The sequence below is a fragment of the Equus caballus genome, chromosome 1 (genome assembly GCF_041296265.1).
Source record: "Equus caballus isolate H_3958 breed thoroughbred chromosome 1, TB-T2T, whole genome shotgun sequence".
In the NCBI taxonomy this organism is placed as follows: domain Eukaryota; kingdom Metazoa; phylum Chordata; class Mammalia; order Perissodactyla; family Equidae; genus Equus; species Equus caballus.
Genome location: NC_091684.1, coordinates 37,892,551 through 37,955,699, shown reverse-complemented (window position 1 = coordinate 37,955,699; position 63,149 = coordinate 37,892,551). Strand labels below are relative to the sequence as shown.

Genomic DNA, 63,149 nt, shown 5'->3' with positions numbered 1-63,149 from the left:
GCCTCAAGCTGCCAGGGAGCCCAACAATAGGAAGGGGACATTTTTGCCCATAGACATCCTCTGGGGATAGGCTAGGCCAGCTTTCCAAAGCAGTCAAGGAATTAAAAGTAAAATTTCTTGGGGGGGTGATTGGTGGATGGTTCTAAGGTGAGAAATCAGAGTATCAGGAGAAGGGGAAGGGTTAAGAAGTAACAATGATGGAATATCTACTACACACCAGCTGTTTTACATGCATTATCTCTCTTAATCCTGAAAAAATGCTGTAAAGGAAATGTGACCCCTCTGCATTTGACAAATGAGGGAACAGATTCAGAGAGAGTGAGCTGCCCACAGATGCTAGTCAGTGGCTGGGTCAGCAGGCAAAGCCAATTCTCGTTTTTGGCAGAGCCTGTGTTTTTCTCAGTCAAATTGAAAATCTAATTCAACAGCAACAACAGCAAAAATATTAAATATACCTACTATTTACTAAGGCATAGAGCTGGGACCTGTGGGCCCATACAAATATGCATAAGACACACAGTCCCTGCTTCAAGGGGTTATGGGAGACGCAAGACTGTAATTATAGTGGCTGGAAACTAACAGTAGTTAAAATAGTCAATATTAACAACTCCCCAACCTCCTCTTATGCCCTCCTTCCCTCCGTCACTAGGTCTGACTAGACCGGCCTTCTTGCTCAAGTTCAGCTCATTTCTGCCTTGGAGTCTCTGTGTTTGCCCTTCCCTGTGCCTATCCTGCCCTTCCCCAGCTCGATGTTACTTTCTCAGAGTCCTGCTCCACCTCCCTTGCCCTCTACATACACACCCTCTCACTCCCTTTCCTTGTTCCTGGCTTTATTTTCTTCCTGACACTCACCTGCTGGCTTTGAAGTCTTACTGTCCAGCTTCCAGTCCCGGCCTCACCACTTTCTAGCTGTGTGGTCTGGGGTAAATTAGTAGCTCCCTGAGCTTCAGCTTCCCGTCTGTCAGCAGATAATAACTGGATGTAGCTCAGAGGGTTTTTGTGAGGACAAAAGAAAATAATTAATGAAAATACTTAGAGCAGTGACTGACACATAGAAACTGCTTAATACATGACAACTATGGTTGTTATTATTTCTTTGTTTGTTTATTGTGTTTCTTTCCCACTAAAATGGAAGCTCCATGAAGGCGGGGACTTTGTCTATTCACCATGACACCCTCAGGACCCCGCACATAGTAGACCTACAATAAATATTTATTGCATGAATAGTTAACTTTCCATGTGCCAGGCATATTTTATCCCACTTCCGCTTCACAATAACTCCATGAGGCAAGAACCATTGTCATTGTCATTTTACAGATAAGATTCAGAAAGGTTGGATACATTTCCTAAGAACACAGAGCCAAAACATGAAGAACCAGGCTTCAGACCAAGTAGCTCCATAACGTTGTATCACCTGGCTCGCAAGCCACGGAGGCTACAGAAGTGTCGCTAGAGAGGGATAAGCAGAGGGCAGTGGGTGTTCAAGGAAGAGGGAGAATTGTTTTGTGACCTTCAATTTAGGTATCCAGCAAAGGCTGGGCGGCAGAGGGGGTTTCTGAGTGGGTCTCTGAAGGATGGGGAGCATTTATGAGTGAAGGCAGAGCAGAGAGCATTTCTCAAGAGAGAGAATGAAGGAGGTAGAGCACAGACTGGAAAACAGCAAAGCTCTGAGCATGTTTAAGAAACAGCGAATCGTCGGACTGGGACGTGAATGCCCCTGGCGGTGACATAAGTCACTGCTGGCCACAGTCACTGCTGCAGTTAACGCGCACTGGTAAGGGGGTGCCGCTGGGTAGAATTCTGCAATGCCAGCCTCTTCTGTGTCCAGAGGTGGAGACGCCAAGTCACCTTGGAGCAGACTTTTGTATTTATGGGAAAAATCACCTGAGTGACCTTTTGTCCAGGGAAAGGGAGGAACAGGGAGTTTTTCCTGTGGTCTAGCCCCACCCCATTCCCTTGTATGTAGAGCCCTGGGGCAGAGGGGCCAGGAGAGGATGAGAAGCAATTGACAAAAGAGCCCTCTGGAAGGGAAGGGACCACAACCACATCCCTCTGCCCAGAGCGGTGGGTAGAAGCAAATAGCCCTGACCATGGCCCAGCTAGCAGGAAAGGACACCAATGTCCCAGGAGGAAGTTGCCACAAGGTAAAGGGGGCCCTGGGCTGGTGTCCTGAGTTTAACACAAAGTTAAGATAGTTGGTGTGACACAGGGTGAGGACAAGACGCAGGGTCCCTCAGACCCCAGTTGTCCTGACCAGTATTATGCTGTGAAAGCATCTGCTGAACAAATGAGAAAACTGAGAACTCTGACTCTAGGCCCAAGAGTGCTGCCTTGCTGTGACCACTCAGAGCTCTCTGTGTCGTAGGACAAGTGGCCGCGGGCAGTGAGGGACAGAATGCTGTAACCAAAATAGTGACGCTAATGGAAGGATAGAGCATTCCAGTTCTCTCCCTGCCTAGATTTGGAAACAATATTGATAGCCACTTGTGATTTTTTGGCTAATTGTGAAGGAGACAAGCTTCAAAATAGATCAGGCTTTCTGCTACTGACAGTGGAGGAGCTAGGACAACTAACTGGGAAAAAAGAGACTGAGATGTGACCATATTTGTAGTTTGACCTAATGATGTGGCTACAGTTTTCCAGAAATGAGCAAAGACATCTATCCGTCAGCAACATCCTGCCACAATAAGGCAGGTGAGCTACAATATGGTAGAAGAGGGAGGGGCCTTGGCCACAGAGGATGTATCAGATGGGACCCCAAGATGAGGAGCAGTGTCAGGACAGCAGGAAGGAGCGTGAAAGCAGGCTGATGCCATGGAAGGCACACTTCGTCTGTCCCGGGCCTGGCCCAGCCATCAGCTAGTCCCCATCTTCCACTTCAGAGATTCTAGAGACACTTAGAACAGACCTACACTGCCACACAAGTAGTTTAATTTTTATATAAGGCAGACTCTCCTAACACAGATTATCTAGAAAGTTTGTGCGATTGCATCCCATGAAGACAAAATATTAATAATAAGACTCATTCTCATTGGTCATCAGGAAAGGTTTTGGGTAGGACAGTGGTTGTCAAACATTTTTAGTCACAGAAATCTTTATTAGAAGAAACTCTTACACAGAATCTCAATATTTAAACTCGAGAAAGAGGAGCAGTTTGGAGGGAATTGGTGGCAAAGTCCACTGAGCCATGGATCCGACACTTGCCTTTGTACTTGCACCCCACCACGGCAGCCCTGAGGGGCCTCCCGGGAGTGCCTAGTGCTCTGTAACGTAGAATTTAAACACTGCCAGGGTACAGATGAGCTCTGGCAAAATAGACCAGAGCCTAAGTCCCTTCTTTCTTCATGAATCTTTGTTTCTAACATGTTACCAAACCACAGTCACTCCTGAAACAGAAGAGAGGGTCCCTGTCTTCAGCTAAGATCACCGGCCCGAGAAGAGTAACGGGTCACAAGTAGAGTGAACACACTTGTCCTGTGTGTCCCTTTCAGGTCACTTGCTCATGAGCATTCCCATGAGGGTTAGCTGATACCCAGTTTCAGCCATTTCTTGGCATTGGTGCCCAGCCTGTGTAACACCCTTCAGTGATGGGCAAACTGGAGTGACGCCACTGCCACATATTAACACCTCCCACAGCCAAGTTCATTTTGAACCACCCCCAAAGCATCCTCAGAGAGGAGAGCCTCTTCAGAGCCCACTGTGCCAAGAGCCATAGGTGCCATCTCAAGGGTAACTGAAGAGCCAGACTCTGCCCATGGAATAATCAGAGATGAAGGTGACAGACACTGGGTTAGACCCCAGTGACAAGGCCCAGACAAAGGTCCAGTAACCCCACACTCACTGTGGCTTATTCACATTGCATCTCCCCTGCCTGGCACAGTACTTGGAACAAGTAGACGCCCAGCAGATGCTTGCTGAATGAGTAAAAGAGTCACTGAGTCAGGAGACTAAGATTTTCCCTGGCTCTGTCACTAATTAACGTGTGACTTAGGACAAGTCATTTCTCCTCTTTGGACCTCAGTAGCTCAATTATAAAATTAGAAAGGTGGACCACGTAAGTTGTTCTATTTTACTGACAGTTCCTCAAGAAATGAAATGCTGTTCACTAAAAAATGAACATTTTAACTCCCTCGGAATCCATTCATTTTTGTTATTGGGGTATAAATTTGGATTCTGCATAAAGTTAATTTGAAAAGAAGTAGAGGAGAGCTTTTTTTCTTCTTCTTTTTTTTTTCTTGAGGAAGATTAGCCCTGAGCTAACATCCACCACCAATCCTCCTCTTTTTTGCTGAGGAAGACTGGTCCTGAGCTAACATCCATGCCCATCTTCCTCTACTTTATATGTGGGACACCTGCCACAGCATGGCTTGATGAGCAATGTCTGTGTCTGCACCTAGGATCCGAACCTGTGAACCCCGGGCCACTGAAGCGGAGCATGCCAACTTAACCACTATACCACTGGGCCACTCTAAGAGCTTATTTTTAAATGGTCACAAACTACAGAACCAGATGATCTATAGGATTCCATAAAGCATTGATATTTTTTGAAACTTACTGTCCCGGATTATTCATAGCCTATTCCAAAGGGATAATGAAGTCACACTGAAAAACCTGAATTCAATTTCCACTTAGTTCTACCTCCAGGTGAAATTGGGAAAGAGACTTCCAGTGGGTTCCCTTGTCCTCTGCACATCCCTCATTCTGGTACCACCCACTCTTGGCCATGCTATGGCCCTAAGCCAGTAAACAGCTGGAGCACAATCCTGACACCCCCCTCCACACCAAAGCTGTTTTTTCATCATATCCCCCTCAGAACCTATTATGTCAACTAATTTGTTGGATTATCAGAGCCATGCTAATGCCTTAACATCACAGGGCTGGAAGGGACCTTGCAGTCATCTGCTGAGTCACTTAGTAACCAAGGCCCAGGGCAGGAGAGCGATCTGCCCAAGGGCAGAATCTGAATCCAGGTTCCCAGTTCCCCGGCCACGGCCCACTCCACTGCCCAGGAGCTCGCAGCCCTGACCATACAGAAGATTCCTAGAGGGCTCCACAAAGGACTCCACTCAGGCTCCAGCCCCAGAAAGCCAGGTGGGATTTGTCTGCAGTGGGGTCCCGGCATGGCTCATTTTTTAAAAGATTTTTATCAAAGTGTAAGATATGTATAGAAAGTGACTAAATTATAAATGCGTATGTTAACGAAGTTTCACAAACACCCATGAACCCAGGTCAAGAAATAGACTTCCAGCATCTAAAGCTCTCCCCAAAGATAATTGCTGTCCTGATCCAACACACAGATTACTTACGCCTGCTTTTTTATTTTATGCAAATGAAATATACAGAATGTTCTTTTTTATGTCTAATTTCTTTTATGCAGAATTGTGCTTTTAAGATTCATCCATATAGCTTGCTGTGGTTGTACTTTGTCCATTCTCATTACAGTCTAGTACTTTGTTGTGTGAATATACCACAATTTGTGATCCATTCTACCGGTGATGCACATTTGGGGAATTTCCAGTTTGGGGCTATTATAAATGGTATGCATTCGGGGCCGGGCCCTGTGGTGCAGTATTAAGTGCGCATGTTCTGCTTTGGCGGCCTGGGGTTCACCGGTTCAGATCCCAGGTGCGGACGACGCACTGCTTGGCACGCCATGCTATGGTAGCAATCCCAGATATAAAGTAGAGGAAGACGGGCACGGATGTTAGCTCAGGGCCAGTCTTCCACAGCAAAAAGAGGAGGACTGGCAGTAGTTAGCTCAGAGCTAACCTTCCTCAAAAAAAAAAAAAAAAGAGAGAAAAATAATATGCATCCTAGTACATATCTTTTGGTGAATATATGTATGCATTTCTTTTGAGTATGTACTTACGAATGGAATTGCTGGGGCATTAAGTAAGCCTGTGGTCAACTTTCGTAGATACTATGAAACAATTGATTAAAGTGATTTACCAATTCATACCCCCCACCTGAATTGTAGGAGTCGTCCCACATCTTCACCCACACTTGATATCATCAATTTTATTGTGTAAGTGTGTGAGGGCGTCACATTGTTTTACGCCCCCTAATGATTCTAACGGACAGAAAAGGATCAGAACCTCTGCTTCATCCCTACCCTCATGACCACTTGGGGCTCGTGAAGATAATGTTGTTGCTTTTATTATCTAACTCAATGCTTCTATGATATTCTACCAGCCAACCCAAAGTGTTAGGCCACTAAAATAAAAAATTTTTAAAGCTTTTCCTAATTTGTGCAAAAAATAAATGTGTAGATAAAATTTTACTTGATTATAAGTTCTCCAGTAAATTTTTCTTGTATTTTGGCACGCACTGCTGCTTCCCACTAGTGAATGCTAGCAGTCAACAAAATAAACAAGAATGAGACAATAACCTCTTCCAATCCCTCACATGGAATTCCAAAATATGTAATTTGTTTCTGTAAACATTTTTTGGTAACCACAAGCATTTCCTGCTAAGTGTATAATTTTCTCTGTGCTGAAGAGGCCCTAATGTCCTTTATCCTCCCCTTTGGGATGCCATCTTCCTCACAGCGAGGGAAAGGCAGCTGTGTGTACTATGTGATCCTCTCCCAATTACAATTAATGCCATCAAGAGTCAGCACCTGGCTCAAGTTGAGCCAATCAGATCCTCTCTCCTTCAGGAATTAGGAATTAAGACTTAGCATCTGAGTCAGTTATTTGAAGCTATACAGTTACGTGAAAGTGGAACCAAAATTGGTACCAAGTTATTTGAAAGCCACATAAAAGCTGGTGTGACATTAGCATAAGCAGCGCTTCAGAGTATATACCTACAAGAGAACTTGAGAGAAAAATTAAATATGGGTTGCACAAAATAGTTTCAGTCTCAAAACTCCAAATTATTTTAGTTCTCTGGTACCACGGCAGGACTAAGGGAGATGGATATCAATCACTTGTCACTAAATAAGAAAGGCAGGGAGCCTGAAATAGACTCAGAAGAAAACCTCTTAGCATGTTAAAAAGAGTAATCCTGAAGAGGTCCTCTTAAATAGGGAATGACAAATGGAAATTAATGGTTCAGATTCCACTGAGGCTAATTTAACATGCATTAAATATCATTGATTTTGGTGTCTGGTATTATTAAATATCAAGTATCATGATTTTTCTCATTATTTGTTGTGCTGTCTTCATGGTCCATTTTAATGAATATAAAATGATGCATAAATTTTCATCAGCTCATCTACAGTCCTTGTCCAGTTAGTATAATTTTTCCCATACAGTTCTAAATCCTTCAAATAAGAATTCTCCACTCATGTGGCTATTGGTACTAGACTTCCAAAATTGGAGACGAGAGATTAAATTAACAGAAAAGTCATGAGGAAATCAGCAATGTTCCATTTCACAGTTAATTGGTTTATTTTTGATAAGTGGCTATATCAGTTAGGATAAGCTAGGTTTTGCTATGGTAACAAAACTCCAAAATCCTAATGGTTTAACAAACAAAGATGTATTTCTTGTTCACACCATGTTTGATGTAGGTTGGAGAGCTCTCCTCATCGTAGCAACCCCAGGACTCTGGCAAACAGAGGCTCCGTCTCAAAGTGGACTTCGGCAGAGACTGCACCACGGGGAAGAGAATGACGAGAATCACCCACTGACTTCAAAAGCTTCCACGCACATTTATTCGGCCAAAACATGTCATATGGCCATGGCTGTGAAAGGCAATGGAGAAGTACAAGCCCACTGTGTGCCTAGACGGAGAACCAGAACATGTGGGACCAGTCTTAATGACTCACGCAGCGTGTGTGACCACGATGTTGTACTGTGTGCTTCTAACACAGCTAGCTTTCCTGCTGGTAAAGTCGCTGCTCATTTGTAGGATGGAATTCAGTCAGTCAACAATTCGTGGTGTTCCACAGGCACACTGGCACCTGAGTTTACTTGAAAACTGCTGGCCTAACCGGTGGTGGGAATTCTAGTTAGATGGGAAGTTATTGGGGGTTGGCTGAGGCCTACACACGTCACACCACACAGGCAACCTTGTTCACCACACTTTTGGGCCAGTCCTCTTTCCAGACCATGGTGTACATGGAATATTATAAATCTGAGCACTGGTTTGGGTTTTGGTGGGGTTAGAACTGGAGAATAGGAGCAAAATAAATGGGCCACTCTGAGGGAAAAGAATGTAGCCTGGCGTTTCCGGGCCTGTTTGATCTATAGTACCATGATGCCACCACACCCAGGGGGGTGAACATCACAGTGTGATGTCACATGCTGGCTGTACGTCTCTACAAAGTCAGCTTCCTTTTCTGAGCTGTCAAATGAAGAGGTTGGAAAGGAACAGTAATTTTTAAGTACAAAAGCCTTTCCAGAAATAAATCATATTCAGAATCCCAATGTCTAAAATAGATACAAACTGATGTTAAAATGGGGATGAAGGACCAGCCCCCCATCCCCTTTTACCAAACACTGAACAGCAGTCCCCGAAACGCCTTCACATAGAATCTTTAGAACGCCAGGGAACCTGGTTTTAAAATGCCAGCATTATGTAACCTCTAAGATCCTTTCCTGTGATTCTGTTGTTCTAGCTTTAATGCCAGCACTTTCTGGTTCCAAATCTAAAGAAACAGCCGGTACTCACAGTCCTCCTTCCCTGGCCCGTGCTCGGCCCTGCCTGGTCCAGGACCCTCACTCCTCCACTCACCTAACAGCCCTCCCTCGCCTAACTGCCCGTGCCCTGAAAATCGTTATTATTGCCACCCCAAAGCTCCGTGCCCGCATCTGCCAACAACCCTGACATCTTTTGCCTCTACTTGTGAGAGGGCAGGCCGTGTCCGTGATTCAGAAATCTCCCAAGCCAAGGCCTTCTGACTCTGTGCCCGGACTCCGTTTCCTCTTCTCTCCTCATCAAGTGCGCCTATTTCATCATCCCAGTGTCACAAGGGTTGGCGAATTGCAGTGGAAGGAGTCTCTCATGGGATCCCAGAACGCATTGGTAATTCTCCAGGTAATTAATGAGGACTCTGGGAGACACTGGGAACGCCTTTGGAATGTTAAACAAAGTGGCTTTCTTCTGGCTGGTTTGCTGCCTCTTCTTCCGTACAATAAAGGGGCTGATTGTGCTGTAGGTAGGTGTGTCTGAACATCCCTTGGCCACCACGATCTCCAGCCTTCCCTTGGTCTGCTGAGTTGATCTCATGGCAGGGTGTTTCTGGTGGAAGAATGACAAGACCTTTAAGTGTCTCATAACAACCCGGAACACCCTTTCCGGTCATCGGTATTTAAAATGCTGTAATATTTGCCAATTGTCTTTATCTAGATCATTTGCTTTGTCTTTATGTGAGCTATTCCCTAGCTGCTTCCTACACAAAGAGTGGTGTGGACCCATAGGTGTCACCTGGGAACTTCCTAGAAATGTCAAATCTCAGGCCCCAACCCAGACCTACTGGATCAGAACTTGCATTTTAACAAGATGCCCATGTCATGAATCTAGTCTGGACAACTATAGAAGTTTGAGCACTTGGTCCGTGGTGACAGCCCAGCTGTCTTGGAGAAGCACATTGTTTGTCACAGAGAGCACTGGTCCAGGAGTTGGGAGACCAGGCTTCCAGTTCTGACTTGGCCACTGACTCTCTGAGTGGCCTTGGCCAAGTCACTTAACCACACTGGGATTTTGGATGAGTTGGGCTCCTGACCCTCCAGTGCCTGCTCTGGGGACAGAAAACAGAAATGTCAGTGCTTTCCTGTATTCTGATGACATGCTTTTATTACCAAACACTTAACAGACCATTGTCCCCAAGATCTAATTAGTACCAAAAAAAAAAGTCCCACAGCAGCTTCCAAGGTCATTTTGTTTGGCTAACTGTCCCTCAGCATTCAATTGTTTGATTATATTCAATGTCTCTCTATGGCAACTCCCTTCATTTGGTTACCTGGGGGCACCTCTTGTAACCTCTCTGCATTTGGATTCTTTCAGCTTCCAGAATATGAATAATCCTATCTCCCCTGCCCATCATACAGGGCTGTAGTGAGGACCTGCTGAGACAGTACCTTGAAGAGTGTGAGATGCTGCCACACGCCCCACAAATTGACAGCCTTTTTGGGAAGGCCATTTGGTAATGCAAATTTTTTTTTGAGGAAGATTAGCTCTGAGCTAAAATCTGCTGCCAATCCTCTTTTTTGCTGAGGAAGACTGGCCTTGAGCTAACATCTGTGCCCATCTTCCTCTATTTTATGCAGGATGCCTGCCATAGCATGGCTTGACAAGCAGTGGGTAGGTCTGCACCTGGGATTCGAACCAGCGAACCCCTAGCTGCCAAAGCAGAATGTGCAAACTTAATCACTGCACCACCAGGCCAGCCCTGGTAATGTGAAATTTTAAACCTTTAAAATATGCACACTCCTCCCAGCAAATCATCCAATAGGCATAGACCCTGGGGAGAAAATCACAGATGAGTGAGAAGGTTGTTAATCACCACAGTGTTTTCAGTAGTGGTGAAGAATTGTGAACAACCTAAATGCCCAACCACAGAGAACCAAGTAAATAATAAACCAGTGTTGCTGGATAGTAAATGATGGTACCCCCATAATGGAATTACATGAGTCATGGAAATAAACAATGCTGAAGACAAATATTGAAAGATGTGGAAAGCTGTTGGTGATTTCTCACTGATTAATAAAAATATACTGAAGACTATAGTATGGAGTATGATTACATTCCAGTTTGAAAATAAAGTACATAAACATGCATAGGAAAAAGACCAAAAGCATGTATCTTGTTTGTAAATGCTGGTACCCTCTGATGATGGGTGGTTTTATGTTCCCATTTTGCTGATCTATACTTCCCATAGTGCAAGTGCATTACAATTTCAAAAGGAAAAAGAATTTTTTAAGAAAGAAAAGCATAGCATTCCTTGCAAATTACAAACACTGTTTTTATCATTATTGTATTTATCAGTGGAGAAAGCCCCCTCTGCCAGCGGAGAGGGGACCCAGAGGAAGGATCCCATGTTGGCCACATTGCTCTCCTCTCACCCACCATGTCAGCAGACTTTAAATGATACCCCGCAGCATCTGCAGTGAGTGAGGGGAGCTATCTCTTGCATTCAGGGACTAAGAGGACAGAGAGGAAATCATAAATTCTTCCTGGAGGACAGAAAGGGAAACTCACAGCCCTTCAAACAGAAAGGCAGCAGAGGTAGGTGGCATGCCTCCTGCAAGGCCATCAGATCAAAAGCACTCCTCCAAGGCCAGGCCAGGGGCGTGCAGACAGTGTTTCTCCTGGCTCCTTCGATGGAAAGCAGAGAGGCCAATTCACTTGCCAGATGGTCCTTCTAAAACCCAAAGGGAGGCGATTTGTTTTCCAGAGCAAAGAGGAATTCGATTCTAGGATTTTTTCCCCTCCTAGTTCATTGAAAGTTAGGTTTGTCTTCTTCATTTAAAATACCTCCATCTGGAACAGAAGAGAACTAAGTGACAGGATGCCTGCTTTGTCTTTTCTATTATAAATAATAGTAGTGATGGTGGTAGAGATAGTAGCAGTAGTGATAATATATGCCAGGTATTTTGCCTGTATGATTTTATTTAAATCTTCACAACAACCTGTTGAGGTTGTTAGTATTATGAAGGAGGAAACCAAGGCTCAGAGAAAGTGACTGGCCCAGAGTCACATAGTTAATAAGTGCTGGAAGCCGGATTCCAGCTAGATTTGCAAATTGAAAAAAAAAAAATCCTTCTTTCTACTATAACACACTAGAAAAATAAGACACTTTCAGTCCCAGTTATATTTATCTAAAGTCTGATGATTATAGGCTAATTCAGCCCTTGTTTCATACCCATATATGGCCTGAAGTTGGTTCTAAAATTGTCTACATGAGTCCAATTACACTCAACAAACTCAGGATTTTTTTTTAATTCAGTCTCTTCTTACGTCATCAGTTCGTGAGACTCTTAAAATATTTTCTCTCCACTTCACTAAAGAACCACTTCACTTTCCAAGAGACACTGTCCTTCCGCCTGGATAACGTATCAGCCAACATTCCCTGCTTTGGCTATCACCAAGTGGGAGGTGTCCCTGGTCTCTCCCCGGCTAGCACGCTATTTGCTGATGAACAGAATTTGATATGACTAGTCTACTCTGACCCTACCCAAGAGTGTTTAGCTAGAAAAGGATGAACAGAAATTTTCTCTCTCCTCTTTCACAGAGTGATTTGATGTCTTGTTTTCCCCGTGATGAAACTGTGACTAAGCAAGTTGAAGAACATTACACAGCAAAGACATTTCTGCACCGGCCTAGGTATCATGAACCCATCTGTCTATCCAGGGAACTCCCTCCTTTGCTGAGTCAGATATGTGGAGATTGTCTGGGGATCAGGAGAGAGGCATCTCCCAGAGGCTAAATCTCTTATAGAGAAGCTCCCACTCTCTAAGAAGGTAATCGTTAATTCGGTTTATTCATCCATCGAGTGCCTTCTGTGTTCTAGGCATGGTTCTCGGCACCAGTGACACAATAGAAAGCATATTAGACAGAGTCCCTGCACTTACAGAGCTTAAAGAGAAGCAGGAAATGCATCAGGAATGTTCTCAGCTGCAAGTAACAGAAAACCCAGCCAGCAACACCTTTTCAAAAAGGGGAGTTATTTTTCTTCGTTAACAAAAGGTCTGTGGGTAGACAGTCCATAGCTGTTGCAGCAGCTTGACAATGTTATCAAAGTCCCTGTGTGTTTCCCTCTTTCCACCTCAAATCTTCAGCACAGTGGCTTTTCAATTTTGTTTACCACTTGTCTCAAGATGGTGGCCATGGCTCCAGATATTATATCTATGTTTAAGGCAAAAAGAGAAGGTAGAGTGTTGCTGGCTGTATCTGATTATTTTATTTAGAATGCAAAGGCTTTCCAAGAAGTCCCTCAGCTGACTTTTGCTTAGATTCCATTGCCCAAAACAGTTACATGAACCACCCCTCTCTGTAAGGGAGGCTGGAAATGTAAGTATCTGGTAAATGGAATGACGGTGAATGACTTTGACTAGTCGTGATTGAACCTAAACAAAACCATCCTAAACAAAACCAGGGTCATCAGAAGAGCCAAATAAAACCACGGCATGTGGGGAGAGGGAAGGGGCGGCTGATTGCTGACTAAAACTGTCTGTCACAATGAATAAGATTCAACCTAGCATGAGGAGACCGCACTGGAGTTTAATGTCTAATGACATAAACACTTGGCCATCCTAGCTGCACATCAAGTCAAAGACAGACCTCAGGATCCCAGGCACGCCTCATTCGGGGGGAGCATAGAACCAAGGCCGGAGGCAGCAACAGCTGCTCTGGAATCAGTGGTGACAATGTTCTATGTTAATGTTCTTGTATGAGCAACTGTCTACATGGGCACTGGGCTTATAACCTGGTCTGATCCCTTGGAATCTAGAGGTCTCTTTGCTCTCTGTTACCACTGATAATTCCTTGGAATTAGATACTTGGAAGCTTTTCTTTGGACTATGGATCTCTAAGCAGTGCTCCTTTCCTTACTTAGACCCTTGTGTCCGCAAAGAAAGAAAACACACCTAAATACCCAACAAAAGGGGAATGTTTAAAGAAACTACAGCCTATCTTTACAACGAAGTAATTAGAGAGGATGATGCATACTTCTATAGGTGCTGATACGGAAAGCTCCCCAAGGCGTTTTGTTAAATGAAAAAAGCAAATTACAAGACAAAGCATAGAGCATGATGCCACGTATGTCCAAGGCAACTTCTGTGATGGTCGTAAAATGTGGGCATAAATTCTGTGATATAAAGCCCTCAGTCTCTCTCCCCTGGAATGTGCGGTGGTTTGGGTGATTCGCTTCTAATGAATAGAATGAAGCACAGTGGTGGTAATGACTTCAGAGATGAAGTCATAAAAAGTGCTATAGCTTCCTCCTCACTCTCTCTGAGACTCCTCACTCTGGGGAATGCTAGTCGCCATGTCATAAGGACACTTAAGCAGCCCATGGAGATATCCACGTGACAAGAAACCGAAGCTTCCTGCCGACAGCCACATGAGTGAGCCATCTTGGAAGAAGGTTCTACACATTCAGCCAAGTCTTCAGATGATTGCAGCCCCTGCCAACATCCACCCATTTGAGGGACCCTGAGTTAGAACCACCCAACTAAGCTGCTCCTGAATTCTTGACCCACAGAAACTGTGAGATAATAAGTGTTTGCTGTTATAAGCCATTAAATTTTGGTGTAATTTGTTATGCAACAATGGATAACTAATATAATCTCCTTATTTGCATATTTAATAAGTCTCAAGCCCTTACTTTGTGTTAGTCACTGTTTTAAAAGTATCAACATTTAATTCTCACAGCAACCCTAGAAAATAGAGACCATTGTTACCTTTATTTTAGAGAGGAAGAAACGAAGGAACAGAGAAGCAAAGTAACTGGCCATATGGATAGCTATTTGAACCCAGGCAATCTTAGAGTGATTGCCTGTAACTTCCTATACTATACTATATTGTGTGTGGATGAGTGTGTGTGTCTGTGTATGTTGCAGGTGGTGTGGTGTGTGCATAGAAAAAGTATGGAAGATACATATCAAATGGTTGACCACAGTTCCTTCTGGGGGCAGAGGTAGAATCAGAGAGAGATAAAGGAAAAGGGAAATTTTCATTTTTTTCTCAACCCACTTCTGTATTATTTGAAGGTTTTCATGACAAAAATATACTACTGTAATATTAATGTAATTAAATTGTAACTGAGCTGGCTAACAGACGTAGGCTATTCAAACAAACAAAGTGTTAGGGAAAGAATGGGAACAGCTGACCAAACCTAAGTCGTAAGACATGGATTCGCCTGGGAGTGAATCGGGTGGGCGCCTTCTGCGGATTTGCAGGAGTAGGGGGAACACTCCCAGCCCCCTTCCCCGCCAGCCCTCCAGCCCAGGGCTTCCTCCTTTTCCCACAGTCCACGAGGCAGGAAGAAGATGTGCCTCCCTGACCCAAATAATTCTCTCAAGACCTGTCAGGAGTCCCTCTACCTCCTCCATGGCTGCTCATGTGCTTGTCAGAGTGTGACCCATGGTGTCCTATCTGGAGACCACAAGTAGGACAGTTGGCCCGGACGCGGAGAATCTATTCTCAGCCTGGGCCTAAGCCTGGTTCAGGAATAGACGCGGAGGGGTTTCTCCCCTTGTGACTGGGGAAGGATCATGCAACCAGTGTGCTCCCTGACACTGTCCTTATCAGTGTGGGGAAGATATATTTAGAGTCTGGCCTGTGACAGAGCTGTCGTTAGAACCTCACTGCCTTGGTAACTCCAGGGCACTGGTCATAACCTAATCCTGTCTATTTTTAGCAGCTCAGTTTGTGGAGTGGTGATAAGAGTTATCTGTCTGATGCAAGACCACATCAGCCGCACCTGCCCTGGTGGCCTGTTGCAGTCTGTGCACGGGGTGATGGATGGCCTTGAGCTTCTGACATGTGAGAACTCACACCACCGCCCACTCCCCTCCCAGCTGGCTGCAGTGTGGAAGGAGCTTCACCCAACTTGTAGGAACAGGACTGTCACATGTGAGTGCCAGACACCTGGTGAATAAGGCCATGAAGAAGGCTTTTTCCTCACCCCTAAAGGAAAAGAAACCACGGCTCAGATAACAAATTCTTGGCCCAAGAGTCTCCACTTCTTAGGAACAACCACAGTGACCTCGTTAATCAATCCCAGTAATCTTTCCACTGAGCCCTCAAAATTATCCACAGCAGACCATCTCTGGAAGCCTCTAGCAACCAATACTGGGTGCTCCCTAAGATGAAAACTATGAGCTATCCTCGGGTTGGAGGGACTGAGAAAGATAGTAGTGGAGACTTGACAAGGAAAGAGGGTGAGATAGTGCCAAGTTCAGGGTGGTGGGAAGGTGAGAGAACCCGGGTGCATCACAATGGCAGGGAGAAATCAACGAGGGCGGAGTGCGGGGATTTGGACATTAACAAGAGTTGGTGGAGACATTAGCACAAGGCAGAGTCAGAAGGACCAGTTCTTCTCTCATGTGACCCTGGGTATACCCCTTCACTGCTCTGGTCCTCAAATGTCCTAGCTGTAAAGTGAGTGAGTCACACCAGAAGTCTTTATGACCACTTCTGGCTCTGACATCCTATAACTCACACGATTTACTATAGCACAGAATTCAGTGAATGCCAACTGCAGGGCCCCTCAGTTTTCTCTTCAGGGTCATGTGGAAGAGACTGCTGGTGACTTCCCAGTGTCCTTTCCCCCTTCTTCATTAGTAAAAGAGCTCCAGGTTTTAGCTGAGCAATTTCCATTCAGCTGAAAGACTCAGCTTCCCAGGTTCCCAGCAGTATAACTATGTTCTATCCAATGAGATCTAAGTGGAAGTGTCATGTGGAACTTTGGGGAGCTCTCCTTAGAAAGGAAGAGCCTAGTGTGATGGTTAACACAATCTCTGCCTTCAAGTTGCGTCGACTCTAGTTTGAGAGAGATATAAAACACCGGAACAATTAACAAACACATAACAAAGACATAAATCACTCTGTCTTTCACCAGTTGTTCTAGATGTTTCATTCAGTCTTTTGGGAGGAAGAAAGCAACTGGAAAAACTCTCTGACTTCTTCATTCAATAAATATTGAGTACACATTATATTCTAGATTCTGCTGAATTGATCAGATACAAAATTTGACCGCAAGGCACTTCCAACCCAACAAACATGCAATATTGACTTAATATTTTAAAATTATATTTAACATTAAAATACAGAGTTTTCAGCTTCTATTGAATAATGGAAGAGTTGGCAACATGAAACTTGTATTTCCATTTGGCAACAATTTGCTGGAGTTGAAATAACAATGCCTCCTTTCAAGGGGGTTGTGTTCTCCAGTTTATGACAATTGCCACCACTTATTTTCCTTACACCAAACTACTTTATCCATTCCATCACTTCCTGCCTGGTCCTGCAGGGCAGTGGGGAGTATGACCCCTGGCCCAGAAGCTGGAATGCAAAAGGGCTCATGTGTTCCCATCATCATCAGAAACAAATATTTATTGAGCATTTCTATATCAGAAGATTAAGTCTGAAATACAATGGCTCCAAAATCTACTTTGATCCCCAGTGTTGGTATTTGGGGAAGAGGGAGAAAGAAAAGAGGAGAGAGGCGATGAGGAGAAGTAGTACGAACAACAAAATCTTATTTCAGCCATAACAAAAGGGAAGGATAATGTCCTTTTCCCACTTTTTCTATTTGGCTATCTGGGACATAGATGTGATGATGGATCTCTAGCATCCATTTTGGACATGAAGGTGAAGGCCACACTGTAGGAATAATGGATCAGAGATGTGGAAGGAGTCTCGGTGCCTGAGGACTTCATGGAACTGCCACAACCAGTATTATGTGAGATAATAAAAGCTTGGGGGTGGAAAACCTTGTTTTGTGCTTCCTGTCTCATGAAGCCAACCCTAATCCCTGCTGATTACAGGTTCAAGTCCAATTCCCAGGCCTGCCTGGGAGATCTTCCTGGGGTCCCCTAGTTTTCTGCAGGAGCACAATCCAGCTGCTGCCAGTTGACAATCCCAAATGCTCCTCTACTCCCCCATTACCTCCTGGTAGTCACAGCGATCACTCCAACTCTCCAAGGGGCCAACTAAACACTGGATGGGGAACCTGATTCTCCCTGGTTGTGTGTTGCAATTACTTCAAGCGCCCTGTCCTCATCCAACAAACTTCAAAGCCATAGATACTAAGATTGTGCAGCCTTTAGTATCATTGCTCTTTAAGATGGAGGAAAACTTTCCCCAAAGCCCCCAGCAATAGGCGTCCCTTCATGTTTCATGGAAGAGAGTTGAATCACATGCTCATCTCCAAACCAGTCACTGGCAAAGAGGATATAATTATTATGATTGGCTCAAACTAATCAAGATTCATTCTCTGGGGACAGAAAGGGGTAAATAAAGTCTTCCCTGAAACCATGGCTTCCCAATAACAAGCAAAACTTGGGTGCTGTTAGGAAGGAACAAGGAGCAGGAAATGGCTGTTGGATAGGCAATGGACAGTTCCACCACATTGTGTGACCTCGGGTCATTCATTTTCCCTCTCTGTGTCTCAATTTCCTTATCTGTAAAATGGGAAGAATAAACTAGAAGATCTCTAGGGCCCTCCAAGTTATCTTCCCAATTGCTTATGAGTGTTCAGTGCCAGTGGCAGAAGATGCTCCCAAGCTGACTGACATTTAGGGATCACAGCAGCATCAGTAACAGCCTAGGAGGGTTAGAAAGGACTCATGGAGGTGAGGAGGCTGTGGTGTCCTTAATGGCTATGCCATCCTTCTCCAGCGAGCCCCTTTATAATATAAAAGCCCCCCTTAGACTCTCTCAGGCCATTAGCCTTTCCAAGGGAATGGTGATGCCCATCGCTAACCAGACCTCATCCATTCCCCATCATTCATTCATTTATTTGCCACTGAGGACCTGTATATTCAGAACTCTGCATCAGGTCTCCACTCTGCTCTACCAGGGGATAGAGTGAGGAAGGATTTAGGGGTAGGAGGCAGGAGACAGGTGGAAGAAGAGCTGTAAAATCCAGGTCCAAGTTTTCCCTCTGCCAGTCAGTTAAATTCTAGTTCACAACTCACTTCTCTGAGGAAGCATACCAGATTCCTCCAGCTTCCTGCTCAACCTGGAGCATGTGTACCTGTGAAGGCATGCTGTGGTCTGCCAGGATACTGAGAAGTCACGAAACAAATGTGATGCCTCTTTCTGAAGCATGAGAAAATGTGAAGATTGGGGGAGAGGGTGAGTTAAGTAATGAAACTGGTCAAGGGTTTAAAACATTAATTTTTTTTTTTTTTTTTGAGGAAGATTAGCACTGAGCTAACATCCACCGCCAGCCCTCCTCTTTTTTGCTGAGGAAGACTGGCCCTGAGCTAACAATCATGCCCATCTTCCTCTACTTTATATGTGGGACATCTGCCACAGCATGGCTTGACAAATGGTATGTAGGTCCACCCCCAGGATCCGAACTGGCAAACTCCAGGCCACCAAAGCAGAACGTGTGAACTTACCACTGTGCCACCAGGCTGGCCCCTTAAAACATTAATTTAGATTGAATTAACCATGGACGTGTTAGAAAGCAAAGATGCTATGAATTTTTTAGAGAAATAAAATTTCTAACAAATGTCAAGCTTCAAGCTATGGCCCACAGATGCCTTAGAGAGTGACAGACATTTGTCCTCCCTGGTCACTGTGGGGACCTTGGGAAGAGATCCTGGGAACCCATTCATTCAAACCCCTGGCTCTGCCACTCACCCGCTTGATAGATCAGCATCCTGGGCCAAAGCATTCAACCTCTGGAAGCCTGTTTTCTCTTCGGTTAAAGGAAATCCCATTGTTGAATGAAGATGTTAATGATACTCACCTCACTAGACGCTAGACGAGTATAAGGAGCAGAAGTGATAAGGCCTGGAAATGCTTAGTATGAAGCCTCAATAAATATTAGTATTTATTAAGAAATAAGTGCTTACCAGTCAAAAAATAACAAACAACTGTATATGTTAAGCACCTTGGCACCTACTCTTTGCCAAGCACTGTGATAGGTATTAGGGAAATAGAGGTAAGAAGCAAGAATCTTGTGATTCAGTGCCTACTCTGTGCCAGGCACGGGGCAAGGTCCGAGCCTGGAGCTTTCACGTGCACTTTTTCATTTAATCAAAGACAAAAGAATTACAATCCCTGACTTTTTAGATGTCAGGCAGCGTGCTGAGCACACAGAATGCTCCGTGCTTGGAACTTCACTTCCCTGGATCATCGTGGCTATGCCTGTAACCTGTGCTGTCCAGGGGTCTTCTCTTCAAACCCACTCCCTTTAATTTATAACAATGCACCCTGTGAATTCTCAGTAGATGTGTGTTATAGTCAAGTACCAGAAGTGAGGGGCTAGAGACAACGCAGGCAACTGCCAGTCACCAAAACCCTACCACCGCTAATTTCTTTTAGCCATCACTTCCAGCCTCCTATAACCCTATAGCACTTTTTCACTTTCTGTCACTTTTGTACTCAGACCATGTGCCACAGCTGTATTTCTGGCTGTGTCCTTTCCAGCTGAGTGGCCTTGGGCAAGCCACTTGACCTCTCCAAATTTCATTTGTAAAATAAGAATAGTTCTTTCCTCATGGGATTGAATGGTTGTTTCTTTATGTGCTAAGCAGGACAAAAATAGACCCAGCCTTATACAATTGAATGAGGTAATACACCTAAGCCCTCAGCACATTGCTTGGGACATAGAAAACGTAAGGTAAGTGAAGTAGTGGCTGTTACAATAATTATTATTAGCTCCTAACTGTTCTCTGGAACCTTTACCAGAGCTAGCACACTGATTCATTTTGCTACTTGGTATGAGTCATCTCCTGTCATCTCCCATGGGATAAATATGAGAAAACCAGTGGGAGTCAGTGAAACAAGGAAGCAAGTGAGTCCTCAGCGAGAATAATCCATCTTTAGGGAGGATAACAGAACCACCCCTGACTGAGCAGGTACAATGCTGGACCCTTTCCACGCCTCTGCGGACTTAATCCTAAATTATCTCGGAGGAAGATTTCCAGCCCACTACTCCACGCTGACTCCATCTGAACCTTCCTCAGCCTTCCTCCAGAACCTAGAGGGGAAAATTTCTCCTCCAATGTCAATATATATGACCCAGTTATGGTGTTTCCCTGGCTAGTTGACACCAACAGGATGATATCATTTTATATGATCATTCCTTATCCATGTGTGAGCCCATTTTAATTTCTTTCCAGGGTGTTTATATGTGCATCCGTGTGTTTTCCATTTTCAGCCCAAATGAGCAAACTGTCCTTTAGCTTACTAGGGTGCACATCAGAGATTTTTGGTGTTGTAGCTCTTCAGAGACAGGAAATAGTACTTATTCCTAAATAGAAAGGCAGATTATTACCATATGTTGGTTCCAGAGATTCTTAAGAATTGAGGAAGAAGCTTCTGGAGAAAGAGTTCGTGGCAGGGGTGTCTGGCACAAGCAAATTGACGTTGGACATCTTAACACTTCTGGGCCTCAGTTGTCTCTTCCGCAGAGTGAAGACCTTGGACCCCATGATCTTTTTTTTTTCTTTCTTTTTTTTTTTTAGGAAGATTAGCCCTGAGCTAACTGCTGCCCCCAATCCTCCTCTTTTTGCTGAGGAAGACTGGCCCTGAGCGAACATCTGTGCCCATCTTCCTCTACTTTCTATGTGGGATGCCTACCACAGCATGGCGTGCCAAGCGGTACCATGTCCGCACCCAGGATCCGAACCGGCAAACCCTGGCCCCAGAAGCGGAACATGCGAACTTAACCACTGCACCACCAGGCCAGCCCCAAGGACCCCATGATCTTCAGTTTGCTTCATTTACCCATTAAACAAATAACTATTGAGCTCCTGTTGTATGCCAGGCACCGAGGATACCACGATGACCAAGATAGACTAGGTCCTGCTCTCATGCAGCTGATGTTCTCGTCACAAAAACACTGAACAAAGAAATAACTTCAGATGGTGAGGAGTCCCACGAAATAAAGAACGATGATGAGATAGTCCCTTGGGTGAGGCGAGGGGGGCCCCTTTCGATGTGATGGGTAGACAAGGCCCCTAGGGAAGCCACGTTTAGGCTGAGAATTGGCTGAGGAGAAGGAACCATGGGGCATTCATAGGACATTCATGGAGCCAGGCAGAGGGAATAGTTGTAAAAGTTGTAGAATTTTTATTGGAGAAACCATCTGGGTCTACAACACAGGAGCCACAGAGCTGACCCAGACAAGGAAATGCTGTTTTGACACACGCCGTGATGACACAGACCTCCAGCCCCTGCTACAGGGTGCGACCTGACAACTCCTCTACAAACATTCGAGAGTGCCTACTGAGTGCAAGGCACAGCGCCTCTGAGTCAGAATCGCTGCTCAGCGCCAAGTGGCTGGAGGCAGCCAAGAGGAATGCTTGCTGACCTTTCGGAGCTGGCAGTGACAGTGATAAATGAAGGGGGATTTGGATGCTCGCCCTTGACTATAAGAGGAAACAGGCGGATTGTGAACTGGGGCTCATATTCTGAAGCTTGAGTTTCACCAGCTATGCAGTTTCTAGAGCCATTTGCTCCCACAGAGCATGGCAGGCATTTGGACTTAAGGACTGACCTACTGGACTTATGGACTACTCAGCTATCGGCTCAGATTCCTGAGCCTGGAACGTGCAGGCAACCTCACCAAGCTGTGGCCTCTGCTCGGGGCCAGGCTGGCCTGGTGGGCACACCGGTGACGGAGCTGACATGAAGGGCCATGTTGGGAGTCCAAACACCGGGGTCTCCCTCCCAGCAGCGCCCACAGGAGCCAGGCAACCTCTCCAGCCATTCTAATAGAAACAAGCAAGCATCTGCTAGTGTCCAGGCATGGTGTGGGCTCCTCACACACAGTATCTCATTTAACCCCCAGCACCATCCTTTGGGGAAAGTACTGCCACGGTCCCTCCCAGATGAGGCTGCTGGAGGCTTTGTAACTGGCCCAAGTTCCCTCAAGGGCAGAGGTGGGATTCTAACTTGGGTCTGGCTAATTTCAGGTTGCCTATTCCATTCTCTCACTAATTCATCAGTTACACTGGAATAGTAATCATATGTGTCCCCCCTTCTCACGCTGTTGTTGGGAGACTCAAACCAGACGAGAAGGTGCTTTGTAAACACTGACGAGCTATTCCAGGGTCTGCTAGTCCCCGCGCCGTTTCTGGCAGCTCTGCTATCTGCAGTTTCCTGCCCACCCTTGACCACACACCTATTTCCCACCCTCCCACTCCTGTGTGGAACACCCACCCGCCTCACTACTGCAGCTAGCCCTGAGATTGCTGCCGATGCTGCCCCTGGGGCAGTGGTATGTCCCCACCTTTCTCCAGAGCAGCAGCCCTGCCCCAGGCTGCCTGGGAAGGTTTGGCATTGGGCCAGCGGGATGGGGCGGGCGTGTGGAAAATCTGAGGAGATGTTTTTCTCTCTTGGGATGGAAGCCAAACTGCAGTCCACTGGAGCTGTATAAATTATGCACCCAGAAAAGAGTTAGTTTAGAAAGAAAAGGATAAAAAATTCTTTACTGTTTGCTTAGTGAGCTGGGTTGGCGGAGGCAGGGCCAAACCCCGCATATTTGGACTAACTAGCTGTGTTTGCAAAACAGGCCCATGTTCCAGGAGACGGCCAGGAAGACCACAAAACAGCCAGTGCTTCTCTGCAGGCCTTTCTTCAGCCTACTTTCCATCCCCTTGTGCCAGCCCGGGCCTCCGGCTTAGTTTTGTAGGCCTAGAAGGCTGAGGGGTTCAGGGGAAAGGTGGGCCATTATGAGCTCTCTCCGCACACTCCTTTCTCACTCCCTATGAAGTCCAACTGTCCAGAGAGCTGACCTGAGGACACCGCCTCCAGGAAGCCTTCCCTGGGCCCTGAGGCTGGGTCAGGGCTCTTTCCTGGAGCCTCCCACAGGACCTAGTCCTTATCACACTGTATTATTGACCTGGCCGATAGCCAGTCTCCCACAGGCTCCTTGAGGGCAGAGACCTGGTCGGTTTTGCTCACAGTGGCATCCACAGTGTGGTATTTCAGTGAAGAAATAAACGAAGACCACCTCTGGTCTCCTGTGTCCCACTCTGGGCCTTTTCCCCAATTCAGCTGCACAAATTCCTTCCAGCAGAAGCCACGCATTCTGGATGTTGTGTTGCATGTCTCGTGCTGTGCTTTGCTCCTGTCTGTATCTCCAGCCTCATCTCCTACGCTTCCCGGGCTTCCAATAAATACTCTGTCAGGAGTGACCTGCTTACAATTTGTCACCGTTCTGTTTCTCTGCTTGCCCTGACCCCTCTGCACCTCGTCCCTTCACCCTCACTCCCAGGCAGCCTTGAAGGATCAGTTCCAACCTCCTTTCGCCCATTAAGTCTTCCCTAACCCTCCCTACTCTACCGAGGCCCCCTCCCCCGCTGGTAAGGGACCCCTTATCTTGGGTCTCATAAAAACCATGCTTATCCCTGGGCTTACCATTCAGCCTCCAGTAATTTGTTTATACAGCTGCCCCCACCCCCGTCCCCTGACTCCAGGCTACCTGGGAACAGAGAACCTGTCTCAAGCATCTCTGTGTCCCTAGCACTTAGCACAGCGCCTAACACCCAGCAGCTGTTCCACGCATGCTTGTTGAATTAATTAATTAACTAACACATGCGGAAGACAATAATAGCATGCCATGTCATGGGGCAGAGTGTGATTAAGAGCCCAGCAAATGCTGTGAGCTCAGAGGAAGGAGCAATTGCTGTGGGCTGGAGTGGGAGGGGATGCTGTAGAAAGAGGAGCTGACATAAGATGAAGCACAAAAGGCAGGATGGAGCACAGCCACGGGGTAGGGAAGGAAAAGTGGAAAAAGGCTGGGCTTTAGAAAACATAAGCCAGATCGTGGCCTCCTCCTGCTTAAAACACTAGTGGGTTCTCCTTGTATCAAGGGAAAAATCCAAATGTCTTAGCAAAGCCCATGAGGCCCCATGGGTCTAATCCAGCCAAGAAACTTTGGAAAAAGGGAAACTGAGTCCCAGAGTGACATTTACAGGGATGCTGTAAATATTTTTTGTTAGAATGTTTTTAAGCAAATCATGTGGAATATTTTTACTATGAACGTATTTGCTTTCAGTTTGAAATCCCTGGTACCATTTTCCAGAGTATTTTCCTTATGTGAACCAAGTCCCACGGGTCTGCCTTCTATGACGCAGTTGAGATTTTTGTTTTCTCCATCATGACCCATTTGAAAGTTGTCCTATTTAATGCTGTAGGAACCTATTCTGGAATTGTTTATCTTTTAAATTGCCATGGGACCTTAGTCCTACAGCCTTCAAACCAGGTTTCCTGAGAACCAGGGAAAGAAGAATTGTTTGTGTTGTCCATCACTAGCTTCTGAAGCCCCTCTCCATGCCAGCACGGGGCCGGGAGCGACTCAGACGTGTGCCTGCCCACAAAGAACTTATGAGCTGAGAGGCCAGAGGTGCATACACAGTATTAGGTCATGATTTTTTTTTTTTAGATTGGCCCTTAGCTAACATCTGTTGCCAATCTATTTTTTTTCTTCCTCTTCTCCTCAAAACCCCCAGTACATACTTGTATATTCTAGTTGTAGGTCCTTCTGGTTCCTCTATGTGGGACGCCGCCTCAGCATGGCTAATGAGCAGTACTAGGTCCGCACCCAGGATCCGAACCGGTGAAACCAAGAGCTGCCAAAGTACAGCACGCGAACTTGACCATTCAGCCATGGGGCCAGCCGCTAGATGACGATTTTGAGTGAAGCAGTGCACTGACCATTTCGCATACTTCACTTCTTATTCTCCCAATAATCCTAAGGGGTAGATATTATTACCCTCATTTTTTAAGAGCCAAAACCACAGCTGAGAGAGACCAAAGACTCACCTAAGTCTTGCTCCAAGTGAATGGCAGAGTGGGAACCTGAGCCCAGGTGTGTGCTTTCCCTCAGTCTAAAGCAAAACAGGATTCACTACACAAAGGAAGAGAAGAAATTTCTTCAACTGTTCCAAGTAGGAGAAGCTGCTCCACAGTGCGCCTAGCCCATCCCTACCCCCAGTGAATGAGGAAACAGTAAGAGCTAACAGCTGTTGATCATCTAAGTGTGCCATGCATTTTTACACAACTCTATTCTTCACAAGAACCTCCAAGGAAGGTAATGCAATTCTGTAGCTGAAGGTAAGTAGTGCAATTCCATTTTACATGGGATCATAAGAGATGCTCAGGGAGGCTAAAGAATTTTTGCTGAATCACACAGTTAGAGGCAGAGCCAATATCCTAACTCTGTCTGTCTTGATGCAAAGTCTTTTTTTCCCACTACTCCCAGCTTTGAAGAAGCAATGAGCAGCAAACCATTCAGTTTACTACCAGGAAGTTCACTGAGAAAGGATCTCAGAAATGGTGCTCGGCAGAGACAGGCTCCTCCTGAGGCACGAACTTGTAGGAAAGATATGGAAGAGTTTCAGTCTCTAACAAGGCTGGTGAGGATGGGCCCAGACAACCGGGACAGAGAGATCTCCTGTAACATCACTGCAGAGAGGGACCCTTCCAGCTATCATCACCAGCCCTGAAATGACATGGCCTCAAACAGGGACTGGGCCAAAGTCAGGTTACCCAAAGGCGTAACTGATCACCAAACTCATTGTAGATTGAGTGAAAGGTATGTGGTCGAGTTTAGGAATCAACAAACAGCCAGAGCCGCCAAGGGGCAATCCAAGAAGGCAGCCTACAGAGAGTACCAACAGGAAGGGCAGAGAGACCAGGAAGCAGACTGACAGAGCAAGGCTTGTCTGACCCTCCTGGGGCCCTGCACACAGCAAGCAGGTGTTCACAGCACCTTGGAGTCCCTTCACATCCCAAGCCAACTAAATGCAGTTGGAAGAGTGGAGATGGAGACAGAGAGAGAAGGAGAGAGAGGGAAGAAGAGAGAGCAATTGAAATGGTGCCTTTGACTCCACTAGTCATTGCACTCCATGAGCACATGCCCCTGACTGAACGCGAGGTAGGAGGTCAGCTGTCCCTCAGAAGACTAGATTCCCTCAGGCCTCTCTTAGAGCATCAGATGACATTAAAGGTGATTGCTGTGTTCACAGGTAAGTATTTTTCATACACTGTGACCTCTAAATGCAAACCAACCAGTTCATCTGGTGCTCATCCAAAGAAAGAGTTCTACATCCATACACTAGAAAATAAGGTCTCTGGGATGGACTAAGTGAAATTCTGCAAAGGCTTACTTTCCTAATACAGAATCGTGGGTAATTTTGACCATATAAGCTTTTAACTTTTTGTGCTGACTTTGGAAGTATCCCCAGGTTGATGAGACGCCACTGCCAATGTGGTGTGGATGGTGGATGCCTAGTGTGGTGAGGCATTTTCTGAAGGCCCGGGGCCCAGAGCCTGAGGTCTGACATAAACTGGTATTTGGTTCATGAAAAGTGGTTTTGTTTTTAAAATAAAGAGAGCTAAATTCCTTACCACTAGCAATTAGAGTGTGGCGGGATAACCCGACTGGGAAATGTATGATGGAGGCTCTCCAAGAAAGAAAGAAAAGCATTTTTCCCCTCTTGCTGTCTCCTATCTCCCTTTACTCCAAGAGGTCTGAGGCTCTCTGAGGGAGAGTTTAGGGACTGCTGCTTTCTAAAGCCTAGCTCTGCTGAGACAGATGAGGCTGACACAAGATGGTGGCAGACTCTTGAAGGAAAGGCGAGTAAAGTTCCTAGAGGGAGAGAATGATGGATAGAGGGGTGGCAAGTATCTGAGAGGCAGGGACATGAACCCTGCCCCCATGCAGTGACCCACAGAGGCCTGCCCTTGCATGGGAGGTGACTGCCAGATGCCTCTGGGGGCTGGACACTAAGCTCAGTGGAGAAGGTCCCTATGACCAAGTTTGTGGTCAATGGAAGGCTTAAGTTTTGCAAGGGAGAGCAAGGCCAAGACAGCTGGAAGTCCCTTCCAAGCAGCAGTCTTGGGAGGCCGGCCTGGTGGCACAGCAAAGTTCGCACGCTCCACTTCAGTGGCCCGGGATTTGCTGGTTCAGATCCCTGGCATGGACCCACACACTGGTTATCAAGCCATGCTTTGGCAGGCATCCCACAAATAAAGTAGAGGAAGATGGACACAGACGTTAGCTCAGGGCCAATCTTCCTTAGCAAAAAAAGAGAAGGATTGGCAGTAGATGTTAGCTCAGGGCTAATCTTCCTCAAAAAAAAAAAGAAAGAAAGAAAGAATGAATGAAGCAGTCTTGTGCAGGCGGCAGAAGATCACAGCACCAGACACCAGCACAGGGAAGCAAAAGGAGCGATGCAACAACAGAGATCCTATGAGTTACAGCCCAGTGCCTCCCACACGTTCCCAGACCCAGCAATCCCTTACAGTCCAATGGAAGGGAGGGAGGGAGCCCCACTCATGACTGATGCTGGGTTTCTCCTCCACCTGAGGAGAGGGGAGAGGGTGCTGAAGTGGTCCTACTTTTGTTTAGAAAAATGAATGAATGCATTGTTTCTTCGGCCTGAATTCTGCTCCACAATTTCTTCCTGAATATCATTTATTACTCTAATAATAGTAATATCTAACATTAAGAGAGGGTTTCTCTATTTACACTTTCACATGCAAAAGTTCCTGAGCTCTGGATATTGTTACCCTCTGGGATGTAGATTATAAAAAGGACTCAGGCCTTTGATTTCATCCTCAAAAGTCGGGACCTCTTTCATACCACCTTTGGGGGCTTCATTGACCCTTGCCATGATCCCTTTCAACCTTTTAGAGAACTGAGCTCCTTTAAACAACATCATTGGAACTCCCTCTCTGTGAACAAGCGCCACTGGATGACCTCACCAATGTGGCCAGGGTGATGACCAACATGACTGACACACAGTAGGTGCTCAATAAGCGTTTGTTGAAAATAAAAAATGAGTGACTGAATAAATTATTTGATTAAACGGGATTTTTTAAAATTAAAAGAATTTGTTTCTCAGAGCAGTTTTAGGTTTACGGAAAAACTGCACAGAAAGCATAGAGTTCCCACGCGCTCCCTCCCCTCCCCCGCCGCATATACAGTTTCCCCTATTAGTAACATCTTGCATTGGCGTGGTACATTTGTTACAACTGGTCACACAACATTGGTGTGTAATTATTAATTAAATCCCATAATTTACAATAGAGTTCATTCTTTGTAGTTTTATGGGTTTTGACAAATGCAGAATGTCATGTATCTATAATTACAGCATCATCGAGAATAGTCTCATGCCCTAAAAATCCCCTGTGCTCCAGCTTTTCATTCCTCCTCCCTAATTCCTGGCAGCCACTGATCTTTTAACTGTCTCTATAGTTCTGCCTTTTCTAGAATGCCATACAGTTAAAATTATACAGTATGTAGCCTTTTCAGACTGGCTTCTTTCACTTAGCCATATGTATTTAAGATTCCTCCATGTCTTTTTGTGGCTTAATAGTGCCTTTCACTTTAACCCTGAACAATATTCCATTGTGTGTATGTGCCAAAGTGGGTTCATCCATTCACCTATTGAAGGACATCTTGGTTGCTTCCAGGTTTCGGCAATTAGGGATAAAGCTCCTATAAACATTGGTGTGCAGGTTTTTGTGTGAACATAAGTCGACTCATTTGGGTAAATACCTAGGGACACAATTTCTGGATTGTATGGGAAAGACTGTGTTTAGCTTTGTTAAGCCTGGTTTTTAAAAACTTGTTTCTAGCCAGCACTATCCCATAAAACAGGGGGAGGGTGGTAAGCGATGAGTTGACGCCCCACAGTGTAGAACTATGGAACAGGCCCTGCTTTTATTTGCACAAAACGAAATGTTTAGCTTCCAAGTGTATACCCAAGTTCTAGTAGACTTGGATTCAGTGAATAAGGTGCTACATAATTTCCCCCATGATTTCATTTCGGCCTTTTCAATTTGGCTGCCAAGACAGACTAGTCTGAGAAGGTCCCTAGCTACAGGAATTACACATTCTAGTGGGAGAGACAATGAATAAATATACAATTAAAACCTGTTCAGGTGGAAGTACTGGCCAGGAAAAGACCACAAATAAGCAGGCAAGAAAACAAATGAGTTTTCCCATTAACTTACATGGTGAATCTGCATGGGCTGTCAAATTAGGATTTGGGGTGGCGGGGTGGGGGTGGGGAGGGCCAGTAAGTCAGAGACAATTAGCTTCAAAGAGATACTACCAGGAGCTCTCTTAAAATATTTTCCAAGATGTTCAAGCAATGTTCTACAGCAGAGGAAGGCAGGTATGCCAGGGGGAAAGATTCACATTTGGGGCAAAGAAAAACTTTAAAACAGAAAACAAGATGTCTTTACGTCTTCTGTCTCCAGTTGTCAGCCACCTTTCTCTGTATCTTTATGTCACAACCTCTTCACCTGGATACATCCTCTCCAACTAAACTGGAAGAGTCTTACCTTTTTCTTGCTGCCCCTCACGTTGCTACTTTGCACGTAGTAAGGGCTCAAGAAGAGCTCACTACACTGAAAGGGGAAGCTTTCAGCAATACATACAAGAAAAAAGAACTGTTTTACCCTCAGAGGTCAACAACCACAAAAGCCAAACAAAACCAGAAATATCCTCTTCCTGGTAATTACATGTTTTTAAGTAGTGTTGGAAAGAAACCCACATATACATTTTCAGAGCTTTGTAATCATTAACTATTCTCCACCATCCTGGGAAATGTGAATTTGGATAAGCTCCAAGCGCCTTAGCAACAAGCCAGCAGCTCCCAACCGGAGCCCTGAAGTCCTCTGATGGGGCCAGGATCCCAGAGACAAAGCATTATTTATCGACATAAACTGTCTTGCTTCTGAAGCTGGAATCCCAAGAACCAAGCTAATGAGAAGACTCAGTGCCAGGATGTCATATTGCGTTAGGAAGGCCAACCCATTAACAGTCTGTTTCTCTGTGCTCAGCGCAGACTGGAGAAGATGCAGGGCAAACATATCCAGTAGCTTCTGAAAGGCTTCAGCCCTGGATGCTTGAACACCAAGACAATTGCTGTCTTTAGCTGGGAGTGTGGGAAAGGGCGCAGAGTTCATGGAATGTTTTCTGAACGAATGTGCAGTGCCCCGCGTGGAGTAGTAGAGGCTGCCAGCTGCGGGCCTGGGCAGTGTGATGCTCCCAAACTCATGAGCATGAAGTCAGAGCTCTGTCCTTGATGAGCCTGAGGGCAAGCCCCAACCCCTCTTCTCCCCTCTCCTTATCCCACCTCTACCAAAGGCCTCATCCAGGCCCCAACTGCTGGCACACTTAGAAGAGGCAACCTTGGCATAGCAAGAGGTGTCCTTTAGTTTCAGGGGGATAATTTACTTCTCTGAAATCTTCAACAGACAGTGACATTTCCCTGCATCCCATCCAGAACTACGTTTGAGTGTTTCCTGACTCTGAAACATCTTGGGGTGACTTTGCAAGCCAAAACATAGAAGAGGGCTACAATTCACATTCATAACAGTGAGTGATCACCAACATTTACTGAGCTGCATGCATAGCAACGTGCTAAATGCTTCAATCATCGCCTCACTTAACCCTCACCAGAACTCTATAATTTAGAAACGTCACAAACCCCATTTTACTGATGAGAAAGCAGAGGCTTGGAGAAGCTGAGTTAGCAGTTTTCAGAGTGTGGTCCCTGAACCAGCAGCATTAACATCACCTGGGAACTTGTTAGAAATGAACATTCTTGGGCCTCATCCCAGATGTATTGAATCAGAAACCCCGGAGCGGGGCCAGCAGTGAAGTTGAGCAAGCCCCACAGTTGGTTCTGATGCACACTAAAATGTGAGGACCCCTGGACCAGGCCACTTACCCCAAATCCCACAGCCAGGAGGATGCAAACACCAGCAGTTTGGCTCCAGAGCTCTGCTCCTAACCTCTGTGCTACAAATTTATCTGGACACAGACATGAAGGGCCCCTCTCCCACCTACAATCACAAACTCCAAATCTGGAGAATTGGCACTCCTTAATAGATGCTTGGCCACTGAAAACATCTGGTCAGATTCATAAGAGAGATAAAAGGGGAGGGGCAAGCTGCTTTTCCTACCTTAAGGCTTCTCTCTGACTTCATGAGGCACTGTCACATTCCTCACCGGAATGCAGATTCCCTGCGCTCTAAACACCCCTGCCCATCAGAGCTGCAAGGGCATTCCCAGGGGAATCCTCATTTCCCACCCAAGAGAGCAGGCAGAGCAACTCACAGGATTGAAGTGGAGAGCAGCTGATACTAACAACTAAAATATTAAAAGCATCTGTATTAATTTCTTGGGGCTGCCATAATAAAGTACTAAACTGCGGGGTTTAGAACAATGGGAATATATTGTTACACAGTTCTGGAGCCTAGAAGTCTGAAATCAAGGTGTTGGCAGAGCCATGCTCCTTCTGAAACCTGTAGCAAAAGGATCGTTCCCAGCCTGTTCCGGCTTCTGGTAGCTCCAGAAGCTGGAAGGTTCCTTGGCTTATGACAGCATAATTTTCATGGCATTCTCCCTGTGTCTCTTTGCATCTTCTTCCCTCTGTATGTGTCTGTCTCTGTGCCCAAATTTCCCTATTTTAATAAGGGCACCAGTCATGTCTGATTAAGGGGCCACCCTACTCCTGTATGGCCTCATCTGAACTAATTATATCTGGAATGACCTCATTCCCAAAGTCAGATTCTGACATTCTAGGGCCTAAGATTTCAAAATATAAATTTAGGGGGGACACAATTCAACCCATAACAGCACCTATTTATGAGGGCAAGGATTAGACTGCAGAAGTTTTCGTGGTTTGTAATAGGGTCATTTCAGAGACTCTCAGACTGACATCAATGAGGCCATCTATCTGAGTATAGTTTCCACCATGGCTGATAATCAGAACCATATGGTATTTGCTAAAACTGGAGTTTCTCAAGCCTCATCCCAGAAGTCCTGAATCAGAAAGAGATTCGGGGATTTGTGCATGAACAAGCACCCATGAGATTCTGATGTAGCCAGCTCTTCCCTGCCCTCATGTTTGGGAAGCACGGCTCGAGCCAACCCTCATGGGATGCTCAACATTCTTGCCTACGTGACAGCCAAGGCCTCTGAGGTGGTACCCAGACTCTTTCAACACTCCAGCCTCTGTAATGCCCATGGGGAGCTCTAAGTTCAGACAAGCCACCTCGGGACACTTGAGGGAGATGCACCAGGACTTCCCCAGATTTTTCTTTACACTCAGGTCCCAGATTATCTGCTTTGGCCCACAGCCAGCACCAAAAGCTCAGAGAAAACTGACTTCCAAGCCAGATTATTTCATTGAGTGGGAGCCAAGTTGAAGCTGATGCCTGGGAGCCGTCATCACACCCAATAACTTCTTCCCTTCAGAGAAATATAGACCGGGGGCCAGTGAGAGCTGGTGCCCAATTCAAGGAAGAAAACACCAGAGGCACTTGCATTACTCTGAGCTGAGCCTGGGAGAGCAGCTGAATGGAATGTGGAGGGAAAGCAGAAGTCACAAAGGGAAAGTGTCAGGGCAGGGTTAGCACCACATCTGCCCTGACAGGTCACACCTCCTTCCCCAGCCCACCTCAACATACTCCCAGTTAGCCTCTGAGACAAGAGAATCACCACTGTAACAACTGTACTTGCCAGACAAGGAACAAGACTGCAAAGAGCAGTAGAATGAGCTCCGGACTAGGCATCTATACTCCCCAACTCATTGTGCCTCTCAGAACCCCCATTTCTTCACCTGTTTCATCCCCACCATTGATCTTTTTGTTACAAGGAAGAGATATCCACTCCAGCAAGCCCAGGAGAAAGGAGGTTGACTCATTATAAGGATACTGGTCCCATGGAATCCAAGGGCAGGAAAAAATCCACTTGGCTTCGTGATAACCAGGGAGAGATTAAGAACTGTGGCTCTGTCTTTCAAGGACTGCATGACCCACCTCTCCTCTCTGCACCTCTAGTCACTTCCCCCTTTCTCTCCATTAAAGGGCTTCCTCTGGCGCTACTTCAGTGTGTACAGAAGTCATCCTAGTTGCCTCAGTCCCCAAAACTACATGGCCTTTCATCTCAGTTCCCCACAGCTCAATGGCTCAGTTTCTCAATGTTCCAATTCCAAATTCCCAGAAGAATCCAAGTCCATCCTGGGTCAGGCAACCGTCCTTCACCCAATTAGCTGTGACAGAGCAGTAGGTCACATAATACACACCCAGGCCCCTCGGCTGGGCATCTCATCGATGGTTGTGGGTAGAAGCAGCACCAGAGCAGGGTGCTGTAGGTAGGCAGCACCCCAAGGCCTGTCTACTATAGTAATACCAAAAAGTCACCGCCATTTTTTAAGCACCTACTAGATGACAGACACTGAGCTACATTAGCCCATGTCATCCTTACTTCAAACATTCAGGGTAACTATTTCAAATACAAAAACTGAGGCTCACAGAGCTGTGGTAACTTATCTAAGGTCACTCAGCTAGTAAGAGGTGGAGCAGGAATTCCAACTCAAATCCGCCAGATTCCAGAGTAGAGCACTTTCCTTTTTGCCAGCAGCCTAAGGCAAAGGGACCAGATGGTAACATTTCAGCAAGTCAGGGAAAAACTGGAGGATGACTTCTGTAACAATCTCTCCTCTGCCTATATGCCAGATTATATTGAGAATAAAGTGAAACCACCGATTGAAAAGTGCATTGGGAAAGCTGTCCAAAGATAAACATGAGGTCTTGAGCCTGCCTGCCACTGCTGTCCTGCAGCGTGGTGTTTACCCACTGGGCATTCCCTGAGGCCTGCGGAGCATTTGTTCACCTCTGCTCTGTGGCCAGAATTTATCAAGGCCACAGCATGGGTCTTAGCAGCCATCCAAGACCCCCTAGAAGGAACCACCCGCTGCTTACAATCTGGTGGTATGGCCCCACATAAACAGGATCTGAATTCTCAGCCCAGAGCTTGGCGCTCCAAGACTAGTGCTGTTTGAATTGGAGTAACTTTCTTGTTTTTCACTAAGAAATTTAGCCTCCAATGCCAAAAGGTTGGTTAATTGGGTTCAAGTTGGGTATAACAGAGCACAAAACACAGTCACAGGCAACTCTCCAGTGTAATGCCACCCTTCTAAGTCCAAGACGGGGGTCAGGCCCATGGAGTTTTTGCCCCAGATGGGAAGTGGCTTTCAGAGGCTCCTTCACACTCTGACAAGGTCGGGGAGCTCTGAAGCCATGGAACAGGCCATGCTCTTTGGCCCTTGCGACGGTTCATCTTCTGTGTCAGCTTGGCTAGGCTACGGTGCCCAGTTGTTTGGTCAAACACTAGTCTAGATGTTGCTGGGGTGGTATTTTCTGGATGCGATTAATATTTACACTCAGTTGAATTTAAGTAAAGCAGATTACCCTCTATAATGTAGGTGGGGCTCATCCAATCAATCGAAGGTCTTAAAAGCAAATACTTCCCCAAGTTTTCCTGGGGAAGAAGGAATTCTGCCTCAAGAAATCCTACCTGAGTTTCCAGCCTGCTGGCTTGCCCTATAGATTTCAGACTCAAGACTTCAGTATCAACTCTTATCTAAATTTCCAGCTTGAAATAATAACTCTCTCTTTCTGTCTTTCTGTCTCTCTCTCTCTTTCTCTCAGGAGAACCCTAACTGATACAGTTCTCAAGAGTTGAACCATTGATGGTGGCCTGATGACATTCGCCTCACATTAACTGAGTAACTACTGCAGGTGGAGAAGGAAGGAGAGGATGACGTGCAGTGCCCAGGTGCAGGTGTTGTAGAGTGAGTCCTGCCTCCTTCCATAGGCTCCTGTCTCTCCCCCAGAGACTCAGGTAGCCCGAGAGAGCTCCCTGAGGTTGGTATAGACCCTCACTACTCAAAGTGTGGCCCACAGATCAACTGCACGGGCATCGCTTGGGAGCTTTTTAGAAACACAGAAGCCCAGGCCCCACCTCAGACTAACTGAATCAGAACCTGCATTTTAACAAGATTCCTCAGTTATTCAAATACATGTAAAGCTCGAGAAGCACGGTGATTGAAGGCAGCCTGAAATTCCATGATGAACACTGGACTGAGTGTTAAGAGATACAAATGGAGTTCCTGACTAGACTCTAGCCAGCTCTGAGCACTTGGGCAAAATTAATAAGGAAATAGACTTGCTCAGAATTAACGAGAACAGGTTACATTGGTGAGGTTTCACTACATGCCAGGCAATGACCTAGGCACTTTGCATGTGTTAACTCTCCCAACCCTCTCATCAAACCTATGAGAAAGGTACTATTAATTTCCATTTCACAAGTGGCTAAACTGAAATACAGACATGTTAGGCAACCTGTCCAAGATCACACAGAAAATAAATAGTTGAGTCAGGATTTGAATTCAGAAAGCCTGGCCCTATAGCCATATACTCCCTCTCAGATTCAAAGCACAAAGTCTTCACAGTATTGTATCAGATGAATAAGAGAAGCTCAAGCATGGGAGTGATTCTATCTGACTGTAGGGTTTGAAGAAAGCTGCATGAAGGAGGCAACTTTTGAAATGGTCTTCGAATGACAGATAGGAGTTTGGTGGGAATTATAAGCCAGGTGCCTTCTATCAGAAGGAAGGCTGTTCCCATAGTCAAGATGGAGTTTCCATGCAGCCACGTATGCCTGTATCCATGCTATTCTTTCTGCCTGGAACATCCCACCATCATCCGTCCCCTCTTTCACTTGGTTACTTGGTTTCACCTGGTGAGTGTCATCCTTCAGACCTCAGCCTTCCAGGACCCCCAAACCAGGTCAGCTTTGCCTTTGGAACTCTCCTAACAGCAAGTGCTTTTCCTTCATGACACTTACACCAGCTTATTACTAAACAGTTAATGGGAGAGAGTGTCTGGTTAATGCGTGACTCTGCCACTAGACTGTGAATTTCTCCCACTAGAACTGCACCCAGTTCTTTTTTTAAGGTGTACAACATGATGATTTGACACATGTATACATTGTGAAATGATTGCCCCAATCACGTTAATTAACACATCCATAACCTCATATAGCTAAGATTTTTTGTGTGTTTGGTGAGAACACTTAGGACCTACTTTCTTACAAATTTCAAGTATACCTACAAACAGTATTATTAACTATAGTTACCATGCTGTACATTAGATCTCCAAGACTTACTCATTTACACCTGAAAGTTTGTATCCTTTGATCAACATCATCCAATTTCCCCCCACCCTCCAGCCTCTGGCAACTACTTTTCTACTCTCTGGTTCTATGAATTCAATTTTTTTAGATTCCACATATAAGTGAGATCGTACAATATTTGTCTTCCTCTGACTTATTTCACTTAGCATAACACCCTCAAGGTTCATCCATGCTGTTGCAAATGGAAGATTTCCTTCTTTTTTATGGCTGAGTAAATTCCATTGTGTGCATATATATATGCCACATTTTCTTTATCTATTCATTCATTGGCGGACACTTAAGTTGTTTCTGTATCTTGGCTGCTGTGAATAATGCTTCGGTGAACACGGGCGTGCAGTTACCTCTTCAGGATAGTGATATAATTTCCTTTGGATATACACCCTGAAGTCGGATTGCTGGATCATGTGGTAATTCTATTTTTTAGGAACCTCCACATTGTTTTCCATAATAGCTATACCAATTTACATTCCCACCAACAATGTACAAAAGTTCCCTTTTCTCCACACCCTGGCTAATGCTTGTTGTCTCTTGTGTTTTTGATAAGAGTCATCTTGACAGGTATGAGGTCATATTGCATTGTGGTCTTTATTTGCATTTCCCTGATGATGATTGAGCACATTTTCATATACTTGTTGGCCAATTTTGGTCTTCTTTGGAAAATTGTCTATTCAGGTCCTTTGGCCATTTTTTAACTGGGTGTTTTTGCTACTGAGTTGTATGAATATTTTGGATATTAACCCCTTATCAGATATAAGGTTTGAAAATATTTTCTCCCATTTCATAGGTTGCCTTTGCATTTTGCTGATTGTTTCCTTTGCTGTTCAGAAGCTTTTTAGTTTGATGTGGTCCCATTTGTTTATTTTTGCTTTTGTTGCCAGTGTTTTTGGTGTCATATCCAAAAAAATCATTGCCAAGACCAATGTCAAGAAGCTTTTCCCTATATTTTCTTCTAGGAGTTTTATGGTTTCAGGTCCTACATTCATTTCTTTAATACATTTGGAGTTAATTTTTGTACTTGCTATAAGATAAGGGTCCAATTTCCTTCTTTTTCATGTATATATCCAGTTTTCCCAACACCATTTATTAAATAGATTACCCTTTCCCCACATGTATTCTTGGCATCTTTGTCAAAAATCAGTTGACCGTATGTGCATGGATTTACTCCTGGGCTCTCTATGGGACTGTATTGGTTCTACTCACTTACGAATCTCTAGGCCAGTGCCTGGCAGACAGTAGGCATTCAGCACTCAGTAACTGTTAGATGCACAGTAAATGATCATCTGCAGCTCGCAGTCGTCACCAGCCATCCCCTCCCCCAACACAAAAGTTGGAGAATGGGCTGCAACCCAAAGCAGGAAACCAGCCTCCCCTTGATTAATAAACGACAAACAAGAAAGCTGCCAAACCTGCATACCGTGGGTTTATCCATTTCAACTCACTCCTACTTTGTAGCCACAATGAGCACAAATACCTGTTCATAATTCTAGTGGTTGTTACTTATACAAGGTTGTACTGTTACCTCCAAAGCATAGAAGATAAATCATGAATTTAAATTGAAAATGTGGAACACATTTCAACAACCCTGTGGCTTCTCCAAAAATCCAGATCAAAAAAGAATAAAGCTAAGTTGAATCCATCTATGTTTAAGGCACTGTGAGGTTAGTTCAAACACAGTAATGTTGACCTAAAGAAGCAAATTCTTCAGCATTCTATAATAGATTCAACAAGGTCTTGCACGTAAGTTGTCTTTCCAACATGAAAACCTTCTTTCAGAAGCTGGCATCGTTTTGATAAGGGATTAATTTAGTGGCGAATGAAAGGGTCCATTGCAATTTAGAGCCCTATTTTGTGTGGTCTGTTGGGTACCTATTGCAAAGTCTTCATCCCAGGCCACTTGGCTATGATGATGTTTAAATGAAGGCATCTCTTTTCCAAATCAGGTTGCCATTTATCAAAGCTGCAATTCTTCTCCTTAGGGTCCAGTTCCATGTTCATTTGCTTGTTTACCAAGTCTCAGTTGGTCTTTTTTATCCACAAATATAAATATGCTTCCAACTTTGATTTAGGGCCAAGGATTTCTAAAAGCAGGTCAGACTTCAGAATGTTATTCTTTCCTGCGGGAGGGCCTTATCAGATCCCGTCGCACACATATTGCTTTTGTGAAAATAAACTCACTTGAAAACCAATAAGAAGCCCAGCTTTTGGGAGCAGTGACAGTGAAAACAAACCATAAATGTAGCTGTGAGCTTTACTGGCAGAGGTTTCTCTTCCTTTCCAAAGACAGCAAAGAATCCGCTATGAGACATTCAATTCTCCTGTAATTCTGGATTGCCAAAGCAAATTTAAGTTGCAGCAGCGTTATCCAGCAGCCCAGCACAATCATGTGGGTTGAAATCACTGATTTCAAAAGGAGGGATTTCTCTGGAAAAGGGAATGATGGTGTTTACAGTTCCCCTTTGAGACCTTTGAGTTCTGACTGCTAGTCTGTTCACAAGAAGACAGAAATTATAGGAAATTAGAAGAAAAAATCCTTCAGTGTTGACTGTCAGCCTCCCTCCTGAGACTTCTAAAGAATAATGATTCATTTATGCCTTGGCTTAATCTTCTGAGTTCTGGCCTCACACATTAAGGAAAACTGAAAGGGCAACTTTTCTCTGCTAGGCTATGTCTGGCCAAATACTGATTATTGAGGGCCAAGTCCTGAAAATTAATTTCCACAACAACCTAATAAGGCAGGTACACATATCAGCTCCATTTTATAGATGAGGAAATTGAAGCTCGAAAGGGTAAATAGCTCCCCCGGGCTCCCACAGCTTGTAAAGACAGGACCTGGGCCTGAATACTGGTCTCTCTGACTCCTGACCCTCAGCTGCTTTGCCTCCCCGACTTTGGATTGTTTAATACAAGTCTCAGGCCAGCGCCTTGGGTCTGCTCCCATGGGATTTTTCCTTCCCCATATCCTCCTCCTCATCCCTCCAGTCTTGTCTTCTAGTCGGCATCTTCTCAGGCCTGTCCATGGCTGATGCCCTGAGCAGATTACAGGCCCAGGGGACAGGGCCTGTGTCCCTCGTTTCCCATTTATCTCCAGGGCCTATGACAGCACATCAAGACTCTCAAAACCTATGGTGTGTGACTGATGATTATTGGGGCTTAAATTCCCTCTTCTAAAATGTTACTCATCTCATCTGGGAAATCCCTTGATCTTGAGACTCCCCTATCCATCAGGCAGGTCACAGACAAAAATATTCACCCAGACCCACAGTCCTCTTTCCTCACCCACCATGAGAGACCAGTTCCCACTGTGCAGGAGGGAAGACCACGAAAAGAGAAAGGAAAGAAGAAAAGAGAAAGGAGAGGAGAGAAAAAAGATGGTGGGGTAGCAGTAGTCGGGGGTTAGTTCTGCTCACACCTGGCAGCAAGCCCCGTTCTCACTACTGCTATATTTTATAAAGGCCTAGAAAATTTAAAGCAATTTGAATTTGGAAAATAAGTCATGAGAAATTTAACAAAACTACAATTATTAACAACCTCTTACTCATTGTTTGTCTTTATTGCATTTTGCTTTTCTTTATCCTTTACTCGAGAATAGGAGGACACAGTAAAACCAAACTAACCAGCTGAGCTCTGTCTGAGAGGCCAAAGAAAAGTTGACCTGTGACTTTTATCTATTAACAAGGCCTACTCTCTACTAAAGGCATAGGTGAACAAATTGACCTCTCTGAGTTCTACATTAAAATACTAAAAACCCAAGTGAGCAGTTGTATGCATGACAAACACAACTTCCCAGCCTGGAGAGCCCTTTGGAATTCATGATACTGCCCAGAGACACTGTGGCTCAGTGGAAAGAGCACAGGACTTGGTGGGCTTTCCCTAACCTTCCCCACTAACAAGCCGTGGGACCTTGGGAAAGTGACTTACCCTCTCTGAACTTCATTCTTTTCAGCTATAAAATGGGAATAACTATGGGCTGCTCCGAAAGAAATGGGCATGCCTCTGCGCTTAATTATCCTGATGCTTAACCTGTATTGTGGAAAAGAATCCACTGTCGGCATGGAACACGGAGAGACAGAAAGATTTCCTTTAGGCAAAGGTGTCAGACAAGGGTAAATTTTATCTCCCTATCTGTTTAATCTGTACACAAAATCATATCATATGAAAAACTGGGCTACACTCAGATGAAGGAGGAGTGAAAATTGGTGGAAGAAATATCAACAATCCAAGATATGCAGATGACACCACCTTACTGGCAGAAAGCAACGATGACTTGAAATGAGATCCGATGAAAGTGAAAGAAGAAAGTGTCAAAGTAGGACTGCATTTGAACATCAAGAAGACAAAAATGATGACTACAGAAGAACTACACAACTTTAACGTAGACAATGAAGACATAGAAATTGTTAGATTTTGTTTCCCTTGGTTCAGTCATCAATTTAAATGGAGACTGCAGCCAAGAAATCAAGAGAAGACTGAGACTTGGAAGGGCAGCAATGAAAGAATTAGGAAAGAGCATCAAGTGTAAGGAAGCGCCGTTAGAGACTAAGGCCAAAATCATCCGCACTCTCACATTCCCAATTACCACGTACAGGTGCAAAAGCTGGACAGTGAAGAAGGGTGACAGGAAAAAAAAATTGATTCAATTGAAATATGGTGTTGGAGGAGAGCTCTATTGATACCCTAGACTGCCAGGAAGATGAACAAATGGGTCCTAGAGCAAATTAAGCCTGAACTATTGCTGGAGGCAAAAATGATAAAACTGAGGCTGTTCGACTTTGGGCACACCACGAGAATACAGGATTCTTTGGAAAAGACAGTAATGCTAGGAAAAGTAGAAGGCAGCAGGAAAAGAAGACCAAATATGAGATGGATCGACTCCATAAAGGAAGATAGGCATGAGTCTACAGAAGCTGAATAGGGCTGTTGAGGACTTGAGGACGGGACGTGGAGGACATCACTCATTCATATGGTCGCCAGGAGCTGATTCATGTGGAGCTGATTTAATGGCATGTAACAACACCACCACAAAAGGTTCTCAGTAACCTTAGTTAAATTCCAATGCTAATGGCCTCTTGTACTCACACTGTTGGTGGCCACTGCCCTCCTGAAGTTTTCTGAATTTCCGAAGCTCCCCTGGGCAATTTATCAATGTTTGCCTACACCAAGGGCCCTGGTATGCCTATTACTTCTGCCTGTTGGCCTACCCTCCTCTCCTGCCCCTCACAAAATTCCATTCTCTCATTTAACTAAACAGAGTTGAGAGACATGCAACTGAGTCTTTAGTTGAAAATAATTCTCACTAAGGTATGAATAGTCAGAGGTAAACCTCCTGGGCAGTTTTGCAGCTTTGCCACAGACAAACCCAGCTGTGTCTGCCTTGCACCATCTCTTAACCTCTTTCTCTTAACTTTCCTCCTCCGTAGATTGAGATGGTTGAGTCAGATGGTTGGCAAACTCCTGTTCAGCTTTGTCAGTAGATGGGTCTCCAGCATTTATTTGTGGCCAGTAAACGCCACCTCCTCGACCTAAGAGATCTGAGTTTTCTCTTCCCAAGTCCACAGCCTTCCCCTTCAATGCTCTCCAGCATCTACCTCGGCTTGGCCTCTCCATGCAGCTTAGTCCCAATTTGGAGGCCATATCCACTTCAACAGGAGGAAATCCTCAAATACAAATTATGTGCAGATTTTTAAATTGAGTTTATTCCAATTCTGCTCATTACAAAAAGGTTTAGAGGTGACTTAGAACAGAAGATATAAGATTAATTATAGTACACAGTTATTATGACACCAGATTAGAAGCAGCTGAAGTCACAAACCAGCCTCTTAAAAGGCCAAATGAGACATTTCAAAGATTAGCCCAGTATCTCGGGGTCTCTCTGTCCTTTCTTCCTGACCGCAAGTCATAAACAAATTCTGCCCCACACAGTCTCCATTCTCCACTCTTGCACTTCCCAGCTCCTTCCAGTGATCGTATCCAGCATGCTTGGGGCTTTCTCTCTCTACCCAGGGAAAGCAGAGGCTAGAACAGTAGAGACTGGCACAACAGGAAGCTGCCTCTTTTCTGGGCCTTGCCTTTTTAGGAGAGCAAATAGTGTTTTCTTGATGCTCTTGGTCTTTCTGTCTTGCACTTTAGCCATCCACCCTTAGGGCACCTTAACCTCTGCACCCCTCCCCTGGTTCCTGTTGGCCAGTGGTTCCCAACCCTGGCTGCCCATGAGAATCATTTGAAGAGCTTAAAAGATGCTGGTACCTGGGCCTCAACCCAATTAATTTAGAATATCTGTTGGAAGGGACTGGCCCTCTGTATCTGTAAAGCCACTGGGGTGATTCTAACATGCAAGCAGGGCTGAAATCCACTTCTGTAGATTTTCACCTTTGGACCTCCTGTCTTACATTGTCTGCTAGTATTTCCAGCTTCCTAAAATACTACAATTGAATATTCCTTAGGGTTGGGGGAAAACAAAGACAATGTCATTGCTCTCACCAAAGGTAACTTTTTTTAAAAAACAGCAATAGGAAATAATCTTCGCTTAAAGATTATTTCATTCTCTTTACATATGGCATAACATATTTTTTCTAGCGGCTTTTAGTAGTTATTTTAAAATATAAACATTTTATTTATTCATATATTTTATTGTAAAAGCAATTCATTTTGTTTTCAGATACATTGGTCCAACTGAGCAAATTCTTGATTCTCACAGATAGTTAGCGGCAAAGTAATTTTTGGCAAATATAAGCAAATGCTATCAAAAGTCCATCCCTGCGCTGGTCATTAAAAAGGCAAAAGGTATAGGAATCTGTCTTCTTTTGAAGCTGAAAGACATCTTTGCACAGATAGGATAAGAGGCATTCATTCAACAAAAAGCTGGTGAATTTCTCTCTGGTACCAGGCACTGCTCTGGGCCTGGCATACAGGGCTGCAATTTGAACCATTCACATCATGCTCTTCCACCCCACGTCCTACGACTTGATTATTCCTATCCTGACTGCTAATCGAATTGTCTGACAACATTTTTATCTTCTTGTTTTCAATCTTTTTCTTTTTCTTCAATAGTCCGTCTTCATCATCCCTGAGTTTCACTTTGGCTTCAGTCTCTTTGATCTCATTGTTTCTGAATGTTCTCCTTCAATTCTTCTGGAGTTCTTCTATTCAATTCAGCCATTTTTGTATTTCTTATAACTTATAAACTTCTCATTAATTATGTAAAAGAAAAAATTCTTAAAGGCAGTCACAACCTGTTGTAGTCTAGGAACCTTAATCAATAAGAGACCTAGTTTTGTCACCAGCACTAGACATGCCACCTGAACTGAGGGGAGAGCACTGAAGCATCTTACATATAGGTAGACTAACAACTCATTTACCTGCATCTAGGAGGCAAAATCTCCCTCATTCACAACTTTCCAAAAATTCTCTAGCACTAAAACTGAAACTTAACTTCTGAAACAAGAATCTCACAGTGGTGGGCTGCTGGCTAATTCAGCTGGCATATGAGTTTTAACTGGCACTGACAGTATTTTTTAATTGAGATATAATTGACATATAACATTGTATTAATTTTAGGAATACAATATAATGATTTGATATATGTATATCTTGTGAAATGATAACCACAATAAGTTTAGCCAACAGCCATCACCGAACACAGTTACAAATTCTTTCTTGGTGTGACTACCACTACTCCTTCCCCCCACACACATACACAGACCCTTTCCACTCTCAACTGTTCTGTGGGCTAGGAAACAAGAAGGTAATTTGATTAGAATTGTGTCATTCTAAAGTAATAATAAAATAATAGTAAGTAGAAAAAGTCATCATAATAGACTCTGAGTTAGGAAATCCTTAGGGAAAATGACTCTTTATAATAAATAAAATTTAGTGTAAGTTTTTCATTCACCATTTGGACGTTCAGTTACAGCTCTTAAAAAAAAGGTTGATAAATACTTGACTCCTGTCTAATGAAAGACTTAGCAATTGAAAATCTGAGAACTAGATTTCCCATGAAGAATCAAAATCTCACTCACTAAGCCAAATAAAAAACGTGCCCACTGATCTTCAGTTCTTGGCCGTCACTGCCATCTACAAGACAAACAACCAGAAACAAACAGCCACAGATGTTATACCCTCTCTTGAGTTGATTGGGAGGCACCAAGAACATTTGTGCGCCCAGCACTGTGGTATGAGTCATTCGTGTAAGCAGCAAGCCACTCTTCCCTAACTGGGCAACTGTGGCCAAGCTAGTCCAGCCAAAAACTTCTCATTCTGCACTCAGAGGCCTCAAAAGCAGCTCACTCAGAGGGCCTGGGGCTACTTGCTCCCCTCACACCCAGTCAGGCCCACCGCCCACCCCAGCCTAGCGTTTTGTCTCTTCTTACCTGGGCTGCTACAGTGACCTCACCAGTGAACTTCTGCTTCCCATCCCTCTCTCCCTGGGCTGTCCTGGTCAAATGTTCTAACCCTCTGCTCTCATCGTGTTGTTTCCAGGCAGAGACAAATTTCAGTCTCTCTCTCTGTTACCTAGACAAAAAAAGACTCCTTTGCTCCATCTCCATCATTCGCTTGCACCTCACCTGACTGCAGCCCTCAGCCCTATGGCCAAGCACATTTATCTCTGCTTTCCCACCACACCATAGTCATTGCCACTTCCTGCCTTTACTCTTGCTCTTGCGCCTTCCAGACACCATCTCTTTTCCTCTATGTCTGTCCAAATTCTACCCAACCACATGTCTACTCAAGAAGCCATTCCCAACCACTCCACTCCTTCCCGGTTGTTCCTTTCATTCAGCTCCTCTCAGTTCCCAATGTTTTAAGCCTTCCTTTTCTTTTCCGACTGTCCTGGGCATAGGCCCTGGAGTTGAGCAGGAGTCTTACCTGAAACTTTTTGGTGGCTCCTGGCCCGTTTTCATCCCCCTAAATACTAACACATTCAAGGAACACAACTGACCTTGTAAATGAAGACGACCCTAAGAAGGGCTAGGTTTCTGTTTGGAAAAACTGCAGTATCTCTCCCACAATGATACATTGCCCTTCAAGTTTCATGGAGAAAGTGCGGATGGGCTCGGTTCCCAGATATCCAGCAAAGAAAAAGCAAGTCAGCCTCCTCCCCTCCCCCAACCACCCCGCACTTGCCAAACAGCATTTAAAATGCACTTCAGTGCGTGCAGTCTTTTCATTTGAGAAGGAAACAAGTCTCTATGTTCTGTTTCTCCCATTTTATTAAGGACAGAGGTCATCCCAGGAAGGGGAAGCGTAGTTTCCAAGAGAGGACTTGTGAAGGAGTGGAGGTGGGGTGGGGGAACTCTCTCATCCCTTCTCTTCAGCCTGCTTCACCCCTTCAGGAGAACAAGCTCAGCTTTCAGAGTGAATTCTTTTCCGCGTGGCCTCTGCCAGGACTCGGCTGAGGCAATACCCAGGAGGATTTAGTGATAGTTCAAGGTCGGACAAGGTGTCCAGACAGGACTCACCAGAGGAGTTGGCACTAAGACGGCTGTGAGATAAGGGAGTGGAGAAGGGGAAAAGGGAGAAGGCAGGGTATACGTGCTAAAAGGAAGCCCAGAAATCTCCTCACCCCCCGACACACTCCTGCACAGAAACACATTCTTCTCTTTCCCTCCCCTTCTCTAACCCCCAAGGCATTTCTATAAATAAACAATAAGACCCGAGCCTGCCTGCAGCCTGTTAACTCTTGCTGGGTTCTGGCTGTGAGTACATAAATCGTCACACTGCTCCTCACTTCACAGTTTGCAAAGCCCCCTCCCACGTGTAATCTTCACCTGTTTCCTACATCACACACCTTAAGGGGCCTGTCAGCCCCTCACCGGTCCCATACACGAAACTATGGGCACCCCACCTCCACACTTTCAAAGTTCTTAGCCTTAAAACTAGAAGCTTCAGTTTGTGCTACTCAAAAAATCACCACACACATCTTCAAACATTATTTGCACAGCCCTGATAATCAGAGCCACCACCTAGCAAACATCTTCTCTGTTCCAGGTACTATGCTAAGCGATTTACAGGCCTGATCTATTTAAATTCCACCACAACCCTGAGCTGTCGAGATGATGGAGGCACTTTGTAGATGAGGGAAGAGAGGCTCTGACGTTGTGGTACTTGACTGAGGTTCCAAGCGGAGAGTGTGGGTGCTGAGTTTTGAACCCAGGTCTGTATGACTGTACCACACATGTTCTCAACCTCTGCCCTGAGGTCCTCTTACTAAAAGTCCTCCAGTTTCTAAGATTGCAGAGCATCTACTGAGGGGTCTAGTCAGACATCTGGAGTGCCAGGATTAATAACCAATTAAACTTCCCCAAGCCTCCAGGGACAGCTTTTGCTTTTCACTTCAGTGAAATGTGTTTTGCTAGACTCTATACGAGGTACTGTGGACACAGCAATAAACAAGATAGACAGGTCTTGCCCTCATAGATCTTACAGTCTGGTTAGGGGAGAGGGTCCATAAATGAACACACAGTTAAATGTGTACCCCGGTTCACCAAGTTCCAAATCAACAGAGTATAAATGTGACATAGTTTTAATTTTTTCCAAACACTGTTCTCAACTGTACTAGGTCAAGTTATCTCTCTCCCTCTTTCTCCCCTTAAAATATCTCCGACAGATTACTTCCTGTCACTTCCAGTTATTGAAATTTAGTCCAGGCCAGTTTAACTCCCGTCTCCTATCTGATCCAAAGCCCTCTGCCCTCCCAGGGTGGGCAAGACTTGCTGTTGGAGGGGCTTGGCGTGAAGGAGCAGGGGGCCTTGAGCTCTTCCTCACCGCTCCCTACAGCCCACCTCACAGACCCCCGTGTTGCCAGAGACCCCCTTATCCAGAGGGTGGTCATCTTAGGTGGGGGCCAGCAAGTCAGCTCAGGCCCACAAGCTTCCTAGTGTCCTTTGGACCCATGGGGATTCAAGCATCCTGCCACGCCAAGCCATGGGAGAGACCCTGCCCCCTTGCCATCCTTTCCTTCAGGCCTGCCTTCTCTCTCAGTGTGTTTTTTCCCCCTGGGACACAAAGAGACGCAGCGCAGGTAGCAGGACTGCTGCCCTAGCAGGTATCCGGCCAGGAAATATGACACTAGTGATTCCCAAAGTGCACCCCTGACTCTCCCTGGCCCTGGAGGAGGGAGGAAGCACCCCTTTCTCTGCCCCAGAGAGGAATGCTTTCACCAGGACCTCTGTGCACAAGCTGACTCCGAGGAGCTCAGCCTTCTCATTATAGACCTGGGATGGGGGCAGAGTGGATGTCATTAGGGCCAGTCCTGACATTTCAATTGTTGAAGACTTGCTGGGGAGCTCTCTTTAGAAACATGGGCTACTTAGCAGCTTTTGTGTCACCTTTGGGCCTTGGCAGCCATTCTAAGTCAACAGAAAAGGCCTCACTCAACATTCTGTTACAGATAAAATGATCATTGTAAGACATGTGATGATGGAAAAGAACAGGGTACTATGAAAGGAAATATCCATGCTCTAGAATCAGACTTCTTGATGTCAAATCCCAGCTCTGCTTACAGTGTGCCCTTGGGCAGGCTATTTAACCTCTCTGTGCCTCGGCTGCCTTACATATAAAATGGTCATGATAATAATGCCGACTCCATAGGATTAAATAAGAAAATGTGAATACAACTCTTAACACAGGGCCTGGTATATTAATAAATGTTCAATAAGTTCCTTGTGGACCTGGATTGAGGGAGTCAGGCACTTCATGGGCGCTCAACAACCTTTGATGAAATAATAAATGAAGGATTTGAGATTGGTCAAATTTCAATTTGAGATTGGGTAGTCAGAGATGACCACTCTGAGGAGGTGACACTTAAGCTTTGACGTGAAGGATGAGGGAGACGTCAGCCGAAGAGCCAAGCTAAGGCGAAAGGAATAATGGGATTAGTTACCTTATGCCTCCTTATGGTGAAATTTCTCCTGAGTCCAATTTAGACAGGTTATACCTGTATCATATTACATAATAGACCTAGAAAAATTGCCTTAGACATTTTAATACAATGTGTAAATACAGAGTTATAGGACGCTAATTCCCTGGAGACCAAAGGTTGTCATAACTCCCAGGAGCTGAAGCCCTCCAGGGGCCTCCGTCCCCATCACAGCAGTTCTAGCAATGCAGTCAGTGGCTCCACCATTTTCTCTGCTGGTGGGCTGGTCAGGAGTCTTCCAGAAGCCCACAGCTTCTTCAGGACACATTGCTTGTCTACAAAGGAAGTCAAAAGATCAGTATCACCCCAGCACAGGGTCCCTGCTCCCCACCAAAGGCAAACCTGTAAAACTCTACAGAGGTTGCCCTCTATCCACTGCCCCCATGACCTCCTCTCTCTGCCCCCCTGTAACTGACAGCATACTTCCCCTACCCAACATTTCAAGTGACAAATTGGAGGGCAGCTAGAACAAAGAACCAGGGTGAGGAAGGGCACGGGAGCAAGGACAGGTGGGAAAGACGTGGCTGGGTTTGCCCTATCTCAGACCACACCAGCTGAGAGTCCTCTCCACAGCAGGCGCTCATGAAAAGAGCACTGAATAAATATTGAGAGGATGCTGACAATCCCCAAGGAACTAAAGGGCTGGGATGTGACTGAGTGGAGTTAAAGGCTTCCAAGATTCACAGGGCAAGAATGCCAATGGAGGCCCAGCCCAGTCAATCCCCTTCTCTTCCCATCATGACTGCATCCTGCACTGGGGACCCCACCCTCATGCAGTGGGCACTCCAGCCCACATGTCCAAGCCCTGTTCACACATACTCCCTCTGCCACCCTCCTCCAAACAGCCACCTCTCAGAACCAAGGGCACGGCCACTGGTGGTGTAGTCCACCCTCAGGAGGAAGCACTCAGAGCAGAGGCTGGCACAGGCCCTGGAGGTAGGCTCAGATGGGGAAGCAATTGCACGATCTAGGGGTACTATGGGCATAGTCTAGAAGGGGGGATGTACATAGGTTCCAGGTGGGCACATCCCCTTGCTCTCATGGACTTCTCACTCTGTGGGGAGGGGTGTGGCTGGAGGAGGGCCAGAGAGGGGCCCTCTAAGGTGCAGGGGCTGAGGGCAGGGGTGCTGAGGGTGGTATCATGCTCTCATTAGCAGAACACCAGAAGGTAGACCTGGGCAAGTGGATAGGAGTTAGAAGGAAGAATATGCATTAGAAAGCTTGCTTCCCCTCTCTCCCATACATTTATATGTCCAGCTCGAAATTCATCTGCATTTCCAATTATCCACAGAATAATCACCTGTGGATGCTACACTGTCACCTCTAACTCAGTATATACAAAAATACAATCTTTCTCCCAAACTTCACAAAATCCCCCACTTCAGTCAATGGTACCATAATTTTTCATGGCCCAGGCTAAAACAGTGGCATCATCTACTCTGCCCTCTCCACCTTCCCCAATACCCAGTTTATCTCTCTGTCTGAGCCCTCTTAGCTAAAAGTAAAAATATATATATTATAAAGTAAAAATAAGATGATTCGTAGTGAGAGATCAGACTTTGGAAATTGGAAAAACAAAACAGCATTTCAAAGTAGTTTCCACCTTTGAGGAATAAGAGAATCTTCCTATCACATCTTAAATCACAGGCCTCCGGTGGCGGCCTCCACCTGCAGCAGCCTCATAAGCAGAACAAGTCAAATGGCATTTCAATGCCAACAGAAGTTATTTCCAACATAAAGCTCTAAGATCCCAAAACAATTTTATGACTATGACAGTTGTCATGAAAATAGTTTAAAAGTACACATAGAATATTTGTTATTTGTTTGCTACTAAGGAGGAGGCTTTTGGGATTTATTTCCATTTCTTAAAGTCGTCAGCCAGGACTTTGGTAGCAACAAAATCAAGATGCTGGCTAGATGGTAGGTCAGATTCCACATGAAGTAAATGATCAGAGCCAGAGTCAGCTTCCACGAGGAAGGGCGTGTGTCATAAATCCGGAGGTAGACATATGAACAAGTAGTTCGTAGGCTATTAACTAGGGTCTATCCAAAGATTAAGTTTGAAGGTTGCATCATCCAACAGTGCACATGAGTGGACATTTGAGTCTGCGCGTGTCTCCGGTTACGGCCGTTTTTAGTTCCTTTGAATCTGGTCAGCATTATAAACGGCTGGGATAAAGTATCTGCAGGAGGAGTATGTATAAGCATGTGATTCACCAGCTCCTCTGACTCAGTGGACCCATTCCTGTCATGAGCTGTTAATACCTAGACCCATTGACGGAGCATGAGTGGGGCAAAGAGGCTATGAGAAGCTGTACCAGCAAGTAGCCAAGAGCCCCCACTGGCTATCTTGATGACTGTATTCTTTTGTAATATGTAGCATCTATATCTTTTGTTGCTGTAGTAGCAAGTTTTTGGCATGGGTGTGGCCTGATCATTGTTTCCGTGCACACTGAAACTAGATGATGATATAATGAAGCTGGAACAGATCCTAAGATGGGAGGGTGCCTTTCTCTACCTGGGTTTGACGTACCCTTAGTGTAGATAATTAAGGGCTTGGAGGCTGTGCTAGGAATCATAAAGGCAGGGTGGTGTAGGTGCCTCTAGTCTTAGGTGGTGGTAGCAGCAAAGGGCTTTCCACTCCAAGAGTGCCATTTAGAATGGTAAGTGAGGTGGATACCATGTTAAGTAGGATTGCCCTTTCTATCACCTAGAACCCCAGGCATAAGCACTAAGAACCTAGAAAATCGCTGGTCCTTCACAGAAACATCTGAGGATTTAGCTTTTATTTTCATTTCTGCAGCAGCCATGAGAGCACAAAGGAAACTTCTGCTCAGCTTGACACAATCTGGCATCTCAAAATCATAAAGAAGTTTAGGAAAACACACATAAAAATGGTCCATTGTCATGAATTCAAACTACATCCTAAAGCCTGGCAGAACAATGCTTTCAAAACTCAGATGTTCCAAAGCAATTTATTCTTCTTAAGGGTTATATGGGGAAAACATAATCCCTACCTCCAAAACAGATACTGAAAAGAAAAGAAAAGTTCTATATGGATGCAAATGGAAAAGTTTCTACTGTGCTGATAGGTACTAATAAAACCTGTTTAAAATTTTTTATTATAAAGTATTATTTACATATGAAATAATATATATACAAGAAATTTTTGCTTAAGAAAGAAAATGTTATCAATACTTTTGAATCCTTCTTTATACTCCTCCCCAATTCCTTCCATCCTCCTCCCCCTAATAAGTAGAATTACTTCCTTGCTTGCCTTTATTTTCCCACATATATACATTGACAGAGAGTCATTAAAAAAATCTGTACGTTTTGTGTGGTTTCAAACCTTAAGTAAATGAATTATTCTATATGTATTTTCTGCAACCTGCTTTTTTGCTCAATTTTATGTTTGTGAAATTCATGACGGTAGTTGTAGCTGCCATTCATTTTCGCTTATGTTTTGTATTCAGCTGAACTAATAGAATTTATTTATCCAACCTACTCTCACGGACAGTTGTGTTGATTTCAATTTTTGCTTTTACAAGTGACACTGTTATAAACATACTTATTTATCTCCTGATATACATGCTGAAGAATTTCTCTGAAGGATATATACATAAAAGTAGAATTGTTATGCATCTTCAACTTTACAAAGCTCAGTTGTTTCCCAAATGGTCACCAGCAGGGTATGAGACCCACTGTCCACAACCTCACCAACACTTGCTGTTTTCAGATGTTTTCCTTTTGCCCTTCAGTTGGATTTGAAGTAGTATCTTGTTATGATTTAATTTGCATCTCCCTGATTATTATTGAAGTAGAATCTTTTCATATGTTTATCGGCCATTCATGTTTCTTCTTCTGTGAAATGCCTATTCAAGTATTTTGCCCATTTTTCTATAGGTTTTTTTCCTTACTAAGTATCAGCGTTCTTTACATATTCTGCATACTAATCCTTTGTCAGTTATAGCTTCTCCCACTTTATAGCCAATCTTTTCACTTTCTTTCAGTTGTCTTCTGATTTTAAAAAAAATCTAAATTTTAATGTGGTTAAATTTATCGGTTGTTTCCTTTATGTTTTTGTTTCTTTTTTATCTGAGAAATCTTCTCCAACTCCAAGGTCCTAAAAGCCTTCTATATTTTCTTCAAAATGTTTTCAAAGTTTTCTCTTTCCCTTTTAATTATTTAACCCCCTGAAACTGCTTTTTGTGTAAGACGTGGAAGGGGCCTGGTACCATGTTTTTCCATGTGGATAACCATTTGTTCCAGCATCAGTTATTATGAAGTCCATTCTCACCCCACTCAGCATCATTCCCAGCTCTGTCATAAGCCAAGTCTTCATGTATGTGTGGGCTGGCTTCTGGGCAAGCTATTTTGTTCCATTGGAAATTTGTCCATCCCTGAGCTTATACCCCACTGTATTAGTTACTATAACTTCGTAAGAAATCTTGGTATTTATTACAGCAAGTCAACCCATCATGTTCTTTTTCTTCAGTACACTCTTGACTCTTCTTGGAGCTCTTTCTACTTCCACACAAATTTTAAAATCAATTTGTCTAGTTCCTTTAAAAAAAAAAACTGTAAGTACTGTAGGTGACAAAGACAATTCCTTTACTCTCTAGGTCCTTCTGGCTGATCTAAGAATTAAACTGACATGAGATAGAATAGCAGGAGAAAATAAAACAAAGTTTAATAATATGTATACATGGGAGAAACCCAGGAAAACTAACTCACCAGAATGGCCGAAGCCGCCACATTAAATACCATCTTCAGCTAAGGACAAAGGAGGATGTTGTGGAGAGTGGTTTGAGACTTCAGAGGGGAGGCAGGCAATTTACATGGAGGTGGAAAGGCAAATGTTTAATAAACAAACGATGACCGTGCCTTGCAAAGACAATGAGCACTGGAGAGGACTTTCATTAGAAAGGTTCTTGTTAGGTTCCTCCCTGTCTATCACGCCTAGTTTATATTATGCTATAGTTATCTTACGGTATCAGCTCCTTCCAGGAACAGGCCTTCTCTCTTACATTCTTTTAGGCAGTTAGGGGGAAGATCAAAGTTTCTTCCTGAGTCTTTTGTTCTCAAAAATAATCAAGGCAAAGAGACACATTTTGAGGTGGGCAATTCTGATCCTTCACAGTGTATCTTAGTTCGATTGGCATTGTTTAAAATAGTAGATAAATATCTTCATGATATTAAGTGTTTCTAATCAGAAATATGGAATCATTTTTCATTTGTCTCTTTATTGCCTTTCAAAATATATTTCTAATTTTCTCTATAAACATCTTGTGAAATTTTGTTATATTATTCCAAAGAATTTTTATATTATTGCTGCTATTATAAAATATTCCTTTTTCTAATAAATTACATTTTCTGTTTATTGCTTATATATAGATATTCAGCTCACTTTTGGATGTTGATCTTTGTACTGCTGAGTAACAAATTACTCTTAAACAATGGCTTAAAACCACAAAAATTTATTATCTCATAGTTTCTTTAAATCAAAAATTCAGGAGCAACTTGGCTGGGAAATTTCGCCTCAGGGTCTCTCATAAGGTTGTAATCAAGACATCAGGCAGAAGTGCAAACATCTGAAAGCTTGACCCGGACTGGCGGATCCATTTCCAAGTTCACTCATGTGGTTGTTGTTAAGAGGCCTCAGTTCCTCACCACATGGGCTTCCCCAATAGGGCTGCTCATAACAAGACAACCAGCTTCCCCAGGAGCAAGTGAATTCACGCACGAGACAGAGAGAAAGAAAGAGAATGAAAGAAAGAGAGAGAGAACAACGAAGATGAAAGCCACAGTATCTTTTATAACTTCATCTTGGAAATGACATACCATAATTTTTGTTATATTCAATTGGTTACACAGAGCAACTCTCGTACAATATGGGAGGAGACTACACAAGAATGTGAACCTCAGAAGGCTGGGATCTTTGGGGCCGTCTTGTAGATTAACTACCACAATCTTTTATCCAACAATTTTGCTAAATTTTCATATTTATTCTAATAATTTAGAAGTAGATTCTTCTGGATTTTCTATTCAGTGAAACATATTATCTGTAAACAATGACAATTTTCTTTCTTTCCTTCCAATTCCATTTTTATTTCTTTCTTGCTTTACCTCACTAGCTCAGATTTCTGGTGCAGTGTTTAAAAGAGATGGTGATAGAGTCTTATCTTAAAAGGAATGTCAACATTAATCATAGTATAACGTTTGTGGTAGGTTTTAATTGTTTTCATTTTTAGTAGATATCCTTTTTTCAAATTAAGGAAGTTTCTCTTTATTCCTAGTTTGAGTTGTTGTTTTTTCATTAATGGTGTAAAATCTTATAAACAGTTTTTGTATCTATTGAGTTGACCATATGTTTTTATTCCTTTGATCTATTTCTGTGACAAATTACAGTAATCAGTGTTCTAATGTTGAACCAATCTTGCATTCTTGGGACAAACCCAACTTGATCATAATACATTATATTTTTGTACATTTTGGATTTGTTTTAATAATTTATGGTTTATAAATTTTTGCGTCTATTTATAAGTGAGATTGGCATATAATTGTTCTTTCCTAAACTGTCTTTGTAAGGTTTCAGTGTCAAGGTCATCCTAACTCATAAATGGGTTGGGGAATGTTTCTTCTTTTTTTCACTCTGGAATATTTTGTGTAAGATTAGAAATATTTGATCCTTGAATGTTCGCTATAACTCACCTGTAAAAATCTCTGGGCCAGGCATTTTGTTTGTGAGTAGATTTAAACTACCAATTTTAAACTATTAATCTTAAATGTTTATAGGACTAGCCAGGTTTTCTGTTTCTTTTTGAGACCATTTTGAAACAATAAATTTTTCTAAAAATTTGTCTATTTTATCTAAGTCTTCAGATTTATTAGCATAAAGTTGTTCACAATGCCCTAAATTAATTTTTTCATTTATGAATTACCTATCCTAATGACATTTTTAAAATTCTCATTTTTTTTTTAGCTTTCTCTCTTTTTTCTTCATGATTCTTGTCAAAGACATGTCTTTCTATTTCATTCTGTGTGCACTTGTGTTTGATGAAAATTCCTTGAGGCTTAGGCTGAACGCACACTCTCACAAAGAGCGCTCATATTTGCTCCTACTGAGCACCTGTGGGGACTGCGACCAGGAGCCATTTGTTAATAAAGTTTCAGCTTGAGGTTTTTCAGAACACAGGAATGTGAATTCAGATTGCAAATCCATGTGAGGCCAGATTGTGGTTATGAATTTTAAGAGAAGGGTTTTTGTCCCTCTACCCAGAGGTAGAGGCATCTGTCCTGGTTGAATTTCTTTGTAAGAGAGTTTTATTCTTTTCTGACTGGGGGGGGTCTCCTTTTTTGGTCCTGGCTACGCCAGACATTCGCTGTGACCCTCTCACACCTTAATGGGCCCTAACCTTCATCTTCTGTCCTGGTAGCAGCCATAGATGTTAAAAAGCAATGTTGGTCACCTGGGGATTACAAGCAGCTTCAGGACAGGTGCCAGCTTCAGGACACATTGACCTCTCTGGAGTTCTGCTTTCACTTTTTGCTTAGGGGGCAGAGGAAACTGTGAAGGTCACCCTTACTTTCCTTCTACCTCAGCAGTGCTTGTGAAAGTATAATTAGAAAATATTTTATCCAGCACTTTTGGGTGGATTGTACTGGGACAGTTTATTGAGAGGTAATCTAGACTTTATATTTACATTTTCAATGCCATTCTCATCTTGGTCATATTGTCTAGAGTATAACTTTGGGGGTTCTATCAACCCCTTCTTTAGGTACTAGAACAATCTCTAAAATGCTTCTGGAGGGCAAAGGTGAAATAGCTTTCTATCCAGGCTAGGATCCTCGTTATACTCTTAAATTTGTACAGTAACAAAGTATATGTATGCCCTTCTCCGTAGATTTCTAGAAGAAATTCACATCGATGAGGCACTGGACTAAATGCTTATACAAGTTATTTCATTTAAGGTACAATGTATAAGGTTATAAGAGAATGCCTTGCAGTAAACTAATTCTCCAATGAGAACAAGAAAAGCCATATAAAATACGGGAAAAAAAATTAAAAATGCTTGTAAGCCTTGAGCTGTTGCTGAGACAGCCAGGGACTTGAAACAAGGAGAAACTGTACATATAGAATCAAAGATCAGATAGACTTTCACTTCTGAATATGATAGAGTAGTGTGAGGAAGACCAATGTTAATATAAAGATCAACTAGAAAAGCTAAAGAAAAATACAAAAACATTGTTTAAAGGCATTAGAGGGCTACTAAAACAACTAGAACTTTATGGTTAGACTAAGTCGACACACTGCAGCTGTTTTGTACCTGGATGTGTCTGCTGATTCTGGGAAAGGCAAGAAACTGAAAATCTGGGCTCTGCCTTGGAAGAAGACCACCAGCATTGATGGCCTCATGGAGCTGGAAAAAAGAAAATTTAAGAATTCAGACATCAATATTCTGGTGAAATGGTGTGCAGAAAACCGAACCTGACACTCAGCTCATTTTCTACTTACGATATTTGCCAAATTTTGAAGCTGCAAATAGCAGGAGGCTAAGAGGTTTACCAGAAAGGCAGAGTGCAGATTTTGAAAAGCAAAGTGGAGAGTCTCAGTGTGTTGAGGGAACAAAGATTAGAGTTCAAAACCTGCCAGAAGGAGGAACTCTCAGCCTTAGAGGACCACAAGTTAAGAGTTGGGGTAAACTAAAGATACACAGAGTTTTAACAAGACTGCAACCCTGCCTCAATTCAGCTGAATCTTTGAATGGGTTGAAGCGCTCAGTCCTAACTCTATCTGTCTAGCAGAGAAAAGGGTAAATATTTTCTGGAGGAAGATTACACATCCAGTGAAATTCTCTTTCAACTATTTTCTCCATCTTTTCCTGTGTTTTCTTAAAACTATTAATAATATCTGTTTGTGTTGCACCCAAGACTTGTCATTCAATGAAAAGTTACTGGGATGCCAAAAGACATGGCTACATGAATAAAAACCAAGAAGAAAGTACAATCAGATCCACAGGAGATTTAGATATTAGAATCAGCAGACAAGTACTTTAAAATAATTATCATTAATACTTTCAAGAAAAATAGAGGAAAGGATAGAAAAACAGATGAAAAAATGTAGAAGTTCACATGGAATTGGACTCTGTCAAAAATAATTAAATGGAAATTTTGGAACTGAAAAACATAACTAAAATTTAAAAATGCAGGAATAGATTTAAAAGCAGAATTAGACACAGCAGAAGAAAATCTAAGTGAACTGGAAGACAGGTGGCTAATAAATATGTGAACTAAAGCCCAGAGAGAAAAATAATGGGAAAGAGAGAAAAGAGGATGAGACACATGAGGCAAAGTAAAAAGGTATAACATAAGCTCAAGTGCAGTCTCAGAAAGAGAAGAAATAGAAAATAGGACAGAAGAAACATGTGAAGAGATAATAGCAGAGAATTTTCTAAGCCCTACCTAGACTCTTGGCTAGAAGTGTACATCTAGTGAAACTATCTTACAAAAATGAAGGCTAAATAAATATGTTTTCAGCCAAACAAAAAGAGAGAATTCTTCACCAACAAATTTATAATAAGAGAAATACTAGATGGGTTTTTTTTCTAGGCCAAAGGAAAAATGATTCAAGATGGAAACACAAATATACAAAAAGGAAAGAACAACAGGAAGGGTAAGTAAATGGATAAATATAAAATAACATTGAATAAAACAATAATGATATCTCATAAGGTTTAAAATATATTTAGAACTAAAATGCATAATAACAATGCAAGTGAATAACTCTTACTACTTACTATACCATGCTGTTTCAGATACTCTCTCAACCAGCAACACGGAACACTAATATTAGTACTAGCAGTCTTTATTTGAGAAAAGAATCTCAAAAACATATTCATCTTCACACTGTGAGAAGGAATATTTGTGAAGAAATTTTTTATCATTGGTATTAGTAACAACTTAGATTTATTTACCATGTATCATTGGCCAAATAATTTGTTAAGTACTTCATCTATATGATCTCATTTTCTTCTCACAATCATTCTGTGAGGTAGGAATTGTTATCATCCCCATTTTAAAGATGAGAACACTGACACTTGGCGATATTAAATCACTTGCCACCCAAATGGTGAAACAGAGATTTAAATCTAGTTCTCCCTGACTCCGGACTCCAACTCTTAGTGTGAAGATTATGTAGTCTATCTGCTCCTCAGGGTAACTCAATTCTATCCTTAATTACAAACGAAAAAGTTGACTTCTATTACTTGGCCTCATGAATAATTGTTTTCAAGTTGCCACTGAAACACTGGGACTCGACCATTTATGGCTGTGTCAAGGAAAGCCCTATGACAAAGTTCCAGTATCCCCTTCCTCCACACAACCTTGTGTTTCAGAAGTTGGACCACCTCTAGCCCCTGGTTGGGAAGGGGATGGGGGGAATTCTGACCTGTCTGAGCCAGTCATAGGGTCCCCTTCCCCTGTCCAGAGGTTGGTTCATGCACAGATATGCACCTTAATTCTAGTCAGCGAAACATGGCAGGGAGGGGAGGAGGGGGGTGGCTTGGTGGAATGTGGGACAAACTCCTGGGAAAACTTTATTCACCCATAAAAAGTGACACAAGAAAGACATGGGCTTCTTCTTCTAATGGGCGGTGGGGTATCTGTCTATGGCCTGGAGACTGTGGCAGCCATCTTGTAGTCAGCACAGGGACAATCAAAAGTAATGAGGATGGGAGAACAAAAAAATGGAAATAACCCAAGTTTAAAGTTACTGAATTAACCAACTTTGAAAACACCCTATCTTCGGACTTGTGAGATCACTTTTTAAGCTAGTTGAGTCAAGGGATCAAGTCACTTGTAGCCAAAGGCATCTTCATTAACATACCCTTCTATACAAAAGATCAAAGAAGAGAAAAAGAGAGGATAGACTAGTAAAACTAAGAAGTCCATGTTCAGATTGTTTAGCAGGACATGATATGGACAGGTGGGGGGTGTTGGGAGAAAGGATCAGGAAGCCAGGCTGTACTATTTCTGTAATCTCGAGCAAGTTTGAACCACTCTGGGCCTCCATTTCATCATCTGTAAAAAGAAGTGTGTGGAGGAATCTTCTGGACCTTACATGACTCTCTTCTCCGAAATGGAGAAGTTGAAGACACTTCACCTGCTTAAAGCAGACCTCCTCAACCTTGATGCATAGTGGAATGACCTGGGAAGACCTCAAAAATTTCCAGTGCCTGGGCCACAACTTAGACCAATTAAGTCAGAATCTGGGAGGGACCCCCCAGTGGTTGAGGACCATTAGCTTAGAGGGATCTTTTAAACCCCGTAGTGGGCACCCACTCATTGGCAGAAAGAGGAAGGGTCAGGAGGCAGGGAGTCAGCAAAACTGCACGTGAACCCTAAGTTTGGGATCCTTGCCCACTAACAGGAGGCTTTGTTCAGGCCGCAACTTCCAGGAGCTGCTGAAAAACTGTGCAGAACCCGGAGATGAAAGCTGAGGAAGAGACTCTCTCTCTGCAGACTGGAGGACCACCCAAGCTTGTGCAGAACTTTGGACTCACATTGACGAAGATGCACAGTTCACTAACCACGTTAGGGATTTCCAGCCTTTCAATTTGAGGATAAACTAAAAGGAGAGCCATAAATTTAGAAAAGAAGAGAGTCCTTCCTTAAATAACTAAATTAAATCTTATTATTTCGGAACAGAATATCACGTACCCCAAATTCAAGCCATCCTTCTGTACTAAATTTTAAAAGCAGTGTTGCATCTGCTATGAGGTATCAGGACGTGAAACACAGATGATTCTGTTCAATAGGAAAGGCTCAGGAACACCCTGCACCTTGACCCGGCCCTCCTGCAGTCATTCACATGCAGCCCAGAGACAAGCCAGCATTAGGCCAAGCTGCTACAGGCGACCAGCAAGAGCTGAGCAGAGTCACGCCTGCTGGAAATCACTCCCTCTTCAAGAAAGGGGCAGCTAGAAAAGGAAGGTCTCCAGGGGAGACTTCAAGGAGGGAGCGTGAAGCAGGAGGAGAACACTAAGCAAAAAGGCACTGTCCAGCCTGGACGTCATTGTCCAGCCTGACTCAACCTGGCACGGGACCTTGAACAAGTCACTTCTCCTCTCTGGATCTTATAAAGTTAGGCATTTGAGTCCCACGGTCTTCAGTGTCCCCGTTGGACCCAAATTTGATTTTTCTTCATCCCGTGGGAAAAGGGCATTCTCCTCACCCAACCATCAGCATGAACGGAGAGCCAGAAGAAACAAAACAGGGGTAATGAACTCCGTTGCTTACAGAGGTCAGGCAGACAGTATAAGAGATGAAGCAGTGGGTGGGGCGCTGTGACAACACAAGGCAGGATGCCCCATCTAGGGACGCAGGCCCCATCTAAAGGAGGCAGCTGCTATTTAGCTCTAGGTAGATGTCCCCATGAAGAAAGATTTTGTAATTTTTTGAGGAAAAAGGGCAATCTAGATTTTTTTTTTTTAATGTAGTCTGCTGATTGTTTACTCTTGGCATTAAATTCTCTCTAAAAAAGAAAAAAACGAGAACAAAAACCTCTGTGTGTGAAACAAAATACATCTGCAGCCAGATATAGCCTTCAGGCCTATAGTTTATGACTTCTGACAAAGAGTATGACAAAATTTCTTCGTAATTGGGCCTTTCTAGTAAGTTGGTCATTTATTTCCCCTTAAGATACGCTGTGTGGAAGCCCTTCCTGGAATTTCAGGCAAATACTGAAACTACAGCTTAGCTTCATTGACCTGCTGCCTCTCACCCCAAGCAGCTGAGCCTCTCCCTTCAGCCCAAGACTGATGCTGACCCACCCGTCCCTAAGCCCTCTGTGCAGCTCCAAGCTTTGACCCTTCAGGAAGGTGCTGGAGCTCAAGAGGTGGAAGCCACGCCAGCCTTTCCGACACCATCTCCTCCCCCACTTTAAAGCTGAGAAGCGACCCCCAAGATAACCCTGCCCCAGCAGAGAGTGTGTGATGAGCAGTAAGCACAGATGAGGACAGTCAGGGACAGTCGTGGCAGCTCAAGTCATGGCCCTGGACCCCAGTCCCAGTGGTCAGGTGGTAAGAAGTATGCTACCTAACCAGACGGGGACCATGTGAGTACCCTCAGGTGGATCCAATTCCTGGTCCAAACTAACCTTGTTCAATCATTCTTAAACAAAACAGGAGATCTCACTGGATGGTTTCTTATTTGACTAACTGTGGCTTTGAGAAAGAAATACTCAGATCTCATATCAAACACATTTATTCTTAAAGTGAGAAGTTCACAAAGGCTATAGGAGACTGAAATATTTAGAGCAGAAAAATTGCGGGTGCTAGCCAAACCTCAAATACTGTCACAGCAGGGTTATTCCAATAGCACTTTCCCAGCATGGCAGATCACACGTGTTAAAATTAACTGCATTCTCTGAACACCTCTCAGTGGACGTGCACAATGACAGAAGCAAACATTCAGGGACTCCTCTCTTTAGGACCTTACAGAATGGATTTATGCACATCTCAAAACAAGTATATTACAACATATCCAAAACAATTCACATCCATTTAAAAAAAATGCTTTGACTTCAAAGAAATTGGTAGAAAGACTTAAAACAACAAGACAAATACAGGCAAGAAATAGATCGCTATTTTTATGTGCAAGATACTGGATTCTTGAATTGAGAATCAGTGTCAGTCCTCACTTTCAACATCACATCAAAAAAGTGTGGCGGAAAAATGAGTCACCTTCAATATGAAGGATGTGTGTTGCGTACACTGACAACACTCTCAAAGATACAACAGTATTGCAGGAGGAATGCCAGTATACGAAATGGACCTTCTTTTGAGGCCAAACACTCATGAGTTATCAGATGACCCTTCAGATATTTGGGTTAAGCAACTACAATATTCTGGTTTGATCGAGGCACTTGCAAAAAGCTATCTTTGTCATGACATAGAGTCCCTACGAGTCGTTAGCCATTAATGATGGCATGATTGTTTGGTTAGGCAGCACTCTATACTGAGAACTCGAGCGTGACGCCTTGATCACAAACAAGGTCATTTATAACATCGGAACTGCAAAGTCAGATTTGCTTAAACTCTCCTCAAATCATGGGTTTTGATGTCACATATGAACAGAAAGGCTTCACAATAAGTCTTGACTTTCCAGAGTTATAATTCACATTTTCCCAATACCATTCAACACCTCTAAAGTTTGTTTGGTTTTTCTCCACAAGAATACGTAGAATGGATCTTATTTCCCCCCTCTACAAATTATTTCCCCAGGAGAGAACTGTCAAACCAACTTAAAAACACAAAATAACCTTACGTTTTCTCACCAACAGTTAAGTATCAGACCTCCCGCTCCCACTCCGACTTGTGCCGCAGAGCCCTCTGTGTACGCTCTTCAGACATTCCTCATACCATTAACACAGCTTCCCATCACCATCAACTGTCCTTCCTCGACCTTTCCTGGCCCATCACGAAAGCTAGTGAATTGAGAGGGAAGGAGAAAGGGCACTGAAAAAGGTATGACTTTTACAAAAATAGGGTTCCAGCTATTACTTGATCCTCCACAGCAAAACTGGACAGCATC

The 63,149-nt window shown here is 43.9% G+C and overlaps 1 protein-coding gene and 1 long non-coding RNA gene across 2 annotated transcripts in view; both read right to left on the bottom strand.

Moving 5' to 3' along the window:
* Positions 1–7,367: 7,367 nt before the first annotated feature.
* Positions 7,368–45,855, bottom strand: LOC138923379 (uncharacterized). Its single transcript, XR_011436898.1, has 2 exons — positions 45,579–45,855; positions 7,368–9,186 (listed from the first exon to the last, which is right to left on the bottom strand). It is a non-coding gene; the product is annotated as an uncharacterized lncRNA (long non-coding RNA).
* Positions 45,856–61,804: 15,949 nt separating this feature from the next.
* PPP1R3C (protein phosphatase 1 regulatory subunit 3C) overlaps positions 61,805–63,149 on the bottom strand; it is a 5,013-nt gene continuing 3,668 nt past the window's right edge. Inside the window, exon 2 of the mRNA XM_001502693.7 lies at positions 61,805–63,149. This exon is cut by the window's right edge and continues 1,120 nt beyond it. The gene's annotated coding sequence lies outside the window, so the exon portion shown is untranslated.